Below are 72,089 nucleotides of genomic sequence, written 5' to 3'. Positions count from 1 at the left end.
CGGCGGCACAGTGGTTGAGAACCACTGATATAAAGGGCTAAATCCGGGCCCTCGAATAATAGAAAAAGGGTCTACTGCAGGGGCTCTCAACAGGGGTCCACATGGACCCTAGGGGTCCGTGAAATATTTCTGGGGGTCCACAGGCAAAAACATAACAAAATTGGTGTCCACAACTATATTTTTGTGGTTCATGAAGAAAACCAACTCAGAACAGTTTTTATTATTAAAAATTTAATTTCGACTGTAATTTTGTATAGTTTTTTTTTTCAATCATTCAAGTTATTTTAACTATAATATTTCTATTTACCAGGTTCACCTCATTAAATTAGTTTTCATTTAAAAATAAAGCTTAATTATGCAACATTTCTTTAGTTATTAAAACCTCAAAATTTATATGAGTGAAAAATAGAAGATTGTCTTATGACCAATAGTTACGAAGGGGCCCACAAAGATAAAAAGAAGGGAAAAGGAGTCCATGAGTAAAAATAAGGTTGGGAACCACTGGTCTCGCGTCATCCTTGCAGAGTTTCTTCACTTTCCATCCAAGATTCATCTTCGGTAATTTCAGAATAGTAGTTCCACCATATTCTTATTACTTGCCTCTCTTCTATGAACAATGTCTTTAAAAGAGTTCGAAGGTTTTCCATTAAATCTAAAGAGTGGAACGATAAAATTGTCGCTCTAGAAAAGACGACATGATTTCATTTCCGTTTTATATAAAACTTTTTATTTTTTATTTTTGCAGTGTATTGCTAGTAAGCCCGTTGTATACAAATTCAAAGAGTTATACGGGCTTTCTATCACGTCTGACAATGACGCAATGTTCAACGAGCGATATCGAAGATTTTTTTTTTTTACAAGTTAGTCACCACTTATCAAGGCTCGGAAGCCACTCGAGGATAAGGGTTATTGCGTGTACAGTACGTTAGTATTGGAGATTTTATAAAGTGTCTTACTTAAGGGGGCGGTTCATCAGGAATTTGTTTATGTTGGACTTGAAGACATCCAAGTTGTAGTCAGATGGGAAACAGGCAAACGGAAGAGAGGTCCACAGGCGTGCACTTCTAAGAAAGATGCTTTGTTCATGGAATCTACGTTTGGATTTTGGCACATATAAAGAATGGGGGAATTTTTTACAGTGGTTTAAGCTAGATGCGCTTCTCTACAACTTATACTACCGATCCAAATTATGACAACAGGACCATTGCCAGCACCCTCAAAATGCAAATCCGGACGGTTCAACGCTTGGCGGCTCAGCTCAATGAATCAGAGACCTTTTAAAGTGCCACTTCACATCTTTGAACTCGACTTGAAAATAAACACCAACGTGCACCTGGATGTGCCGGAGAGTGTGGAGAATGCCTGGTGCAATCAGATGCGCGCAGGAAGACCCTAGGTGTCGCAGCAGGATTAGACGCCGGCCCACAAGTCAAAAGAGACTCAGGCTTGGCTTCAGAAGAAGTGTTATGACTTTCTACCCGTTTCTCACTACCCCCTCCTTCCCAACCTGAACCATCTGGACTACTCTGTATTGTCCTACGTCAAGAACATCACCTACATAACCTCCCACAACACCAAAGACAACTTGATCGCCGCTATCCGTCAAGCTCCCGCCGAGATGCTCTCAGTTCCGGACCCGTATCGAGGCGGTGATTGAGGTTGAAGGCGGTTACATTAAATAGATGTCAGCTCTACTACATAATCAAGTTTCTTGAATTGTTTTTTTTTTTAATTTTTCGAAAACGTTTTTTAAAAAAAGTGTAGTGTAATTTTCTTTAAGGCGAGAATTTTATCGTTCCGCCCTGTATAATTAGTTTATTCTTATAAACGAACGGATGAATATAGGATGTTATTCAGCTCATAATAGTTCATTTACTTTGTGCGTTGTCGTAATAACACGCAATACGTTCAAGGGGATCTTTAATAATCATCGAAAAACATAAAAACAAAGATAACATTTTTTTCAATATCGATTTCAAATAGTGTTTGTTTATTTGATGGAAATCGCGCGTCAATTATCGGTAGAAAAATATTTTCATTTACCGCACGTTTCATTAAATTCTTTTGTTTCGGTTAATTAGCCAAACACCCCAAACAAAGTCGTCAAACGCGCCATTAATCTCCTCACTCAACTATTTGAAAAAAAAATGTCAATCTGAAATGTCGTTAATTCGAAATCATAAAACAAAACCTCTTAAGATTCTGCAGCTTTCCAATCGCCCGATTCGTTTGAAAACGATCGCGTTTGGCCTTTGCTCCTTCCATTTCCTTGATTTAAAATTTTGTTATACATTTTAATTTGCCGTTTTCAATTCTTAAGAGATCTAGATGGCAACCTGGCATTGCCAGGTCGTACAATACGCTTAAACATGATATTTTAATTGATGCAGATTGTGTATGTATTATCATAATATCAATCATCTATTGATTATTTTATATTAGGAGAAATAATTTTTATCGATTATTTCATATTACGAGAAATAATTTCTATTGATTATTTTATATTACGAGAAATAATTTTTATCGATTATTTTATATTACGAGAAATAATTTCTATTGATCATTTTATATTACGAGAAATGATGTCTATTGATTATTTTATATTACGAGAAATAATTTCTCTTGGTTATTTTATATTACGAGAAATAATTTCTATCGATTATTTTATATAATGAGAAATAATTTCTATTGATTATTTTATATTACGAGAAATAATTTCTACTGATTATTTTATATTATGAGAAATAATTTCCATTGATTATTTTATATTACAAGAAATAATTTCTATTGATTATTTTATATTACGAGAAATAATTTCTATTGATTATTTTATATTACGAGAAAAAATTTCTATCGATTATTTTATATTACGAGAAATAATTTCTATTGATTATTTTATATTACGAGAAATAATTTCTATCGATTATTTTATATTACGAGAAATAATTTCTATTGAGTATTTTATATTACGAGAAATAATTTCTATCGATTATTTTATATTACGAGAAATAATTTCTATTGATCATTTTATATTACGAGAATTATTTCTATCGATTATTTTATCTCACGAGAAATAATTTTTATCGATTATTTTATATAACGAGAAATAATTTTTATCGATTATTTTATATTACGAGAAATAATTTCTATTGATTATTTTATATTACGAGACATAATTTCTATTGATTATTTTATATTACGAGAAATAATTTCTATTGATTATTTTATATTACGAGAAATAATTTCTATTGATTATTTTATATTACGAGAAATAATTTTTATCGATTATTTTATATTACGAGAAATAATTTCTATTGATTATTTTATATTACGAGAAATAATTTTTATCGATTATTTTATATAACGAGAAATAATTTCTATCGATTATTTTATATTACGAGAAATAATTTCTATTGATTATTTTATATTACGAGAAATAATTTCTATTGATTATTTTATATTACGAGAAATAATTTTTATCGATTATTTTATATTACGAGAAATAATTTCTATTGATTATTTTATATTACGAGAAATGATTTCCATTGATTATTTTATATTACGAGAAATAATTTCTATTGATTATTTATATTACGAGAAATAATTTCTATTGATTATTTATATTACGAGAAATAATTTTTATCGATTATTTTATATTACGAGAAATAATTTTTATCCATTATTTTATATTACGAGAAATAATTTTTATCGATTATTTTATATTACGAGAAATAATTTCTACCAAGTATTTTATATTACGAGAAATAATTTCTATTGATTATTTTATATTACGAGAAATAATTTCTATTTCGCAAAAAATAAAAATAATAATAATAAATATAATAATTTTCATAAAATTCTGTCTGTGTTTGTTTACAGTATCACGTCAGCTTGTATTTGGGCTTGACGAGGAATGCCCTGCAAAAGACACCTGATACAGGTTTACTTTTTAAATATGCAAACTAAGAAAGGATTTGCGGCGAATTTAAATGGTACCTTCTCTTTTAATCGTAAATTGGACTCGTTAATTAGAAAAAAATAAAATTAAACGGTAAGGTACACCCGGGATTGAACAGTGGATCATTCGAGCTGTAATCGAATGCTCTACTTAAGCTATGTCCCCAGATCCAAATTAATCTGGGTTTTTTTATTAAGAAATGATTTGTAGAAATTGTATTATCTCCCTTTGCCAATGTAATGTGAAATATTCCCCCCGTACAAAGTTTCTTTTATCTATAAGAGAAGAGATAATTTTAAGATCGGGGTTTTTCGATTGCCAATACTTACAGAATGAATTTCTGTACAAACTATATCTAAGAAAACTGCCAGACACATAAATTGATTTTGTGTAAAATTTGCAAAAGATAGGCTCAGTCGTTTTGGAACTTATGACGAAAGAACTTAGACGCACACGTACAAAGTGACATATAATAGCAGAGATTACGAGAAACACCCATTCGCTACTCTTTTCATCTCCTTTTGAATTATTTATGTTACAATCTTATATACCAATGTAAAATATATTCAGGGATTATGTAAATAGCTGTGTACCTACGAAACGTGACTGAATCTCGTGCGTGTGTTCGTATGTATTGCTTAAAGAAATGGCTTTTGTTTTTGTCAATCAGTCTTTAACATGTGAACGCTTTTAATCTGTTGATATGAATTTCAAACATTTGCCTGCTTTCCAGCTGACTACAATTTAGTCGTCTTCAAATCCAATGTAAATAAGTTCTTGATGAACCGCCCCCTTAAGTAATTCAATTTACCAAATTTCCACGACTAACGATTACTACGATATTATCACATTAACTACTGTACACTCATTAACCCTTATCCTCGAGTGGCCTCAGGGCCTTTATAAGTGGTGACGTATATGTTAAAAGCAAACATACAGTTATGCACTGGAAACTAATGTTTTTATATCCAGAAAGTTACTTGTCGACCGTTTCGGTTTTTTCCGTCATCCGCCGAGCACACCCGAACAATTTCTTGGAAATTGCGGATTCATAACGTGGCTACCGTAATATGATGGCCTAGCGACGACTATAATTTAGTCTGGTGATGTCATGAACATAGGTCAGTTGAAATTTGGTCATGTGTCTCATGACTAAGCCGGAAGTTGGTTTAAAGTTTTGGAGGGTTAAATAAATTTAAACATGCCGTCGAGATGTATAGTTCCAAAACGCCGAGGTAACTACGAAAATGAACCAAAAGTTTCCGTGTTTTCATCCCCCCCCCAAAAAGGAAATAATTTACAAGTGGATTAATGCAATAAAAAGAAAGGACTTTACTCCATCTAAATATAGCAGAGTAAGTGTTAAAATGTTTGAGATATTTAAAAAAAAAAAAAACGTCTTTTTTAATTTTATTTATTTATTTTTTTAGAACCTATTTTAAAATAAAAATGAAAGTATGTATATAAAAATGAATTTTATATGTAATGTAAGTTATGTGCTGAAATAATAAATTATTATTTAGAAATATTATGTACTTTCACCTAACAATTTAATAAAAGCCATATCGTAAAAACGGAATTCCTTGTTTAAATAATTATAAATAAGAAAAATCATTTATCTTTTTAGTTCAACTATTTTACTGTGCAATATTTATAGGATTCTTCAGAGTTGAAGTAGTTATATATATATATATATATATATATATATATATATATATATATGGGGGGTTCTAATGCAGAGTGATCCGGGTTATTTTTTAAATCGTAAATGTTTACGACGTGCCCCAGCGTATTATAAACACCCCAACCTCCCCATATTAAGAACGGCTTTCGGAATAAACACCCACAACCTCGAAAGCCGTTCTTAACATAGGGAGGTTCAGGGGGTGTTTATTCTGAAAGCCGTTCTTAATATGGGGAGGTTGGGGGTGTTTATACTACGCTGGGCCAGGTCGTAAAAAAATATCTTTTTGTTTCTCCTTTTTTTTTACTTTTGTTAATTTACAGAAATTTCCCAATTTTTTATGTTATTTTTTTTTTTTGCTTATTAACTTGTTAGATGAAAATAAAGTAAGCTACACTTCTCCTTAAATTAACTTTATTAGGCACTTCTGCAGTTTAACATTCGCAAGCAAATTTAAAAAGCCACTTTCGGCACATGGAGGAGGTAAGGCTTTGTTAACTTTTACGTTGTGCGGACGGAACTATCCTCAAATGAAAACAATTTTTTATAGATGTTAAACTGCACTAATACCTGTTATTAGTTACGTAAACTGCATAAATACCGATTTATTTATTTACCAAATTATATTGTTGTATTGAAGTTAAATGGAATACGTACATCAAATCTGTTGCCAAGGCCGCTGGAAAAATGGTCGGATCCTTCTATAGATCCAGTAGATATCTCACTGCTGATGCAATTCTCTATTTATATAAGAGCCAGATACGTCCAAGGATTGAATACTGTTGCCACATATGGGCAGGAGCTGCTAGAAAAGACTTGTCCTGCCTTGATAGTGTTCAAAATAGACTTCGTGGCCTGGTGGGAGATGTCCTTTTCTCTTCGCTGCAACCTCTATCTCACAGAAGAGATGTTGCGAGTTTGTCTCTGCTTTATCGTTATTTTCATGGAAAGTGTTCGACTGAGCTTCAATCTATGCCCCCCCTCGCCAAACTTTCACAAGAAACACTAGACTAGCTGAAAACATTATCAATAATTTTCCGCACTCTTTATCTGTGCCTAAACCTAAACATAGATTCCATGATCAAAGCTTCTTTCTTAGAACTGCACGCCTGTGGAATTGTCTTCCGTTTTCCTGCTTTCCAGCTGTCTATAATATGGTTGTCTTCAAGTCCAACGTGAACAAGTTTCTGATGAGCCGTTCCACTTAAGTTAACAAATTTACCGAACTTCCATTACTATCGATTACTATATTGTCCTTTTGACTACTCTACACTCTTTAACCCTTATCCTTGAGTGCCCGATCGGCCTTGATATGTGGTGACGCCTATTAAAAAAAACTGTAAGATGGTTACCATTAAATTAAAGCTTTATAACAATTTTGATTAATTCATAATTTAATGACTAAACAAGTGCGTAAACTATTAATAGTTAATGAAAGAAAAATAGGTAAACTTTTAGATTAGATCCACCTCCACAATTTTTTTTTAAATGACTACTATTATTAATTTTCTTTTAAATGACTACTATTATTATAGGTTTTCGACTATCCGGAATACGGAAATCGCATTGAAATTTTGCAGAAATAAATAGTTATCTAGATATAAAAAGTTATTTTATGCGTTGTATTCTTTGGCGGACATCTTTTTACGCGCGCGCCATAAAGATGGCCGCCAAAGAATACAATGCATAAAACAACTTTTTCTATCTCGAAAACTACTTATTTCTGCAAAATTTCAATGCGATTTACATAAACTTTATGCCCTAGAATCTCAATCACTTGTGAAATATTGCTATAAGTTGACTTCAAAAGCTCTTTCTCCGACTACTTTTGAAAGGCAAAATGTTAATTTGGTTTTGCAAATTTTCAACGAATATACTATTCAAGGTTTGCTAACCTTAGGAAAACAGGAATGCTTGCCAAATTATGCAGAAATCGCAGAATACATTCAAGTATTTTATATTTGGTGGACAATACTGAATGTGAAAACGCCATATAAAGGTTGTCGACTTCGTAATAAATATGCTAATCCACTTACATTAAATAGTGATAATTATAGTTTCCTAAATGTGTTCTGTGACTGGTTAGAAACTTGGAATAGCATTCCTGGAAGAACTGGTTAGTTAACAAAGGAAGCATATACTGCTTTGCACCATACTACTTACGCAATTTTAGAATTGACTAAATTTTGTATAAATGTACTGAAAAAGATGTATATATTACCAGGAAAATCTCAGACAGATGACCTTGAGGCAAGGTTTGGCCAGTATCGACAACTTAGTGGAGATCAGTATAATATATCGATACGTCAGGTGTATGAATGTTAAAAAAACTCAGAATGTTGTCAGTTTTAAAATTGAGCTTGCCCATTAATAATCGAACTATTGAATTGAAAAATTAAAAAGAAACTAACTGGGATGAAATGACAAGGGAGCAAGAGTTACATGTTTATAAATTTTACATAGATGTAACAGAAGATGATGTTAATCGATGCAAGGAAGTACTTCCTGTTATATTATACTTAGCAGGTTTTTGCTGTCATGTAGTTTTCAAACAACTGAAATGCAATAGCTTCAAAAATTTAATATTCTGTTGTATGAGAGGCTGTTGAAGAAATAACTGAATCAAGCAGTTACTTTCAGGGTATTTACAGGGGTTCTCTGCTATACACAAATGATATAACTAATAATTTTGTCTTATATAATTATATAGTTATAAACAAACTTACAAAATGCGATTCTTTTTTACATTCGATCCCATGAGAGAAAATTAGCCATGTACATAACTTTAAATATTTTGGCTGATCAAAATCGATTATTTCATGTTGACGCTTGTGATGAGGGTTACACTTTTCAGCAAATTGAAAAAATGCTGATATGGTGTTCATCGAATTCCCTTATAAACAATTTTTGTCGCAAAGCGAATGACAATATTAGTAAAAAAAAATATCAGAAAAAGAAAAATTCAAACTTTTAATCAAATTCTACAACAGATTTTTGAAAAGTTTTAATATTCAGTGTTTGAAATATTTCTGCCTTAGTAACTTTGTGTATATTAACATTTGTTTGAATTTAATTTTTAACTTATTGTTTGTTATTAAGTTGAACTAATTGTTCGATATTCAGTTAAACTAATTTATTGTCTGTTATTCAGTTAAACTAATTTATTGTTCGTATTTCAGTTAAACTAATGTATTGTTCGTTAATCAGTTAAACTAATCTATAGTTTGTATTTCAGTTAAACTAATTTATCGTTTGTTTTTCAGTTTGGATTTTTAAAATATTGTTTGTTTTTATTTAAAAATATTTATTGTTCATCTTTATTTATTTCTATTGAATAAACTTCAGTTTCATACAAATCGTATTTCTTTTTCTTTTTAAACTTTTTAAGAACTTTTCTTTCAATTCGTTTTTTATTAATAATATTTTTATTATTAATATTGGATGAGTTTCAGTACAAAGTATCATTTTATCTTTTTTAATCCAATTTTGAAGTTTTCTAACGCTTTCTGTAAAAAAATGTCTGCTCGTTATCGACAGTCTGTGTTCCACTTATCTTGCTTGCTAGGACCTATGGCGATGACGTCATTGTCCAGATGAAAGGCTATCTGTGACGATGGTCACGGTTCATAAGTGAAGAAATGACGATTATTCTTTCATTTCTCTTTACATCATAACCCCTTTTTTATTTTTTTTTCGTCTGTAAGTATCATATTGTTTTAGCGTTTGTAACGTATTAAAGTTTTTTTTTTCTTTTAATATATTTATTTAGACGACATAATCACGCTTACACCCCGGTTCTTGCTGGATCACCGAAAGTTTAGCAACCTTAAACCTGGTCACTACTAAATGGGTGATCATTTCAGAATTCCAGGTGTTGTATGTGTTCTCCGCTTATCACAGCCTTTTCCAAGTCGTCAAGCACTTCTTCTTGCCATTGGACTCAAGCAGTGTCGATTCAGGAAGGATGTGGCGGGAATGCGCAGCCCTTGCCCTACAATTACACGCCCAGGGGTATCCCTTGTCTTTCGAGACTGAACGGGGGCATCAGAATATATTTATTTCATATTTTTCCTAAGGATTCATTCAAAAACTTATGACTGTGTTTTTAGGACATTTTCTGGAACCAGAAATTATTATAATTAAATAAATATATAAGAATGATAAATGCGGGAGTACCTCAAGGTCTATCCTTGAACTTCTATTAGTCTTAATATTCATAAATGAGCTCCCTGACAAAATTGTCTGTTAGATAGGTATATATGCTGATGCCACCACGCTCTATAACAGACACGACAGGAAAACAAATGAACACATATCTAAAGAAATGACAGAAACACTAGAGGATGACCTCCAATCTGTAGTGGAATGGGGACAAAAATGGATGGTTACATTCAATGCTGCCAAGACTAAACTTGTTTCCTTCAATAATTACAAGAAATCTTCTCTACCATCAATAGCAATGGCCAAAGACTCTTTATCTGCAAGTACGTCTTTTAAACTCCTCGGCCTAATGTTCACAGGAAACATGAGTTGGAACAATTATATTGAGAGCATTGCCAGGACCACTGCGAAGAAGGTAGGTTCTCTCTACCATGCTAGAAAGTTACTGACTCCCGAAAGTATCCTGTGCCAATATAAGGCCACCATTCGCCCATGTATGGAGTATTGTCATCATATTTGGACTGGTGCGTCCGCTACTAGTCTCTCGCTCATAGACAAAGTTCAAACGAGAGTCGCCAACCTGATAGGTTCTGAACTATCATCTAAGCTTCAGCCGCTGTCCCATCGAAGAAATGTACCATCCCTCTGACTGTTCTACAAGTACTTTAACGGTGAATGCTATGAGAGACTGCAACCATATGTACCGCCTCGACGTAACCCCCACCCCGGCAAACCCGACAAGCAGCTAAATCCCACCCCTTCACAGTTGAGACCATTTGATGTAAGAGAGCCTTCTACTTCAGTAATTTCTCCTTAAGAACCGCTAGATTTTGGAATTCCTACCGGGTTCCTGCTTCCCCAACTGTACTGACATGCAGAAGTTCAAGTCTAACTTTAACCGACATCTTGCTGCCCAACTCCCTACATAGTACCCCTGTAGCTTATGTCCCTGATAGTAGCCCCCTACGTCAAAATGGCAATTTTCCTTGTTTGGGGTGAAAATGTAATAAAAAAAAAGAAAATATAAAAGATAAATAAACAAATAAACAAATAATTTGGAAGCTAAAAATATATAACAAAGTGCGGTACCTATCCCTACAAAGTAGAGGTGGACGATAGTCCAATATTTCTCGACTATAAACCCGTTGCCCGTTATTATTATTATTATTATTATTATTATTATTATTATTATTATTGTTATCAATATAATAATAATAATAATAATAATAATAATAATAATAATAATAATAATAATAATACCTTGCAGTTATGTTTTTTTCTTTATAATCGAGCCCTTACTGGGGTTCTTTCCCACATAGAATACATAGTATATATATATATATATATATATATATATATATATATATATATATAACCATAAAGCGGGAGACGAGTACCCGCATTAAGCTGGTCTGCAGTTTAATTTGTTGCTGGCTATCTTGCTCTTGCTTGTTGCTGGATCTCAACATTTTGAACCGATAGAGATATTTAGCTGTCGTACAAAGCTAAGACTCTGTAACATCATCTGTGTATAGATACTCCCTCAGGCATTTGTTGATAAAAATAGTCATGTGGCGATGAAAAAGTTGTGACGCGTGGAGGCTTGAAATGCTGGAAGAATGTAATAATTAATCTCAATGACCGTCTTAAGCGTGTGAATTCACCGGTAGGACTAAAAAAAAAAAGTCATTTTTTGGCTCACGGACTTTAAGTGTCTGAAGGAGTGGCACTCGTCTGACAAGACGTTGCAATCATCATATATATAGATCAGACAATAGGAGTGGAAAATTAATTCAAAATACTATTTATTGGAAAATATAGAATGAGTCACTTATTTAATAAGGATATACATAGACTTAGTTGAGGGATAACCAAAATACCAAAATGGAGTCACATTTATCCCTCAACTAAATGTATGTATATCCTTATTAAATAAATGACTCATTCTATATTTTCAAATATATAATATTTGTGAAGTGATTTTCCACTCCTATTGTCTCCTATATCAGCTCCATTGAAAATAGTTGATCTTTATATTATTCAGATAAGTCTCCTCATATTAAATTTACCCTCTTCTTCTATCTACTTTGGTTATATATATATATATATATATATATATATATATATATATATATATATATATATATATATATATATATATAGCCAGTAGAGTTTAGTTTCCTAGAAGTACATCCAATGAAACAACATGTGTCTACCAAAGAGTGCTCAATGAGTGAACAGAGCAGGTATATTAAATTTATTTATACAAAAATGGAAAGGGAAATAAAAAAGATGTTTATTATCTTCAAAGACCTCACTTGTCCTCTCACCGCTTTATGACCCCCACCCAGGTTACATTCCAACTTTACAAACGAAATAGGAAAATGTTTTTATTAAAAAATCAGTTTTCGACGGTAATTCTCGGCCTGAAAACGTAGTCCCCCAACGCGGGTGATTACAGAAACATGTATGCACATATGTAGCCATTAATGTTTGTATAAATGAATTTAATGTATATATATATATATATTCTCTAGTTAGAAAGATATACAAAAATTAAGATTACTTGAATTTCAATGAAAATCCTTGATAGTGCTCTATCAAAAAGAGTGAATTATAATTTTTATATTATTCTTTATGTAAAAAACAGTCATGAATGGCTACGATGTTCAAATTGTTTCAATCATAATTGATTTCATCAGGCAAGAAGATTTAAAAAGTCCAAAAATTGAAAAGGCGTTTCACACCATTTTCAATTTAAGAGAAAGGAAATGTATTTCGCCATGACTGGTTCATGCAAGGTTCTTCCAAGGTTCTTGCAAGGTTTTTGGAATGACTGTATTTACATAAGAATAATATATATATATATATATATATATATATATATATATATATATATATATATAAATAAAATGAACTCATTTTTCCCGTCTGATATTAACATTAATAGGATTAAAAATCAAGATATTTCATGCAAATATAATATGCACAAACGGCAGAACAATATCTGAGGTGTGTTATAGGCTTATTATTTCTCAAATTCCTCGATAACCTTATATTTCTATACTTTTTCTGCTGAGAAGTCACGGCCAAAATCGGTTAAGATCAATAGAAGTGGTAAAATATTTTCTCTCTAATAAATTCCTCCTCCCCTTGCCACCACTTAACACCGTTTGGGGATCGTTCACAAGGAACAGTTGAGAAGAGAACACCGGTTTGGCTTCGTAGTACTTTCATGTGAAGTTATTTAAAATCACTAAACTAAGCTGCAGTGCTCTGTGGCGTAGTGGTTAGCGTGCTGGACAATTCACATTATATTTTCACGTTCGCGCCGACCTACCGTAGTCGTTTTTTTTTTCCGAAACAACTGGAATAGACTTTTCTTGGTGGCCGAACTGTTAACGTTGCAGATGTTTTTTTTGTTTGTTTTCACACTTTATTTTCCTACTTTTACTCATGACTCCGGGTTTGATCCTTCCTACTTACCTACCATAACATTTTTTAAAACTCCCCCCCGTCCTGGAAACAAACACTCGAGCAACGCTGGGTACCCCGCTAGTATATATATATATATATATATATATATATATATATATATATATATATATATATATATATATATATATAGCCAGTAGAGTTTAGTTTCCTAGAAGTACATCCAATGAAACAGTATGTGTCTACGAAAGAGTGCTCAATGAGTGAACAGGGCAGGTATATTAAATTTATTTATACAAAAATGGAAAGGGAAATGAAAAAGAAGATGTTTATTATCTTCAAAGACCTCACTTGTCCTCCCACCGCTTTATGACTCCCACCCAGGTTACATTCTAACTTTACAAACGGAATAGGAAAATGTTTTTGGTTGAAATATCAGTTTTCGACGGTAATTCTTGGCCTGAAGACGTAGTCCCCCAACGCGGGTGATTACAGAAACATGTATGCACATATGTAGCCATTAATGTTTGTATAAATGAATTTAATTTATATATATATATACAGTGATGATCATATTTATTGGCACGGTAAAATAAAAGTTAAATTTTGTCTAATAAATTCTAAAAAAGGGATTAAATTAAAGAAAATAACAAAGTATATTATGTATTTTTAACTGGCCTTTCCGATGCAGCAATCGGATTTTAGAAAAAATAAATAACAAAGGAACAACAAACATAATTGCAAAAAACCCTTGTTCAAAATTATTGGCACGATTTATTTAATAATCAATTGTATAGCCTTTGGCCTTGATTACCTTCCTCAGTCGCTTTTCATAGTTTACAACCAAGTTGTTGCACTCTTCAGTAGTAATTTTAGCCCACTCTTCCTGACAATAATCCTCCAATTGAATAAGATTCTTAGGCTTCCTTTGCATTACCCTCAATTTTAATGTTCTCCATAAATTTTCAATTGGATTAAGGTCTGGGCTTTGTGATGGCCACTCCAAAACATTAATATGATTGTCCTCGAGCCATTTCTTAGTCAGTTTAGCCGAATGCTTTGGGTCATTATCTTGCATGAACCACCAACGACGACCAAGTGAGAGCTCTTTAGCAGAGTCTTTCAGGTTTTCATCCAATATTTTAACATAATCTTCCTTTTTTATGCTACCTGTGACCTTAACAAGTCGCCCTGGTCCAGAGACAGCAAAGGATCCCCAAAACATCAAACTGCCTCCACCGTGCTTCACTGTGGGTATGGTGTTCTTAGGCAGGAAAGCTTCGCCAGATTTTCTGTAAATATAAGACACTTTATTATGGCCAAATAACTCTATTTTCGTTTCGTCAGTCCATAGAACACGTTTCCAGAATGCAACATCTTTATCAATATGACGTTTTGCAAAGGCTAGCCTTGCTTTCAGGTGCATAGGCTTCAATAAGGGAGTCTTTCTCGGACGACATGCTTTTAAACCAGCTCTCTTCAAAACTCTACCAACTGTATGTCGAGATACATTCACTCCAGAGGTGCTCTGTTCATCAACAATCTCCCCAACAGAGATCCTTGGGTTTTGTTTTACTTGTCGAACAATTTTCCGTTCATCTCTTGGGGAAAGAATCCTTTTTCTCCCTCTACCCTCTAAACTCATAACGTGGCCTTGCGATTTGAACTTGTTTATTATGGCTCTAACAGTGGATTTGGGAAGGTTTAGCTTCTTTGAAATCTTATCATAGCCCTCCCCATTGGTATAGCATGCTACAACAAGCTTCCTGACGTCTTCGCTGTGTTCCTTAGTTTTAACCATGGCGATTGAAAATTATAATTTAGTCACTTATAATAGTTTAAATAAATCGCTATCTAAAAATTTTCTGAAAAAAAATAAACAAGCATAATATGGCTATAAAAAAGTTCAGAAAGCACGTAAACCGGAAATTGATTGATATTATACTGATACTAAAAGAAAAACAAAGCCGTGCCAATAATTTTGAACAAGGGTTTTTTTGCAATTATGTTTGTTGTTCCTTTGTTATTTATTTTTTCTAAAATCTGATTGCTGCATTGGAAAGGCCAGTTAAAAATACATAATATACTTTGTTATTTTCTTTAATTTAATCCCTTTTTTAGAATTTATTAGACAAAATTTAACTTGTATTTTACCGTGCCAATAAATATGATCATCACTGTATATATATATATATATATATATATATATATATATATATATATATATATATATATATATATATATATTCTCTAGTTAGAAAGATATACAAAAATTAAGATTACTTGAATTTCAATGAAAATCCTTGATAGTGCTCTATCAAAAAGAGTGAATTATAATTTTTATATTATTCTTTATGTAAATACAGTCATAAATCGCTACGATGTTCAAATTGTTTCAATCATAATTGATTTCATCAGGCAAGAAGATTTAAAAAGTCCAAAAATTGAAAAGGCGTTTCACACCATTTTCAATTTAAGAGGAAGGAAATGTATTTCGCCATGACTGGTTCATGCAAGGTTCTTCCAAGGTTCTTGCAAGGTTTTTGGAATGACTGTATTTACATAAGAATAATATATATATATATATATATATGTATATATATTATATATAAATAAAATAAACTCATTTTTCGCGTCTGATTTTGACATTAATAGGATTAAAAATCAAGATATTTCATGCAAATATAATATGCACAAACGGCAGAACAATATCTGAGGTGTGTTATAGGCTTATTATTTCTCAAATTCCTCGATAATCTTAGATTTCTATACTTTTTCTGCTGAGAAGTCACGGCCAAAATCATATATATTTATATATATACATATGTGTCTATATATATATATATATACATATATATGTGTGTGGGGGGGGTGAGGAGAAGAAATAACATTATCTAAGGAGGCATAATATTGACAAATCCATTAATTTGAAAATGCTAATCAGCTGTGATTTTAGAAAATGGGTAAAATATAAAGCTTAAGCTTACGTGATGTTAAGAAGAAATTGAGATAAAAGGAATCGTACTTAATTAGTACTTGATCATTTACACATCTTCTAAAATCACATAATTCAATATATATTGCTATAGACTAAAATTAAGATTTTTAAGAAAATCTTTAGGATTCTTATATCTTGATTTTAATTTTCGAAAGACGACACAAAGTCATGCAAAACTTTAATGTACATAGAGTTACTTATTTAATTATCAGTTATTCTTCTTGTTTGATTAATATCTATAATATAAAGCTGAATATGTGCGTGTGCGTGTGTGTGTGTGTGTGTGTGTGGTCACGAATATCCTCCTATATGGTTGACTATTTAAAAAAAAAACTGATTACATATAATGATAGAAGATGTATCGAGACACAGGAATGGATATGTTTGATCTGGCAGAACGGTGGTTCATTAAAATTGTGGGGTCTGCGTTCGCGCCTGGTCCACAAAGTATAGAAATAAGACATGTAAGAATTAAAAAAAAGTTTACAAGTGTTTTTGATATAGATGTACATAATAATACTTTGATAAGTATGTTTTAACTTAAATAGGTATGGTGTAATTATAATTGTGGGGTCTGCGTTCGCGCCTGGCCTCCATAGAATGAAAATAGGCACAAACTTTAATAAAGACTTTTCATATCTATCTGCGTAAGTATACTTTGATAATTATGTTTCAGTTTGAAGAAATATAGTATAACAAAATTATGCGGTGTTCGTTCGCACCTGACCTCCATAGAATGGAAATATGTCACAAAGTTTAATAAGTTTTTTTTTTTTTTTAATATAGATCCACAGAATATTGCAATAAGTGTTTCAGTGTGAACAGGTATGGTATAATAAATTATGGGGTTTATCTATTTTATTTTTACTTTCATCATATTTTGTTTTGGTTTTGATACCCCCAAATTCAACCTAAATTTACAACAAACACTTCCTTTTCATAACCTATAATAATTTCATAAATCAGAATCCATTTTCTGTAGGCTTTTTTGAACCCAGTCAACGACGGGTACTTTTACTAGTATATATATATATATATATATATATATATATATATATATATATATATATATGTGTGTGTGTGTAGTAGTAGTAGTAGTAATAGTAGTAGTAGTAGTAGAACCCTGGGATACGGCATTAACACTTAGTGGGACAATATCAGCAGCAGCGATTTATTGCTGGCTTGCGAAAAGATTAGCAGCAGTAGCCGAAAAAAAGCGCATATGTAAATTTGGAAATGTGAGAAAAACGAAAAGGAGAAAAATGCACCAGGTGCTATAAGAAGGAAAGTGTACGTCAAAGAAAACGGGCGTGTAAAGTCGAGGAGGAGAATGGGCCGGCTATAGCTGGCATGCGGTCGTAGGAAGGAGAAACGCATGCTAGGCTAGATAATCATGTAGCAGCTAAAGGCTTTTTAAGTGATATCCAGCCCGGAAAGTAACAGTAATAAAATCTTTTGTTTAAAAGAAAAAATTCCGACTCGAATTTTTATTTTTATTTTTTTTCCTTTTGTTTTTAACTGCAATGTTACATAGCACGAAAATGAAATGTTTAGTTCGCTGACTCGTCTGCGATCTGATGCGATCTATTAAGCCCGTTTGTAATACATTGTCATTTAGAACAATACCTTTCAGGTTTGTGGTTGGAATGATAAGATACTATCAATCACTCCCCCTAATAAGTGAACTATGATTATCAATCACGAAAGATGCGAGACGAGTTGCCAAGAATAGGTCAAGAAGTGTGACCTGCGGCCCATTACAATCTGGGAAACATGTCAGGAAAATGATTGGTGTGAAATAGAGAAACTAGGCGTCTTGTTACTAGTTGCGCCACTATTAGTCGAGAAACAAAATCGACATCGGTGATGGAGATGAGACTCCCCAAATACATGTCTTTGAGCGTTCGAGGTTAAAGAGAGTGCTACATTATAAAAACATAGCTGAGCAAACTACATTGCAGTGGCTAAGGACAACGACAGCGAAAGGATAAGTAATGCCGTGTTGTAATGTGCATTTAAAGCACATGGGCACCCAATCATACGATCCTTGTCTATCTTATGTAGTATAATAGCAGTTATTTTACAAGTAGAGACTCTGATGGCGGACATATAATCCTCAAACTCCTTACGGCAGAGTAGAGAGTATATAAGTATCGCAAAACGAATATATTGACATGTCAGAATAAGTAGTATATTGGCATGTCAAAACGAATATATTGATAAGTCAAGATAAGGAGTATATTGGCATGTCAGTATAAGGAGTATATAGGTATGTCAGTATAAGGAGTATATAGGTATGTCAGTATAAGGAGTATATAGGTATGTCAGAATAAAGAGTATATTGACATATCAAAAAGCGTATATTGGTTTGTACAAAACAAGTATATTTGCATGTCAAAACGAGTAAATTGGCATATCCGATATTGGTATGTCAAAACAAGTATATTTGTATGTCAAAACGAGTATATTGCATGTCAGAATAGCGAGTCTATTGGCATTTCAAAACGAGTATATTTGTATGTCAATTAAGGTGTGTATTGGTATGTTAACACGAGTATATAAGCATGTCAAAACGAATATATTGACATGTCAAAATAAGGAGTATATTGGTATGTCAAAACGAGTATATAGGCATGTGAAGACATTATTTTTTGCCAAAAATATGCGAAGTTTACTAGAAGGAAGAATAAAGATTATAATATTTTTAATGTTTCTTCGACCAGAAAGAGGTTTTAAGAACGTCTTTTTTTTTCGAGATATCTAACATTACTATTTTGTTCTGTTGAAAAATAAGTAATCATTGGGTAAGTCCGTTCCGTTATTCGGTTTTCCTAAGTGTGTGACATCGAACACATAGCTAAGATGTTTTCTACTATTGTAATAGATAGAACGGCATACCCTAGAGAATAATTCATGTCAAGATTTAAAATGGGTCGTAATTTCTGAGATGAATAAAAGACCACAGAGACACAGAAATCGTCAGGGAATAAATAGAGATTCCTAATAGAAAAGAGGCTTGCCTTTTTTCTGTTGTTCTTGGCCTTCGGACTTGAATGAAAGTGTAGTACCTGTTCCGGCAGATACTGCAAGCAAAAACCATATGTGAGGGTAATCCCACATATAAGACCTTGATCAATGTAGGGGAAACCCTTCATACCAATTGTCACTATCCAGCTCCCCTACTTCCCGGGGAGTTGGTCCCCGTTTCCCCTTCACTCCTCACTTAAAACTCGGCCTTGTGCCTAATTTGCTCGATGGGGGAGCAAATAAATACCTTACCTTTTTTTTCTGTTGTTCTTGGCCTTCGGGTCGGGATCAAAGTGTAGTACCTGTTCTGCAGATGCTGCACTTAATATAATTTATACCAGTCAATTGATGGGAAACCCTCTATACTAGGTCAATTAGTATTTTTGGTAACCAGAGTGCCCCCTTCTTGCCTACTTTTAGGGGAGCTGGTTTTTACCCCACATTAAAAACGGCCTTGTGCCTAATTTGCTTTGGTGGGGAAGCAAATAAATGCAATAAATAGAGATTCCTCTTCTCTGATGAATTCATCTTTCACTTTCGCTTCGGCCGTTATCATCCTGAAAACTCTTAAAAGGAAAGTTCAATGTTCACAATGGCTAATAAATATTTGAAATATAAAAACAAAAAATTGGTGTCGCTTATAAGATAAAACCTAACCACATTTTGATTGGATGATGAAAACGTTGCAAATGAATGCAATAGCAACAACTATAATGCACCTGCATTAGAATACTTCAGAATGGACAACTATTCAAACATTTCATATTTTGTTCCGCGGTATGTCATCTCTTGTTGTTTATATTTCTGGTATGGCAGGCTGACATTTCTGTGCAGTTCTAAATATTATCAGACACTAGCCTGGGCGCCGACGTTGCACAGGTGTTTGGAAGTGTGTGTTCAGCAAAAAAAAAAAAAGTGGTAGTTGGCAGGCAGGCTTGAACCCGTACCGTGAAAGAGTAAATAAACGTGAAAGACGAAACGTGGCGTTTCTGCTGTTGAGTCCATCGCCAAAGCGGAAGTGATGTAGGTTTAAATTAAACACTCGAAAAGAGGGGATGACTTTCGAAAATTTCGGTGACAAAAGCGGCCCCTCCCTGCAAAAAAGTTCCTTGTTAAGGGTGAAGTAATTAATGTTTTAGGCCAATTTTTCGATATTTGTCGTCCAGAGGGTTGATCTTTGAAATGATATCAATGTAGTGAAAATTCGTTGCCTCTGTCGAAAGTTTTAGGCATAAATACATAATGAGTGCAACATCTTGTCAGACAAGCGCGACCTCCTCAGACACTGAAAGTCCATGAGCTCGAAAATTACTTTTTTAGTCCTGCCGGCGAATTAACACGCTCGAGCAGACATGACACTGAAGACGGTCATTGATATACATACATATATATATATGTATACATACACGCATGCATACATATAGATATACATACACATATATACATATAGATATACATACACATACACACATACAGATATACATATCTATAAATATATATACCTTTATGCATATATACATACATACACAATACATAATACACATACATACATCTGCATGAAAAAATATATTTAAGCGTATTTACGGCCGAACAACGCCGGGCGTCCTCTGATCGTGTAATCTATATAAATAAAATGAACTCATTTTTTCCCGTCTGATTTTGACATTAATAGGATTAAAAATCAAGATATTTCATGCAAATATAATATGCACAAACGGCAGAACAATATCTGAGGTGTGTTATCGGCTTATTATTTCTCAAATTCCTCGATAATCTTAGATTTCTATACTTTTTCTGCTGAGAAGTCACGGCCAAAATCGGTTAAGATCAATGGAAGTGATAAAATATTTTCTCTCTAATAAACTCCTCCTCCCCCCCCAGCCACCACTTAACACCGTTTGGGGAACGTTCACAAGGAACAGTTGAGAAGAGAACACCGGTTTGGCTTCGTAGTTCTTTCATGTGAAGTTATTTAAAATCACTAAACTAAGCTGCAGTGCTCTGTGGCGTAGTGGTTAGCGTGCTGGACAATTCACATTATATTTTCACGTTCGCGCCGACCTACCGTAGTTGTTTTTTTTTTGTTTTTTTTTTCCTAAACAACTGGAATGGACTTTTCTTGGTGGCCGAACTGTTAACGTTGCAGATGTTTTTGTTTTTTTTTCACACTTTATTTTCCTACTTTTACTCATGACTCCGGGTTTGATCCTTCCTACTTACCTACCATAACATTTTTTAAAACTCCCCCCCGTCCCGGAAACAAACACTCGGGCAACGCCGGGTACCCCCGCTAGTAAATAAATATGAATTCATATTTTCAAGCGAATATAAAATGTAGTATAATCTTTATCAGTTTATTTCACTAACGTAAAATTCCGGCATTTAAAACGGATGCGACTATTTTACATGATGGCCAACAAGTTAATGCGCTCATTTTATGCTCTTAATGTACATTTAAACAATTCAATTTAATTCTTACAAAGAGATTTTTATATCAAATCTTGCAGGTTTGATTTGAATGTTTCTGAAAAAGACATTAGTTTTTAATATGCAATTTCACTAGAAATCACGGTGAACATCTCGACCAGCCAAATTATAATAAAAATGAGATCTGATATCAAACATTCTAACATTTCTTTGAAGCATCGGGCACTATTCTGTTGTTTGGGGAAGAGAGGTGTATATTTTCTTGTGTATGTTCTTTATATGATGCGTCCTGCATATTCTTGTGATGTGTCTATTTAATTAAGTCATTGCCGTGATGGTCTGTCTTTGTGTGTGGATATATTTTTATACTGTCACAGGTGTGTGTGTATGTGTGTGTACGTGTGTGTGTGTACGTGTGTGTGTACGTTTGGGGTATGCGACATATAAGACCTTAAGACACGTACTTTTTTATCCTTTTCTTGGCCGGTGCCCCATCGCGACGATTTATGCATGCCCCCCCCCCAAAAAAAAACACGCTTTTTATATTATGATTTGGTGAGCGTCTTTATTTCAGATTTTCCCTCGTTGACATGGCCTCTGCATCGCTCAACCCTTCCCTGAAAAAACTCTAATAATCTCATGGATAAATTTTAGTGCAAATTGGAAACATTTTGATTTTCAAATGGGAGAAAGTTTCCATACTGTGCCAGTAAATTTTCTTCAAAGAAACTGAAAATGGTGTCGAATTTATTAATCAATGCTCAAGATCTATTGTGTCTCGAATGTAATGCCCCAAGGTTATGAACGACCAAGAACACCGGAAACACCCGAATGTTAACGAAACATGTTTAGTATGTATTTTTACTCATATTCATTCAAAAAAAGACTATCGTAAATTAGGGACCATATCTATAGTAACTCTAGAAAAATAGTTGTTCATATTACATTTAAACTTCTGCATATTAGCACAGTCGAGGAAACAGGAAACAGAGAGGGAATTCCAAATTCTATCAGTTTGAGAGAATAAACTAATAAAGTATAAGCATAATCTCTTGTTTACCGGTTCGCACTTAAAATCCACTGCAATGCCTCGTGATCCTTGCTAGCACGCAGATGCAACAGGTCGTCAATAGAAGTCAATGAGTTTGAAGCCTGTCAGTATCAAACTTTCAATCTCTCTGCACTTACCACAAACACAAACAGGCTGGTTTTGCTAGTATCGGGTTAACTGCGTTATTTACACACAAAACCATGTTAGAAATGTAGCAAAATTTTCACAGAATTTCTTTGCCAACAAATAAGAGTTCCAAAATAGTTATTATAATTTACACCATTTGAATTATTACAACCACTCTTATCAACTTGGATTCTGTGTTCCAATTCTATATAACCTGATGAAATGCGAGCAAGCTACCATCACAGATTAAACAAAGGCTTCCTTTCCAAATTCTATACAAATTCCCGAGTTCGAGAACACGCACCTAAATAAGACCAGTGGGTTACATTGTGTTGGATAAATTAAACTTCGAGATCGTGCATACACACACAAATTTCAGGTTAGCAGAAAACAAAGAAAATACCATGTCGGACTTTAACATTCATATTGATCTCTGATGAAACAAAGAAATACCATGTCGGGTTTGTTCACATTTATTGACCTCTGATGGGCACAAAAAAAAAAGAATTTGTCAATAAACACAAAATGTTCGACAAACAAAACCACAGAGTAAGAAAGAGAGAGGCACACGATTGCCACGTCAATAGCTCGTCAAACTCAACTTCGACTTTCACCCTTGCTTATACGTCCGACGACCACTACAGGTATAATAATAATTAAATAATAAATAGTTTTGTTATGAAACCGTCTTTGTCTTTTATTGTCTAACTGCTGGAACAAGCAAGAGTGTTTATGTGTATTTAGCAGCACACCTTTCGTAAAAGTGCAACAAACATTATTACGTGAGGGATGAACAGATAAATCGTTAAAGAGGGACAAACAATACAACAATCGCTTGATATGTTCTGAAAAAAATAATAATACAACTATTAAAAAACTAATAAAGAGTACTTTAAAATGGTGGATTCTTCATGAAAGCAAGGTATATCGAGATCGGTACTGTATGCGTGTGAGTCCCATGTGAAACATTTTAAATATTCAATCGTCTTTGCTTTTGTTGTTGCAATTTACATGAGCTCCTTAACTTGGTCAGACTGCAGATTTTTATATATATATTTTAGGATATATAAAATATAGTACTAGAATAATTAATTGCATAAACTACAATGTTATCCATTATAGCTGATAACGAACTGCCTAAGGATTTTTTACATAAACCTTTATTATTTAAATGCAGTATAAAAACTGTAAAATGTTTATCTTAAATTTGAATCGGCACAATGTATATGTCCAATCGATGCAATACATATTCAACACTAATTGGTTCATTTAAATATTTATTTTATATATAAGATGTAAAATTGATTTTGTCTTATCTTGATGACTTTAGGGGCTTTTGATCAACACCTTTATAGTCTAAGTTGTTCCTCCAGCCAAGGAGGTTAATTAATTCGTCGGTTCAGTAAATATATCTGAATTTTAATTTTCTTTTATTTTTAGTTAAACAGCATCTCCGAACATCGTCAATAGCAGTAAAGATAGGAAGTTGGTTGGTTGGTTGTTTTTGTTTTACGGCATATCAACCCTTTTCGGGTTATTTAATGCCGAATCGAAAGACTTTGAAGAAAAATGTTTTTAATAGAATATATTGTTTTCAAGTCGGTTTCTATTTAACCCATGGTTGGAACCCTAATAGGTACTACCACTACAGAGTGGACCTGGGAGCAATGGTAATTAAAGGGTGGTTCCACACTCCCCAAAGCCCACAAGCTGAGGCCTCACCACTGGATATAGTTTAAGGTCATATCCAAAACCCCTATTGAGGAACTTTTACCCTCTGCAGGGGGGGGGGGGGGCAGTCGGTGTATTCTAATGCCCCACCGACAGAGCCAGAGAGATAGGAAGTATTTTGATTGCCACGCAAATATCTTTAAAAAGACGTGATATCACCGGGAACTGGTCATACTGCGTACACTTTTTATACTTACACCTTCATTAAAAATGCAAAATAAATACAATACATATTTCAGTTATGTTAATTGCAAATACATACGTTATTTAATAATAATAATAATAATAATAATAATAATAATAGAATATTAATATCTGTTACTAATTAGTTTGTAAAGAATTTCAAGCTGTTGACATGTTTTATGCGGCATACATCAATTAAAACATAAGCCCATTTTATGGGAGATATAAGGTATAACTGAAGCACACTTAAAGAAACACTAAAATAAATATGATCAGATGTAAAATATATGTAAACTTACCCAATAAAGTGCTGATGCATTGTTTACACAAGGGATGATTTTTGTTGAAAAACTGATAAATAAAAAGTGCGGGAAGGTACATGAAATAACGATAATTTCTGTCACGCACAATTTCGTGCATTGAAATGTGGTATCATTTTTTTTTTTTTACACAGTGATCACCACTTATCAAGGCCCGGAAGCCACTCAGAGATAAGGGTTATTGCAAGTACATTACATTAGTGTGGAGATTTGATGAAGTGTTTACTTAAGGGGGCGGTTCATTAGGAATTTGTTAACATTGGACTTGAACACATCCAAGTTTTAGTCCGGTGGGAAGCAGGCAGACGGAACAGAGTTCCACAGGCATGCAGTTCTAAGAAAGAAGCTTTGTTCATGGAATCCGCGTTTTGATTTAGGCACAGATGTAGAGTGCGGGAAATTTTTCACAGTGGATTCAGCTAGACGGGTGTTTTTCGTGAAAGATTGGCGAGGGGAACCAGAGATTGGAGTTCAGACGAGCATATTCCATGGAAATAACGATAAAACAAGGATAGGCTCGCAACGTCTCTTCTGTGGGAGAGAGGTTGCAGGGTAGAGAAAAGGGCAGCCCCCACTAAGCCACGAAGTCTATTTTGTACTCTGTCAAGGCAGGATAGGCTGTTTTAGCAGCTCCTGCCCAGATATGGCAACAGTATTCCATCCTTGGACGTAATTGGCTTTTATACAGATAGAGAATTTCATCAGTAGTGAGATATCTTCTGGAGCGGTAGAAGGATCCCACCATCTTTCCAGCGATCTTGGCAACAGACTTGGTGTACGTGTTCCATTTCAGATCAAGAGTAAAGGTCAAACCCAGAAGCTTGTCAAAACACGGGGCCTCACCCAGACGAGAGCCATCCATCATATCTTAATTCGTAATTGATTTTATGTTTGATGAGAAACATCATATTTGGTAAATTGGCAATGACGTATAATTTTCAATCGTTTGGAATTAACACAGTTAATAGTAAATGTATATCTATTTCTCTCCCCTGTCAGGAAGATGAGACACGCCGGTCGAAAAAAGGGCTTCAAAGGCCCTTTCTAAGAGACGAAATCACACATGAAAGCGCGCAGCTTCTAGAACTGCAAAGGGCTGGCAACATATATAAATAAACAGGGAAAGGGAGATTTCAGAAATGACCAAGACTCTAATGATTTTTGTGCGGAGGTACAACACTCAGCGGTGCCTAGGCGCTTGGTAATTTTGAATTAGGCACATAACTGTTGATATTTTTAGAGCATGTATAAGCTACAAACAACATCTAAATGAATTGTTCTGAGGATTATTAAGGCTTTCTAAAGATGAACCACTGGAAGATTCATCTGCACTACTTAATTGCTAAGTTTATTTATGGTGTCTTTTAATTTAAAAAAATACACCCAGTATTTTGCCGATCAGGAGACTTTGTTTAAAAAAAAACTATACGCTAAAATCATTGCCTTGATTCAATGTCGCTCACAATAAAAAAAACATCGTTTCCGAAACGATCGTACAATTTATTGTCTTTGTTGTGCTCCTTATGAAACGGATTTTTAATTTTTAATTTTAATTTTGTATTATAAATTATCAATCACCTTACCAAATATAAAAGTAGCTCTAGTATATTTGCCTATTGAGCTTTGATACATCGTCTTTACAACGAGCATCTTTCTTTTCCTGTATTTTAATTAAATTAGTATTTTTACTATAACATTAAAATACACTTTGCTCTATAGAAAATTGCTCTTACCCCTTTATATATAAATATATATATATATATATGATTACTTCACTTAATCACATAAATTAATATACGAAAGTTTAATTTTATGCGCAAATTTTCGGTATTTACTTCAACTGTGCTATATACGTAGGTAGAGCGAGGCAGTAAGGTATGAAAATATATATGGCAATTAATCTACACAGAATATTCCGCGTGTCATTCTCGCGAGAATAAATTACTATATATATATATATATATATATATATATATATATATATATATATATATATATATATATATATATATATATACCCGAAACAGTGTTTCATGGTAAACAACTGATGATCCCTTGAAAAATAAAAAAATGGTATTATAGTAAATTCGAGAGAGTTGATGCAGTGATTGCAGGTGATTAAATGACTTACTGACTAGATGTTTTTTTTAACGAATGATAAAAAGTAATTTTTTGTATAGTTTTAAAGGTTAAAAACTTCAAAGACTATATATATATATATATATATATATATATATATATATATATATATATATATATATATATATTTTAATAAGGGAGTAGTCACCAACAATGTGTATTTTGTAACATTATTTTATTATTCCGTGTCTTGGTTTTTCATTGAAAATTATGTTTGGATCATTGTAATAATGTTTTTAAGTCATTGATATCGTTTTTACGTGCGTTTGAGACGTTCTGTGAAGCGTTCTCGTCAGAAAATTTTTTCAAATGTGTTGGAGATGTAAAAATGGCAATTTTCGTAGTTCATTTGAAGTGTTTGCAAGGGGTGGAGGCTTGTAAGTGTTTATTATTCATTGGATGTTCAATTTTTATTACTCTTTTATTGGGCTTGTCGAGGCCGCTGACCTGGCTGTAGTCACTCTCTCTTTCTGCTAGTGTTTTTTTTCTTTTCCTTTAGGGTGGTGTAGGGTGTGTGTGTGTGTGTGTGTTTGTGTGTGTGTGTGTGTGCGTGTGTGTGTGTTTGCTTTTATTGGTTTGACAATGTGTATACTGTTTTATATTATTATGAGGTTATTTGCTTCCTTAGGAAGGTGACTGTGATCCGAGGTCGTTACTAATGTGTATGTGTGAGGAGGGGGGGCACCAGCTCTTCTGAAATAAGAGTAGGGGTGCTTTCATTCTATTTTGATATTTATTTTTTGGATTCTTGGATTTTAGTATTGTGATTTTTCGTTTTAGTCTTTTCGCGTATTCCTTATATTATGTTTGTTTTAGTCTTTTCGCGTATTCCTTAGATTATGTTTGTATTTAAAAAGAGGGGTGTATTTAAAATATGTATAGGGGATTTTTAATGTTTCTATTTATTTGTCTCCCCATGTGGGTATGGCCAGACCCAGGATCGGTTCCTAGTGTGGAGAAGATTTAGTTCCCCAGAGGAGGGGATTGGAAGGGATATAGGTATGGGAGGGGGATGATAGAAGGGATGATAGTTGTTTCAGTCATATATATATGTAATTATAAAAATATATATGGCAGTTAAGCTACCCAGAATATTCCTCGTTTTCTTTCTAGAATCACTTACTATGTATGTATAAGCTTCTCTTACAATTTTCGGATTTTAATCATGTCAAATCAAACTTTATTTCCTTTTGACGGATTGATTGTCGCTATTTCTTCCGATGCATTTAGGGCATAATAGATTCACTGATTTATATAATAATTAAGCGATTGATTTTGCGCTACGAAACAGATACTGTCAAGAATTTAAATGGCAATTGAATTAAAGGAATAAATAATAACATGGTCAACATCATGAATTTTGGAATATAGTTTTTTTGTCATTTATTCACTAATTACACACACACACACACACACACACACACACACACATATATATATATATATATATATATATATATATTGCTCCCAACTTTGAATAACGTTGGATGAAGCTTGTTTAACCACGAACTAAATTCACACTTGTAAATACGAATAGAAAAAGAGGAAAGTGTGGCACAATGACGTAACCCCTTTTGTGGGAGCTGCATTAATAAACCTTGTGCCTAACTTGATCTGCACTTGTGTGGCGGCAAACACACATCGCATAGAGGACACATTTTTATACTGTCGGCACACGAAGACTGACAGGTGTTTATATGAATCCAGTGCACAATGAAACTATGTTGACATTATAATTTGGAAAACAAAATATGGACGAGGAAACATATCTCTCTTTCTCCCTTTCAGTCCCCTTCTCTCTCTTTCAATGAAGAAAAAGAGAATTAAACCATTCTATTGTTTTAAATAGTTGACATAGCATGCGTTTGATTTCAAGTGTTTTCTATAAAAATATGCCCCTCCTTGTTAAATCTTAAATAAATTATATATATCTATATATATATATATATATATATATATATATATATATATATATATATATATATATATATAAATGTAATTCTTGGTTCATTCAAAGTCCATAAAACCATATTTCTACATTACCAATTTAATTTAAATTTTCAGAAAATTTATCTGTAAAGTCAAGGAATGTTTGCATGTTATTAAAATAAATTAAGATCGTTAAGATCGCAAATTATAAAAATATATTAAATAAAATAAAAATATTTTTCGTAACTGCGAGACTGTCCGCAATTTCATTTCCGGTAGAAATGAGCCTTTCTCGTGCACCACACGTTGACGACTTTCGAATTACAACATTTAACTATCTAATTAATAGATGGGTAAAAAAATCCCTATTTTTTTAAATTATATATATATATTTTTTGTACTTTAACCTTACAATTGAATAAAAAAAAACATATCATAAAACTTTAATTAAACTTGGAAATACGATTTAAAGAATAGTGCAGATCGGTAAGTGCACTAGTACCATTTGTTAATCTTATTTTTTTTATTTTTGTTAATCTTATTTTTTTTATTTTTAAAAGCGTTCCGGGCGCAGCCTACCAAAAATTAATTTGTCTAATACTTATTTATGTTATTGGAAAAAAAAGGTAAATACGAAGAATTACTCCATCCTCGAAAATTCCTTTAAAATTACCACTCTTATAGGTTTTCGGGGTGGCTGAAAACGAAAATACCGTTTATAATTTAGGCAAACGAGTACTTTCCAAGATATGAAGAAATGTTAGTTTTAAAAAGTGGATGATCACTTTTCCATAATAATTTAACGTAAAATGATCACCCATTTTAAAATTACCTGTTTAAATTGCAAAATGCAAACGAAATCAAACAAAAATTTTTAGCCAAAAAAACCACAGAAATTTTTTTAAAAATAGCATACATTTTTTTCTATCGAATTCATTTGCTGTTTTTATTGAAAACCATTTTCTCCCGGATTTTTGATAAAATTTTCCATAAAGGGCCGTGCGTCTCACGTTCGTATATAACAAAAAATGTTTTTGTATATTTCGATGTGCTAAAAACAAATCTGCAAACCGTTTCCGTCGCAAAAAAATAGATTTCATGATATGAAGAAATTACTTTTTCGAAAAGTATACGATCACTTTTCCATGAAAATTAAACTTAAAATAAGCACCCACTTTCTAGACACCTGAGAAAGGGGGGATTTTTTCCCCATATTTATTGGCTAAACAGCTTTCGTTTATGCTCGCGCGTAGCATAAACGAAGGCTACGGCTGTGAAATGGAAAATAGTCCCAGAGTTCAGGGGTTATTACCATGCAAAGGAAATCAAACAAAAAAACTTTTTAGCCAAGAAACACAGAAAAATGCCCCTCTCTCAGGTGGTCAGAAAGTGGGTGCTCATTATAAGTTAAATTTACATTGAAAAGTGATCACCCACTTTTCGAAAAAGTAATTTCTTCATATCAAGAAAATATCTTTTTTCCGACGGAAACGGTTTACAGATTCGTTTTTAGTACACTGAAATCTACAATAAAATATTTCGTTATATACAAACATGAGACGGGCCTTAAAGTAAAATAATACCGGATTTTTGGGGCAGATTTGCCGTTTAGTTGTACAAATATCCTCAAATCAGGTAATCACTAAAAGGGACTCTTAAAAGTCGTCACCTGTATCGAACAAAAGTTTAAAACCACTGATTATATGTCAGCCTACGTCACAGTAACATATATTGAGTGAGTTCCTAACAGTATTTTGTATAGTTTTTTAGTTTAAACTCATTTACCCAAAATTACCCCAAACTTAACGTGTTCCATACAGTCTGCCGCCATTTATATTTTTCAAATATACCGATAAACACTGCATGTTTTTGAACCGATTAAACATTATACATTACTTAAAAACACTACAATCTTATCCAGTTAGGTAGAACATTTACTTTTCCTGCCTTTGATAACATTTATTTGTTATATATTTATTTTTTGACAACTTCTTTGTATCTGTGTTTAGTAATACAAACCCTTTTCATTTAATGTAACGTTTAGTCGGCTCGAAAAACAGTGTTTATCGGTGTATTTGAAAGATAGAAATGGTGGCGGACACTGTTGATTATGTTAGGTTTGAGAAATTAGTTAAAACTAAATAATTATACAAAATATTGTCACAAACTCACCGATTATGTCAGCCTATGTAATGGTAACATATATTCGGTGACTTTTTGACACTGTATTGTATAGTTTTTAGTTTTGAACTTACTTTCCCAAACTAAACGTATTCAACAGAGTCTGAAACCATTTCTGTTTTTCGAGTCGATTAAACATTTTACATTACATAAAAAACACTAAACAATTATCCAGTTAGGTAGAAACATAACTTACCTTACGTTTGCTTTCATTTATTTGTTTTTGGACAACTTTTTCGAATCTGTGTATAGTAACCCCTCCCCATCACTCAAATATCAATTACTAACTCACATTTTTGTATACAGAAAACAAACAAACAAAAACATTTAGCGTTTCAATATTTTTGCTACGTTCAGCTTTATCCACTGATTGTTGGTCGAGCCCAAGTATGATTGACCGTAATCCTGAGGATCAGGATCCAATTCTGCAAGAGTACCATTTTATTTTCATTTTCGCCTGTTTTTTTTTTTACTTTTTGGACAGGATTGTTGTACTAAGAATATAAGAAACATGCATTTTCTCTTTTTATTAGAATTTTCCATTACACCAAATTGAGCTACAGCAACGCGTGGCAGGGTGCAGCTAATATTTATATAAAAATGCATTTGTTCGCTATTTTTGTACAAGCGTTCGATTTCAGCATGCCATTAATGCCGACGATGGGACGATGCCTGTAACGACGAAATGAAGAAGCGACCCATGCCAGTCAGTTATAGCTGAAGGCATATCAACCCGTGTTTGTTGATGTTTCTAACATGTGCCTATCGTTGGATATCGTAGAATATCGTTTATTCCCCGGGGAGCTATTTGCGTTCCCAGGATGTCCCTCAACCAAGTAACCCTCCCGGGGATCAAACATATTGTTACATGATAAGGGCTGTCTTCTTTTCATGTAAGTATAAAAATAGAGAGATTTACTTAAAATAAAAATGAAATAGCATAGGTGAAATTCGAACCTCGTAATTTAGTTTTAGAAATAGATTACGTGTGAGAATTTAAAAATGTAAAACAAACTTGTTTAGAATATAGATAAAATATTCAAGAAAAGAATGTGAGCTGTCAAGTTTGTTATGAAATTTTAAATTGAAAGAATGCAGCTTATAAGATAATGTTTTTAACATATTGGATAAATAGGTTACTGAGAAATAGGAAAAGTTTTGGACACGTATGTCCAGAACACGTGAAAGAAGGCACATGTTTTAACATGTGTATGACGTCACGGAAAATAGAAAGTTCTAGGAATAGAGAAAAACTTTAGTTAGAAATCAGTCAGTGAGAAAACTCGGAGGGAGTCAGACGTCTAGGAAGCGAGACGTCACTTCAAGAAAAAAATGTGAAACTTTGAATTCTTGATGATGGAAACAACAACGGCCGGTCGTGGGACGAAATAAACCATCATGTGTTTTGTAAAGCTCGTCTTGTCTTATGATTCTTACAAAAAGGTAAAGTGAAATTGTATTATATATTTGTGTTATAAAATCTATTTACATACACGTCTCAACATCATCATGTCTACACAATGTCCGAACAGTGAACACTATCCCCTTCACTCAAAGAGCTTTCTTCTTCTTCCATTCAACACAATTAAGGAATGAACATTTAATATATTAGAATCTCTCCTAACATGAAAAATCTCTCTAAGTCTCTTACAACAAAAATCTCTCTCTCTCTCTCTCTCTCTCTCTCTCTATCTCTCTCTCTCTCTGAGTACAAAAACATCCCTCTCTAAGATACAACATCTCTTTATCTCTAAGACTCTCTTATAATAAAACTCACTCAATGAAACCCCTATATAACAATATGGAATCAAGCATAATATATGCTGATCAAATGAGGCTCATAAGGCGTTTATTAAAGGCAGAATGATGAGATATTCTTACGATTATAATGAATCGTCAGAAGACCAAATAATATATAATTATGTGAGTCAGAAGTGATTTGAAAATTCGAATAAGGATCAAATAATTTAGTTACAGCTTTGAGTGAGATAAAGCCAGATATTCCAGAGATAGTAAATGTATAATTCCTCCATTCACACGCCGGGAAATTAGGTACAATGTCTTAAAGTAATATTGAAAAGCCAGCAACCTTTGAGAGGAGATTCACAGGGGGGAGATTTCTACTTGAACCCATCACTTAACAAGGCTCGTAGGCAACTAGAGGATAAGGCTTAATGAATGTAAGGTGGTAGGGTAGTATCACGACCACCGAGGCCTGCTAACTGAAAAAGGCTCGTTAACAGAAAAATGCCTGCTGGCAATGTAGATAAGATTTGTCAAACTATCACTGTTGGATACTATATGAGAGCATTTTTAAAAAAGTTTTAAAACATGTTAAAAAAGAAAATAAAAGGAACCCAATTCAATTCATAAGGAAACTGAACTTTATTCAATACTAGCGGGGGTACCCGGCGTTGCCCGAGTGTTTGTTTCCGGGACGGGGGGGAGTTTTAAAAAATGTTATGGTAGGTAAGTAGGAAGGATCAAACCCGGAGTCATGAGTAAAAGTAGGAAAATAAAGTGTGAAAAAAAAAACAAAAAAAAAACATTTGCAACGTTAACAGTTCGGCCACCAAGAAAAGTCCATTCCAGTTGTTTAGGAAAAAAAAAACAAAAAAAAACGACTACGGTAGGTCGGCGCGAACGTGAAAATATAATGTGAATTGTCCAGCACGCTAACCACTACGCCACAGAGCACTGCAGCTTAGTTTAGTGATTTTAAATAACTTCACATGAAAGAACTACGAAGCCAAACCGGTGTTCTCTTCTCAACTGTTCCTTGTGGACGATCCCCAAACGGTGTTAAGTGGTGGCAGGGGGAGGAGGAATTTATTAGAGAGAAAATATTTTATCACTTCCATTGATCTTAACCGATTTTGGCCGTGACTTCTCAGCAGAAAAAAGTATAGAAATCTAAGATTATCGAGGAATTTGAGAAATAATAAGCCTATAACACACCTCAGATATTGTTCTGCCGTTTGTGCATATTATATTTGCATGAAATATCTTGAGTTTTTAATCGTATTAATGTCAAAATCAGCGGGAAAAATGAGTTCATTTTATTTATATAGATAGAAGAGATAACCACTACGCCACAGAGCACTGCAGCTTAGTTTAGTGATTTTAAATAACTTCACATGAAAGAACTACGAAGCCAAACCGGTGTTCTCTTCTCAACTGTTCCTTGTGAACGTTCCCCAAACGGTGTTAAGTGGTGGCAGGGGGAGGAGGAATTTATTAGAGAGAAAATATTTTATCACTTCCATTGATCTTAACCGATTTTGGCCGTGACTTCTCAGCAGAAAAAGTATAGAAATCTAAGATTATCGAGGAATTTGAGAAATAATAAGCCTATAACACACCTCAGATATTGTTCTGCCGTTTGTGCATATTATATTTGCATGAAATATCTTGATTTTTAATCCTATTAATGTCAAAATCAGACGGGAAAAATGAGTTCATTTTATTTATATAGAGAAGATAAAATATAAATATTATCTATGTAAAATTATGTAATTTTAAAGCAATATACAGTCTAATAATGATAAAACTGAATTAATTATTTAGGGAACAAACAATAAAAGAAATATATTAAACACAAACATTTCTTGGCCTTCGGAACACGATCACAGTGTAGTATCTGTTTTGATGCTACACTTCACCTTTTCTGTCCTCGGTCGGTGGAGGAGAAATATTTCATGATTGAGATTATTTTTGTGCCTATCTAGGTCGCTCCTTATTGGGAGCTGGATTTTCCCCACAAGATTATATATTGAAATATTTAAAAAACTATTTTCTGTCCTTCTGTGTTCATTTTTCCCCATGTTTTCTACCAAAATGTGTAGCGTATTTTCATCAGTTACATCATTAGGAACTCTAGAAGTGTAAGCCATTTTGAGTTTCAAAACAGTTTCAGATGGTTCGCTGTTACACACAAGTCCTGGGAGGTGACTTGTTTGTAGTAGGCAGTTCCACAGAAAAAAATATTCTTACCATGTCGAAACCCGGGAAAAGAACATGTGAAATTGCTCCAGAAAAGGTTTAATATTTATGAAGCAATTCTGGTTTCTGATTGGTTGGTATAAGAACGTGAATTAATTTGATTCGTCGGTTCTTAGCAGCATCCTTTATAAATAGAATCGTCCGACCGTGTGGGATCATACCCAATTAAAACACTCTTTTGATGGGATGTCTCCTAGCGGCCTCGGCTGCATGGAGACAGGGTAGTACATGTCAAGGATTCGTCACTTGACACTCAGCCCAACAGGTGAGGGGCCGGGAACCGGCCCACCACCTGTTGGACTGAGGTACACCGCCTGGGTAATACCTAGGAGGTCCACCCTCCCAGGCCTTGCCACCGGGCTTTCCAGTGGGGCAAGTTTATTGCTTGCTGCCTGAGGCGCCCCGACCGGGGAATGCCGACGGGGTTACTCAGGCAATTTTTAAAATTGCAGGAGTGCCCCTCCTTTAGGGGAGCCTGCGGGGTTCCCACTTTCCGGCCTTGTGCCACATTTTGCTGAGGTGGGCAGCAAATAAATATCTACCCCATTAAAACACTCTTTTGATGGGATGTGTCTCCTAGCGGCTTCGGCTGCAGGGAGACAGGGTAGTACACGTCAAGGATTCGTCACTTGACACTCAGCCCAACAGGTGAGGGGCCGGGAACCGGCCCACCACCTGTTGGACTGAGGTACACCGCCTGGGTAATACCTAGGAGGTCCACCCTCCCAGGCCTTGCACCCGGGCTTTCCAGTGGGGCAAGTTTATTGCTTGCTGCCTGAGGCGCCCCGACCGGAGAATGCCGACGGGGTTACTCAGGCAATTTTTAAAATTGCAGGAGTGCCCCTCCTTTAGGGGAGCCTGCGGGGTTCCCACTTTCCGGCCTTGTGCCAAATATTGCCGATGTGGGCGGCAATTAAATATATACCCCATTAAAAACCAAAATATTGCAACAGGAATCATATACTCCGCTATATTCTTCATTTTCATATTAGTGCAGAATACATGAATACGGAAATAAAGTTCACATAACTACTAAAAGACAATCATACTATAATGTGAATATTGGTTAAAAACTAAGAAAATATAGTAAACATCCACATCTACATCAGGGTCGTATTATTATTATTATTATTATTATTATTATTATTATTATTATTATTATTATCAATATTATTTCACTCATTAGGAGTTGTCTCACAGGCCATCATCAGTGATCGCTCACTTGCAGTAACCTGTTGTATTCCCTGGAGACCAAGTGACAACAAGTCTCCCCAGATTTTCAGTGTTCTCCACTTTTTTACCGCGTATGCAGATGATTGTATGATATCGAAACAGCCGTTGTCACTGATTTCTCGTTGGCATCGGCCATTGGTGTTTCCTGGGGTTTGGGTGACAAAGTGCCTCCCCAAGGTACTAGATTTGAACTGCACACTTCCAGTGGAGATTTGGTTATTACTTTCCCACCTCGTTTTTTCCATCCACTCTGATCCTTCACAACTCGCTTGCGTGGCGCCAGTCGATATCATCTACACCAGTTTTTTTTTTTTTTGTATATAATGATAATAATAAGAGTGCTTGCGCAGTGAACACACGTGTCTTTTAAATAGTATTTCCAAGTTAAATTAAATTTCGGGTTTGCATTATTGTACACATAGATTCGAAAAAGTTGTCAGAAAACAAATATATAGCAAATAAATTTTATCAATGGCAAGATAAGTTACTACCTAACTGGATATGTTTTAGTGTTGTTTATTATTTTGTATAGTTTTTAGAATCTGTGCATAGTAAAACAACCCCCTACCCACCCCAAAAAGATACCATAGAAATTTAAGGGTTTGTATTACAAAATAATATTAGAAACACACTCAATATATGTAAGCCTATATCACGGTAACATATATTGAGTGAGTTTCTAACAGTATTTTGTATAGTTTTTTAGTTTGAACTTATTTTCCCAAACTTAACGTATTCAACAGCAAGCTCGCTGCCATTTGTCTTTTTCAAATATATCGATAAACACTATGATTTTCGAACCGAATAAACATTTTACATTAAATAAAAACACTAAACCCTTATCCAGTTAGATAGAAACGTAATTTATCTTTCCTTTGATAGCATTTATTTGTTATATATTTGTTTTTTTTTTGCAACTCTTTCGAATCTATGTGTATAGTAAGACATCCCACCCCCTTTTTTCATTAAATTCTTAGGTGAAAGTGCAGAATAGTTAGAAAGACCCCCCACCCGTTAAAATAGCTTTCTAAATAATATTAAGCACGGTGCAAACAACATCTATTCATAAGATAAAACAAGAAAATATTTATTTTTATTTAATGTATTCTATATTTTTTGTTCACATCAAAACTAATTAAAACTGATTAGTTAATGAATTCTTAATTACTTTTTGTTGTTCGTATATCTCGGCGAGAATAAAAACATTCCTATTTCATTTCCCGTTTCAGTCATGTAAATTATTTACAGTTAAAATATTATTTTAAAAAAAAACTTGAAGTTTTAAATATATTTCAAAAAAATAAATTACGCCCGGTTCTAAAATAGTGAACATTCATCGATCGTAAAAAAACAACCGTCGTGAAAAATGCTTACTTTAAAATATTTTGCAATGGTCCGTGAAAAGTGTTATTTATTATTAAAAGAACGGACTGAAAAATATATAAAAATTGTTTGTTTTGCAGTAAAAAAAAAATAAATAAAATGAAATATTCTACTTTCTCCGATAGAAATTCAAAAACGAGTACACTTACAATATTTTATTAAATTAAAATTATCCCAATGTGCAATTACAATAATTATCTGTACAATGGAGAATTGTTCTTTCTCTTTAGAAGAACATACATGGACGTTCGGTAACACAGCCATTATTTTTATGCCTGTTAGCGTGATCACGTGGTTGAACACCGGAAACATTCTATACCAACAAGTTGATCAGGAAAGTACGTCACGCTGTCATGTTCACTGGCCTACTCTCTCGGTAGCCGTGGTAGTATTCGTAAATGGTGTAAATTGAGTTAAATTGGATTATTTATTGAGACGGCTTAACAATTTTTTTTTAAATTGGATTTGAAAGCAACCATATTGTATTCAACCGGCAAGCAGGCCAGCGGAACAGTATTCCACGGGCGGGTAGTTCTAAGAAAGAAGCTTTGTCCTTGGAATATCCGTTTAGATTAAGGCGCAGATAGAGAGTGGGTTTTAAAATGTCTTGGATTTATAAAGGTATAACCCCAATGATATTGACAATCTTATTTATAACTACGCGTTAGGATAATCAACCAATGAGAAGCCTCCAACCTCATTCTAAAATATCGAACTTCGAATGCAAGTCAGTTCGCTGTCAGTCTCCGTCTTTAAGCGGCTGAACCTGACTACATTTATTCTTCGCCGCCATCTTTGTTCTTAAGAATCACTCAACACTCTAGATCGTGACTGTATTGATTCTTCGCCGATTTAATTTACTACCGCCATCTTTGTTCAACATAATGGCTAGTAACTCAACAGTGGGGGAAATGGTATATGCCATTTTTAGCTAGCCGAGTGTTTTTTGTGAAAGTTTGGCGAGTGGTAACGATAGATTGGAGTTCAATCGAACACTTGTCATGAAAATAACGGTAGCACAGAGAGAGGCTGTTACATGATAAGGGCTGCCCCCTTTTCATGTAAGTATAAAAATAGAGAGATTACTGAAAATGAAAATAAAATGAGAGAAAGCAGAAATCGAACCTTGGATATAAGTTTTAAAGAACAATAGGTTTAAATGAAATGTCCAGTAAATTGTTAATTCTGATGAAATAAATAATAAATAAACTATTCAATTGTTAGCAAAAATGTGGATAATAAAATATGGGTTAAATAAAGTATGTAGGTTGAATTCCTTTGTAAAAACATCAAAGAAAAAATAGGTTATTGGGAAATCATATGTGGAAACGTGCAAAGTCGCGCATGTTGAAACACGTGAATTTTGCTCACGTGGCCAGACATGCATGGATGTCTCAATATAGGAAGTGAGAGCTAGTTAGATGGACAGTCAGTGAGAAACTCAGAGAGGGTCTGGGAATTCGAACGTCTAGGAAGCGAGACGATCACTTTGAAACTAAAATGTGAAGCTTTGAATTCTTGATGATGAAAACCACGGCCGGTCGTGAAGAAATAAACCCATCATGTGTTTTGATAAAACGTCGTCTTGTGTTTGTGATTCTTACAAAAACGTAAAGTGAATTGTTATTATATGTCTGTGTTATAAAATGTCGTGACATACACATCTCATATCCACAATGTGAATCTACATCTCATATCTACACTAAGACTGTCTGAACACTATCTCCTCACTCTAAGAGCTTTCTTCTTCTACACGTCTAAGGAATGAACATTTAATATATATGAATCGCTTCATAACAGAAACAACGACATTCTTTATAAAGGAACAAGCTCTCTGAATCTCTCTACAACAATATCTCTTTCAACATCCCTCTCTCTCACTCTCTCTAAGTCTCTCATCATCTGTCCCTTACAACATCACTTAAAATAAGACTCACTCAATGAAACAGCTATATAACAAGGCTCGCGACGTCTCTTCTGTGGGAAAGAGGTAGCAGTGAACATAAAAGGACATCACCTACTAGGTTTTGAAGTTAGGGAAAGGAAATTTATGTCGAAAATAGAATTTCAAAAGAAGCACATTATCTATTAGCTACACAAGAGTATTACATTTCAGGGAAATGTAGTGATAGTGGCTATATATCATTCTAAAAAATAGAGTTGAACGAAGCTGTGTGAGCAACTATCAAGTCTAAAATTACATTTCCATAGCAATAACGTAACTGTAAAAAAAAACACTCAATGTTGGTCGCAAAAGTATTATTCCGGGTATTAAGCAAAAATATGCGCGCTTGCACGTACAAAAATGGCCACCGCTTACACCATAAAGAATCACATTGCTTAATACCTGGAAAATACTTATTTGAGGAAAATTTAGATGCGATATCCATTTTAAGCACACCAGAAAACCTACTGCAGACACTAATGCAGACGAACCAGTTTTATATCAGCTATTTTCTTGTCATAAACGAGAAAATCATAAAACGAATATAGGTTGTGACGTCATAAACGAGAAAATCATAAAACGAATATAGGTTGTGACGTCATAAACGAGAAAATCATAAAACGAATATAGGTTGTGACGTTTGCATTATTTATTGCTTTCAGTTTGGCTAAGTTTAATATGGAAGATATAATAAGCAAGAAGTAAAAACGTTAAGACGGTAATAAATCCGGAAGAGTAAATGAAATAATAGATAAATTTATGATCATAGATAGATGTAACTATCATAGAAGCCTTGAATGTCCGACTTTTACAACAATAAATCAGATCATAAAATAAAATATGAGCCCCAGGAAAACGTTGTTGGTCGCAAAAATAACGATGCGGATCACTCAAAATATCTTCACTGTCGACGGAATCATAACAGATAACGTTACTTTTTAAAAAGTCCATCAAAAAGAATAGAAGAGAAACTAAAATACATGTAATCTATCTCTGGTTATGCCGGAATGTTGAAAATTTACCGTTTGCTGTTAAGTTTTAAAGAACAATAGGTTTAAATGAAATGTCCAGAAGAAGTCAATGGTTAAGTTGCTGACGTGTGTCAAATTCGACGATAGCACCTGGAATAGTTCATTCGGGTGTGTGTGAAAGAGAACGTGTAAAGAAAGAAAGATAAAGAGAGAAACCATTTAAAAAAAGAGAGAAAGATATTTTTTCTTTTTTTCTTTTTTATGGTTTCCGATTTTGGACGGAGTAGACGCGTCGAGATTGGTGCAAATGTTCGTCGGAGAAAAAAAAAAGCAAAAAGAGTTTAAAACAGCGATAAGAAAGTCTGAGCAATAATAAACCAAGTTAAAAAAAGAAGCATCCGACTTGTTATTTTGTGCAATTGGTTCCTTGTGTTGCTACGAACGACAAAGCCAAAAGACAGAAACGATATGTCAACATGCACACACGTAATATTTAGATGATAAGACATTATGAACACGGAGATATACAGACACTAGACGTATCACGATTACGTACATAGATACAAAGAGACACACGTAATAAGATATTCACACCACAGACAAAATCCCTACTGAACTCTTTCATTAAGAAGAAATATATTTAGTTAATACAAAGAATGAGAAGTGCATTTTTGTAGTCTGATATGAAACAAAGAATGTCTAGACTTCTTTGCATTTCCTCCTCAATTTGTAATGACTCATATTAACTCGAACAACACCATTAACTAGCGATGTTTCTATTCACTCTCAGCTGTCAAAAATTAGACTATGTCAAAGTCGGTCTTTTTATAATCTTATTTTTCTCACACATGCAAATTAACGCCACATGTACAGTGTGGAACGATAAAGACGTTTTAAAGAAAACAACATAGCTTTATTTTCAAAATTTATCAAGAAAATCAAATCAGATAACTTGATTATGTAGTAGAGCTGATATTTATTCAATATAATCGCCTTCAACTTCAATTACTGATTCGATACGGGTCCAGAACTAGGGGCATATTTTTCCCACGAGCGTCCTTTGGTGTTGTCGGAGGTCATATGTTGCCTGTTTGTGGATATTTTAAACTAGTTTAGGAGCTATAATTAAAGCTGGTTTTAAGCGAATTTGTTGCTGCGGACTTTCTTTTTACCTCCTACATTTGAAGTTATTTTTTTAATTGACGTGAACACTAGGATGTTTCAATTAAAAGTCAAATATGAACAGGTAAAATTAATGAGGAATAATAGGCGAATCAAATAAGGTATAGTTTTTTTAAACAGTTACATTAATTTTAGCTTAAATTTGCAGGGTTTTTTTTAAATTACAAGTGCGGATTTTCTTTTTGCCGGTACTGTATATATACGTCATATAAATTGGGTCGTGACGTCTGGAATACGAAAATCGGGAAACCATAACATTAGTGTCACTAGTGTTGGAAATTATTTCATTCATTGCCAGCGATCCAGCCGAAATCGATTCGAATCAATTGATATATTGATGACTGTCCTCGGTTCAATGAAAGAAAAATTGGAATCTCGAGAGAGCAAGCCAATAATGTATTAAAAGGCCTAATCGATCGATCTGTCTGCTATGAATCTGACGGTCTCTACGCCTACTTATGATTTTATTGCCAAAAGATCTCGACACCCGTTACCCCATGAGGGATGCTAAGTACAAGCGATGGCATTTATGTAACTATTAGGATAAATTATTTGTTGAAGAGTCAGTCTTTTTTAAACAATTGATTAAAGTTCAATGGGTTTAAAAACTAATAGATCGTTGATCAGTCATCTGTAATTTTCATATTGCACTGCGGGATAAATAAACGATTACTGTTACAAAAGTTGTATAGTTTAAAGTTTGTACTTTTAAAGATGTCAGCAACAACATCACTGTAACACTGTGTGTATGAACGTCTGGCTATCAAGAGCCTGTACTACCGACGCAATTATGAAACCCCGTGCGAGTTTTATAGTTATGTTTTACGAAATTTGCTCTGACGAATCAGACATGCAACAAAAGTTCATCCTTTTTTTATCCTAGGATGCTGGAAAACCTTTTACTCTAATATATTTTTTCATAACCGCCTTCCTTTTGAACTACATCCCCGCCCCATGTTTACCCCATCGTAGCAACACGCAAAAATGTAAATGTACCGTGAACAAACATCACACTTCACAACAGTCTACGTTGATATGTATATGAATGACACTATCGGCCATCTGAGGCTGTGTTCGTAGGTCAGTTGACCAATTCCATTTCTCCATCTCCACCGAGAAATGATCCACGTTCGATTGTGTAAAACTCTCAATAATATCGTCATGTATAACTGTCGTTAACCGTCGTAAACCCAAGACTGTCGCAAATTGTCTGAAACTGTCTTGAACTGTCACAAAGCTCTGGGATACTCTTCAAAAACTGTGCATAAACGTCCCCTATATTTTCGTTTATTGTCCGTTTCTTTGTATTCCAATCACTGCCTTAACTTAATTAACAATTCTATTTATCTTCATTTTGCGTTCCCTTGTAAACATACATTTCATCTACGGACGAATCTATTTCCCTTATACACAACCACCCATACATTTCATCTACGGACGAATCTATTTCCTCGCCTTTGTTATATGCAGGGTAGAAACGATAAAATTGTCGCATGATTCCATTTCCGTTTCATGAAGCTACCTTTTCTTCTTTTGTTGCGCACTATTTACTAGATGTGTACGAATCCCTAGAGCGAGAAGGCCATTCCATCATGTCTGAAAATATTCCACACGTGAGCTCGGAGATGCCATGCTGTACAACTCAGGCTCTCTACCGATCCAAGTTATTACAACAGGATCAATTCCACCTCCATAAAAATGCATCGCTGCATTGCCATGAATAACAGGGACGTCCCCAGGGTGATGAAAACAGTCTCTGGCCAGGGTTATGGTCTTTGGTGTGATTTCAAGTGAGGGCCATACCACCTTACATCTTCGAAGTCGGCTTGAAAGTCCACACTAAAGTGTACTTTAATGTGCTGAAGAATTTGGTGATCCCCTGTTGGAATCTAGCTGGTCGTTGGCAGACCCTGGGTGTAGCAGCAGGACTCAGCGCCAGAACACAAGTCCAAAGAGACACAGGTTTGACTTCATAAGGAGTGCTAGGACTGTACAATTCTCGCACTGGACGCCTCCTCAACCCGTTGGATTATTTTGTTTGGTCATACGTCGATAACATTACCAATATAAACTCCCACAACACCATAGCCAGCCTGATCGCCGCCATCCCCTCTACTACATAATCAAATTAATGGAATAGATTTATTTTTTTAATAATTTTTTTAGAATACAGCTGTAGCGTTTTTTATTTGATTTAGGACAACAACTTTATCATTCCATCTTGGATATGATTGAACAAACAATTTCTCGAATAAATTCGAGAGACTGTTGTCCAAACTTCTAACTCCAAAACCTGACAATCTGTTGTCAAAATGTCCAACTCCAAAACTCCACACTATTCCAAGTTGAGTGCAAACGACTACACACGGAGCACGGCATTCTACCAACTCGTTCATTGTTCTTTTCACGTCATTTTTTATTCACCTGTTTCATTGGCATAGAAATGGAAACAATCTACGTCGATCACGTGACCGTCAACCATAAAATCAACTGTTGCCATTTTGGCCATTCTTTCTTTCTTTCTTTTTTCTTTTTGTTTACTCGACGGATCCTTTGAAGCACGCATACGTGCAAGCCAATTAAGTTATGATTTTTCTACAACCCTCATGATCTCCTTATTACAAACAGGACCGGAGGGGCAGCATCCATATTTGTCGTGTGCTGCTTCAGAGAATCGGAGGTGTCACTTTCTCGTTTCCATCTCCCTCATCACTACCGTCATCGCCACTAGTATGTTCCATCATTCCCTCTCCTGGTTCTGTAGGTCATGTTTCTACGCTCATCCGAATGGACAGTAGGGAATATGGATCATTCCGCAAATTGTACGTGATCTTCACAAGAGGCATAACAGGGGCGGACATTTTTCAGATGACGTGGGATAGTATCAATCACATAGTCTGAGTTGTCGCTATTTTGGCCTTTCTTTCCTTTGTTTTGTTTACTCTTTGAAAGTTTTGTTTACTCTTTGCGAGACAAGTAAGTTATGATTTTTCCGTACAATTTACTTCTTTTTTTTGTTGTTCTTAACACGTGTGAGAAACGTTTATAATATCACAATCATTCGTTTGTTAAAATAGTGTTAACATTTTCAACACGAAATTGTATTAAGCAAAGAAATGAGAAATTCTCGTAGAAGTCAGTAATAAAAATTAAACCTACGTTTCAGTATTAGGTGTCTAATTATGGAAGTTCAAAATCAAATTTGCGAGAAAGATGGAAAATATTTTTTCGGAAGATAAGCTTATTGTTTCATGACGCATTTTTGATCCATATTCCCTTGGATAGTCGGTAATACGAAGCTTAAAAAAATGGATTATTTGGATTCTGATCTTGAGTGTGATTTTCAAAATGTATCGGTCGATATAACCTTAGACCTTCTGCGGGTGTATCTTGTCGAACTCGGGAATAGTTCTGTCGAACTCGGGAATTTAGACGGAATTTCGAACAGAACACAGGAGTAGCGTGTTCTTGTTCAGTCAGCCATGACTGGATAGTGGTCTTAAGTAATTCGCAACTGTAGATTTCGGTCGCCTGCACTAAGGATTGAACCTTCAACCTTCAGTAGAATATAACTTTTTACAATTGATTTTTCCAAGTACTCTAACCACTGCGCCACGGGTCCTTGCGGAAAATCACACTCAAGATGAGAACAGTAGACCAATTAATCCAAATAACCAAATCTTATCTAAAAGATTTAGAAACGTCGTAATTTTAGGACGTTTGAAAAGATCAAGATATTAAATAATAATGGCAAGCAATCTACGAAAGATTAATGCAATCAACAGTACACGTAGTCACTAGTTTTGTCTTCTCTGCGCTAGCCTCTCGAACCAAAGGTTCTCAAGTCCTTCATAACCCTTACTCAAGGTACGCCTTCATGCTGGTCTATCTTCGGCTAGCTCCTCCCACACATACACATCGATGCCAAGAGCGATCAGATCCCGTTTGGCCACGTCTTTAAAGCGCAGCACCGAGTGACCGCGGGTTCTTGATCCATTTGCCAGTTCGCTAAAATGAATATCCTTAGGGAGACGCCCATCGGGCATTCTGCGTAGGTGTCCAAGCCAGCGCGATCGTCGTATCTTGAGTGTCTGCAACAAGGAGCGGCTGTCGGCACGTCTTAGCACCTCTTTGTTGCTAATTCTATCCCACCAATTCATGCCCATGATATGTCGCAAGCATCGGAGATAGTAGACGTTCAGTCTTTTCTCGTGACGAGCATACATGGTCCAAGTCTCTGCTCCATACAGTAGGGTACTCAGAATACAGCATTCGTAGATGCGGCATTTTGTGCGAGAAGTGAGGTATGCTCTTTCACGTAGTCGGTTGAAAGTAGACGCTGCTCAACCTATGCACGTTTGTAGCTCCTGTCCAATGGATACTCCCTTCTTGGTGTCGAATCTAAGATACGCAAAGTTCTCGACAGTCTTTAGTTCTTGGCCATTGATGGTGAGTGGTGATGCGTCACCCTGGTGCATCACAACTGTCTTCTCCACACTAATTACCAAGCAGCGGTCAATTTGTCAAGCAGCCGCTGGAGTTCACTTGCGGAGTACGAGACCAATGCAGCATTCTCTGCAAACAGCAGCTCAAGTAGTAGGACTTTTCGAATCTTGGTTTTTGCGCGTAGGCGAGCCAAGTTAAAAAGTTCTCCATCAGAGCGAGTATGAAGGAGCGCACTGTCTTCATCCTCGTGATTTCCAAAAGCGTGGTGCAGAAGAACTGAGAAGAAGATGCCAAACAGTGTGGGAGCCAACACACAACCTTGTCACCCTCGAAGAAGACTGCGGCTGTCATGTTATCATGGAGCGATTTTATCAAACTAAGAAGAGTTGGTGGACAGCCCAACTTTTGTAGGATGGCAAACAGACCATCTCTACTGACCATGTCAAAAGCTTTCGTTAGGTCCACAAATGCGATATGGAGAGGTTTACGTTGTTCTCTGCATTTTTCCTGGATTTGACGCACTGAAAATATCATGTCCGTGGTTGAGCGCCCGCTGCGGAAGATATTAAATAAAAGTATTTTGTTGGCTTCATTTCTATTTGTTACGGGCGCAAATATAATACAAATCTGAACAACACCCTTGCAAGTACCGTCTCTATCTTGGTGATTGCTGTTTTTTTAAACGCCAATACCATGCCCCATTTGGTGGATGCGAAAGGATTCATAATTCGTACTAGACTACCCGTGGCCCGTTGGGTATGTTATAGCTTGCTATGAAATAATGAGTAAACAGAATGCATGTATAAAATACAAGTGGGTATACAGAATTAATGAATAAACAAGCAAGAATTGAATACTATTCCTCCACTGGTGGGTGAGACACGTTACAAACGACTTCCTTTTTGTCAAGAAACTGTACAATAGCACTACATTAGTAAAAACGACCAACCAATGCGTTTACTCGTATTATCACATCCAACATTTATCATGCTTTTCCTGTTAGCAATGTTTATCACTTCGTTCATCTTCGCGTTGGCATCTTTTCAACGACAACACCCCTGCGTTCTCATTGAACGCAAACAAAACGTTTCTTTAAGCATCGAATTATAAATCATACTAGACTACCCGTGATCCGTTGGATCAGTATATGCTACAGCTTACTATTGAATATTAAGTACACACAACTAATGTATAACGTGCAAGTGAGTATACAGAATTAATGTATAAACAAGCAAAAATTGAATGTACGCATGCGCAAAAACAAACGTGGCGACTATTGCAAACAATACGCAACCTTGCCCACGCGTAAACATTGAATGCACGCGTGCACGAAAATAAACATGACGACCAGTAAAAACGATGCGGAATACATCGAATATTAAAGATCTTAACATCATTGCCCTTAGATTAAATAAAAAAATTCTTTATATAAGAGGGATGTAATCGGTTGAAAACATTGAAAAATAAACAAAACGAAAACAGAAATACAAGGAAAGAGTATGCATTGTACAGGTCCATGCTATTTTTTGTGCGTGAACCCTTAAAATACCAGGAACTAATAGTTGAGTACTATGTAATTTATTTAAGTAAATGTCTCGTCGCTACGTCGTCAAGAAGTGGGGTCTCATTTTGCGTTAAATTTATATAAGAACGTGATCCCCCCATAGTCAAATGATAAATTGTAATCATTTATTTTTTATATCATCTTTAAACGCCGTTGAAACGTATTGAAAATAGATTGTGATTTATTTTTAGGAGATAAAATACCCAAATGTTTTTTATATGTACATTTATCAAGTATATGTTTGCATTTGAAAAAACATATTTGCTTTTTTTTTTCGTTTGTTTGGAAACAAGTCCAACTTGCAATGATAAATACAAATAAAATAATCGTAAATAAATAATTTTGGACACGAAAAACGTAGTTTTTGTTAAATCAAGTTCTAGTTTTAATCACACACAACTTTAGTAAAACATATTTTTTACATATGTAGGTGCACTTGAACAATCGGCACCCCATTAAAAATGTTTCCTTTCGTCTTTTTTCAGACCTTCCTGTGAATTATTGGGCACTAAGCTACCAGATTCTAAAAAAATTGAAAAAAAAATAGCACTAAAACATTTGGAAAGGGGGTATACTTTGACTGACAACAATCTAGAAAATCGATCCCCCATTTTCAGAATCGACTACAGCCCTGATGTGTATATTGACTCCTCTATAATTTTTATTTTGTTTCCTTTTTTTGCGGCTTTTCGCTTTGGAAAAATTCAACCTGCGCTATCATTATTTCTCATTCAATTATTTACGACTTTTCAAAAACTGTTTTTACATTTAATTACCGCGCTATTTTTTTTACATAGTATTACTCTACCAATTGTTCCTTAAAAGGTATGATGAAAATGTTTTAAAAGATTGATTTTGAGATTATATTCTCTTTTATTGTCTTAAAAAACATTTTGAAGTGATTAATAAAAAAAAATATTTTCAAGAAGCCTCCAGAGCATTACTGAAAACACTGATAAAACTTAAAGATGCCCTACTAAAAGCACTACTAAAACGAAGTTTCTGTCTTCCCCCTCCTTGAAGAAAAAATATTTTTAAGTAAGCCCTGAAAAAAATCGTCAAAATCCACAGGAGCACTTCTAAAAGCGGTAAATATGATTGTAAATATGATTATAGTTATGTGTTGTATATTTATATTTAAATTCGTTTTAGTCTTTAACTCAACGGAGGTAAATTACATTTATTTGCAAAGAAAACGCGTTAAAATACGTTAAAACAAAAAGTATTGTCAACCTTGTGTATGCTTTGAATAGCAGTAATGGCTTTGTATATCGGACTTGAGACAGCGTTCAATAGGTAAGCAGATGAATTTTCTGAAACCGGAAGTCAGAAAGCAGACGGACGGTTTAAACGCCTAAGCAAGCTGATCTGAGTTTTGTACTTATACTAGCAGTTCAGTTCGGCTTTGCTCGGGCCCTATGTGCCGTTCAGAACTTGGCCTTTGTATAAAATTTCAATTTTTGAGACCAAAAATTGTCTGAGTAATTTGGTAGAAACCGCAGAGGTAAGTTTCTTTTTTAACTTTGACCCCCATTTTTACCCCTTAACATTTATTGTTTTTGGTCCCAAATAAAAAACAAAACGTTTGCCCCATGTCCAAGTTACCCATATCTAAAGTTTCCAGTGTTTAGACCACAAGAAGACGAGTTTGGTAGAATCTGCAAATGTAAATTCGTTCAACTTTGACATGTTGGCAGCGAAATGTTTGAGTAAATGCTTGCCCTATGTGTGAATAAACATTATGTACAATTTCAAATGTTTAGACCTAAAATTGGCTGAGCAGTTTGCTAGAGACGGCAAAGATCAAATATTTGGAACTCTGACCCCTTAGCAGCTCAAATTTTCGATCCAAACCAATCAAAAACTTGCCCGATCTCTGAATACATCTTATGTAAAATTTAAAATGTTCAGACCAGAAATTTGCTGAGTAATTTAGTAGAGATCGCAGAGGTCACATTTTTTTAAAACTTTAACCCCAATTTTGATCTCATACATTTATTGTTTTGGGCTCAAATAAAATTATGAAGCTCGACCCATGTCCAAGAAACCTACATGTAAAATTTCAAGTGTTTAGACCCAAAGTTGGCGGAGGATATTGGTAACGTTTTCAAAGATCAAATCGCTGAAATTTAACCGTTTGCCAGCCAAATTTCAGACCGAAAACCCTTTAAGAAATGTCAATACCCCTTATGTCAAATGTCGAGTCTGTAGACTGAAAATTGACTTAGTAGTTTGGTGGAGAAATGTACACACAGAGAAATACACACGCATACAGACAATTTAACTTTTATAGATATATAGATAGAAAATATCGCTCATATTAATATTTTGTTTAAGAAGCGCATAGCCTTCAAATCCAAGATAAAGTCATTCGCAAGGTACGCATAAGAATAGAAGATATGTCTCCCCTAACTAACTCGAAAGAGCATATCTTTGAAATTTTATGTGCTCTCTATATATTTATAGACAGATAAATTGTATATAAATTCATATTCTGCTTATATTCTCTAATTGTTCGACTGGCTAAGTATTAGGAAACGCTTCTTGCACTCAGAAATAGAGATTACTAGTAGGCCGCACGGCGTTTTCCCGCGATGCCCTGCGTTGCCCCGCGTTGCCTTACGTTGTCCCGCGTTGCCCCGCGTTGCCCTGCGTTGCCCCGCGTTGCCTTACGTTGTCCTGCGTTGCCCCGCGTTGCCCTGCGTTGCCCCGCGTTGCCTTACGTTGCCCCGCGTTGCCCCGCGTTGCCCCGCGTTGCCCTGCGTTGCCCCGCGTTGCCTGACGTTGTCCCGCGTTGCTTCGCGTTGTCCGGTCATAAACTACGCATATCTTATATTAACGTTAAATTCTTAAAAAAAAAATAATTAAAAAATAACGGAGAGAAACAGAGACATATGCATGCAAGTATTATGCTTCTTTTTTAATTGTTTACTTTTTGTGGGTAAAAAAATACTCGAGCTGAGATCGAAACCAAAACACAAAGTACAATAATCATTAGAGCAGCGTGTCACGTTCTTAAAAAGTATTTTCCAACCTTCTTATTCTAAAAATAATTTAGCAGTCATGTTCCACGACTACGCATGCGCAGTCATAAAAAAATTGACAAACAAATAAAAATCCGATTACCTCCAAATGCCAATTTATCAATTTTGACTCTTTAACGGCTCTTTCTAATGGATTAAAACAGATTAATAAGTTTCTACGTCTGTAGATACCAAATTTCAAATCTGTAGATAAAAAATCGTTAAGTATATAAGTTGAGAAGTGTCCTCACGCGCACGCGCACACTCTCAGTTTTATAGATATACAGATAAATATAATTTTCACACATGAATACTGTTACAGATATTTATTGCGAGAGAAATTGTTGTCAGGAAAAATTAAAATAAAATTCAGCGTACAGTAAATAAACGAAGAAAAATACGACACTATTGCCGCCAGGTGACAGAACAGCCAGACTATGTACATATATATAGAAGTGTTAAAAATCGTGGCGGTCATTAACTTTGTCTAAAACACCTTGCAAGTCGGGGTTTACACCTGACTTCACTTAAAATCAAAACATCTACGGGTGCTATCTAAAACACTTTTAATACCATACGTCTTTTCGAAGTAAAAGTCGGAGAGTATTTTAATGATTACTTTGCTGAGTCTTATTTGTTAGTTGGGTTTCCGTCTTTTAAAAACGATCGATTTGCTTGACATTCGTTAGAAATAGACCATTTCCGTTTGTCACATAGCATTTTTATTAATCTATAACTTTTAAATGTCAGCAAAAATCTTCTTTAAACTTGTATGTTTTACTTTGAAAAATAGTTTTCCTAGTGTTGGTTAAACAATTAATCAATTAAAAACCTTTGAAAGTTAATTATAAATTAAATTAAAAAAAAGTACCTTTTTGTTCCACATGACATTCATACTGGATGTCATATCGAAGCTCGACAAAAATATAAATTAATTAACACGTAACATGTTTTATTTTAAATACAGACATGGGAGGAGAACTCTCTGTCTTTATTTACATGTTGACAATAAAGAGAAAGTAAACACGTAGTTACTCGTTTTATCGACAGGCAAAGAGAAGGTAACTCTATTACTCAAAAAGCTTAAATAACATGTCAGCACAAACCCAAACAAGGTGAGGCACCTTTTCACATGGTTCAAGAGAAATAATTGCTACAATTTTCACACTATTAAAACCTGATTAACATTGATAATTATTGCAAAGTGATTGATCTGTCAAGTATTAATTTGAGTCCGTGTCCTTTCGTATTTCAAGCTTTGATTTGAAAAAGACTATTCTTTTGTTTGCCTTGCTATAGTTTTAAAAAAATCGTTTTTCGTCTGTCATGATTTACTATAAATAATATTGCTTTAATTTCTTACATTTCTGTAAAGTATCGGCAAGTCGACATATATTTGAGAACCTTCGTTGCCATGAATGTCTTAAGTAGCCTGCTTTCGCCTCTTATATAAGCGAACGAGTCTACTTCTATGGGGTGTGACGCTAAGACCACTTCGGTCTTGTAATTGGGCGTCTTGGGTTTGATTCCACCTCTACACGCTTCCACATCTCCGGGGGCCACAAGATACTCGCGTTGTGATCCAAAGTTTTAAGGCTCTGGAGTAGTCGTGCGACGTGCCCCATGTCTGTTGGAATAGGTTCCTGAGTGGTCGCGTCACCCTTCTGCTACGACGCACCAGTTGGTCTTCCTTAACCTCCATCATCCCAGGGGATGCTGTGTTATCCATCCCCATCTTTGCTGGCAGACTGTCGCATGTTTTGGGCTTGTGTTTATCCGTACCAGTGGTAGACAATTCTCCCGCTATATCGGGCCCTGTTAGGTTGCCTATGGTATTCAACATTCCTGGGAGCCCCTCGGGTATCGAGTGACAAGAGTTCATTGTTCGGAGAGTTTCTACGATTGCGACGGGTTATCCGGTTGGTAGCAGATTTCCTATATCGTCGACGTCGTATAAAATATTGGCAAGACGACGTATATTTGAGAACTCTCGTTGCCGTGAATGTCTTTTTTAAGTAGCCCGCTCTCGCCTCTCATCTAAGTGGGCGAGTCTACTTCTATGGGGGTTGTGACGCCAAGACCACCTCGGTCTTGTAACTGGGCGTCTTAGGTTCGATTCAACCTCTACCGTTTCATTCTGATAAAATCTTCTTTTTTTTTCTAGGTTACACTTGAAAAAAATGCGCAAATTAACGGTTTTCACGAAGAAAATCAATGTTACTTAGGAATAATAATTCAAGTAAAACTTTAACGTTATGACAATTTCTGACTTATTTTACTTTATACTCCTTTTCTTTAAAAAATATTATTTTTTTATAATAACATAATATTGTTCAATAATCATAATATAACTATAGAACTACACAGGTCTATTAGCACTAATAGTTAACAAAGTCCTTAAATCTAAACAGGTTTATTACAGGTTTACTTATTATTAGATTATTAATACATAATGAGTATACGGCATAATCACGTTGACACATCGGTCCCCGCTGGATCACTGAAGTTAAGCAACGCTGAACCTAGTCAGTACTAAATGGGTGACCATTTGGGACTTTCATGTGCTGTATGTGCTCTCCGCTTATCTCGGCATTGTTTCCAATCGTCCTGGTCTTCTCTTTGCCCCTGGACTCAAATAGTGCCGATTGAGGAGAGGTGTGATTATGGATGGCGTAACCCTTGCCTTGCGCCTACAGGCGGTATCCTTTGTCTTTTGAGATTGAACGGAGGCATCGCATTCCTACATTGATATTCTGTGTTTATCAGATTATTTGATTTCAGTTAATTATCTCTAGCATAAAATTGTGAAATCTATTGCTGTAGTCTATTTTACACTTACGTAAAAGTAATTCTTATTTATAATATATAGTTAGTTTTTTTTAACTAATACCAAATTGAAAACTGTCAGAAGTTCCGTCCAGATTCCCTAGTTCGAAGGAAAGATTGCCGAGTTCGACCAAATATACCTGAAGAAGGCCGGAGGTTACATCCACCGAAACATAGTGAGATTAACACTCAAGATGACCACTACTCTTCATATCTACCGGTTTTTTCCTCCGTGCATCACTTTCAGCTATGTTTTCGCTATATTTCTAGAACGACACGAAAGGGATTTTCTTATTCACACTTCTCCCTTTTGGTCTAAATTATAGCATCGAGGAATATAGTTTATGCGCGGATTGTAATGCTAAAAACACTGAGATTGTGTAGTTTTAACAGAAACAATCACGTGATAAAATCACATGTAGATTTTTTTGTTCAATTTTTTAATTAAATTTTCACCCCAAACAAAGAACAGTGACACTTTGAAGTAGGGGGCTACTATCAGGGGCATGTTGTAGGGGTATTGTGAATATAGATGAGTTGCAAGATGCCTGTTTACATTACACTTGAACTTCTGCATGTCAGTACAGCTAAGAAAGCAGAATCCAGGAGTGGAGTTCCAAAGCCTAGCTGTTCTGGAGAATAAACTATTGTAGTAGAATGCTTTCTTACACATAGGGATCTCTACTGTGAAATGGTGGGATTTAGCTGTTCATCGGGTTTGTCAGGAGTATTCACGCCGAGGGGGTACCAGTAAGTGCTTCATTAATTCAAATTTTTTAACGCTAAATGTATACATTGTATCGGGTCGCGTATTTAATTGTTCCTCGTAAAGTAAAATATAAGAATATACAAAAAATTGATTTATTTTAATTCTCAAAGTTGAAGGAACACATCTTCAAACAGAAATCTACCATAGGATCAGACGTGAAACAATATTTTTGATTATTGCGATCACTGAAACTTCACTGTTATATATAAGTTTTGTACATTCGAATCGTTCATAAACGTTTACTAAAATGCACCTTCAACCCATTTCTAAATCTCCTGTTTACACTTCGTTATTCTAAGAGCTATCACGCTTTATAGCCACGTGTCAATATCTTTCCAATCGGTTGTTAACCTCACAAAACGATTAAATTCTTGCAATTAGGTTGTGGAGAAATTCTTATGGAATTTTTTATTCTAAATCATATATTTTCAAATAAGTTTTCGTGAAAATACACGTACTTTATATATCATATAAAAACGTTTTCAGTTCTATCTAATCGTTTAAATTACAATCGTTCCAACACAACTGTTTCTTTTGCAAAACGTTGGGTACAAGATGGCAAAAAGCAAATTAGCACAGCTGTAGATCAATTCAGGGTAGTCCGAAAAACCGCCGACACAGATCGCGATATTATCGAAGCGTTTGGCACAGGAACAACTACAGAACGCACAGTACAATAGTGGTTTAAAATGTTTGTGGCAGTTTACGCAACAAGAACGACTCGTTTCCCGACTAGGATGTGACTTGCGATGAAAATGGGTTTCAGCTCAGGGGTTAGACGCCGACGAAGCTCCATGACATTTCCTGGAGCCAAAAGAAGGACATGGTTTTTGATAAGACGTCTCACCCATTACAGCTTTCTGAATGCAGGCGAAACCATTACTGCAGAAAAATACTGTCAAAAAATCGATTAAATGTATCAGAATCTTCGACAAAATAATCCAGCAATATTCAAGAGAAAAGGCCCAATTCTCCTACAGGACAATGCCCGACCCTGCAAAAGTTGAACAAATTAGGCTACGAAACTCTCCAGCCCTCTAACCTATCGACAACCACTTTTACAAGCATCTCGAAAACTTTCCGTGTGGGAAAGGCTTCAAAAACCTAAACATAAATGCCTTCATCGCCACCAGAACACAAGATTTTTAAGTTACTGGCATAAATACACTTATTTTGCATTGGCAAAAGTGTATTGATTTTGATGGTGCGTATTTCGATAAATTTATTTTTGTTTGAGCTGAGATATGTTCATCTGAATTTAAAAGTTAAAAACCGCAAGACCTTTTTTGTCAACCTGATAAATATATTAATAATGTTTTTATTTCACGTCTCATTCAATAATTGTTTTAGCACATCATTTATAACGTCTTAAGCCTGACCAATAAAATCTTTCAGACAAAATTCGATTTCTATTATCATTGGTTCTCCATTAGTTCGGTGCTTTTTTTTTTGTAAGATGATTTGTTTTTTGCCTCGGAGTACGCTCTTGTTTCTGATATTAACCCTTCAGTGGCTCAATTTATTTTCATTTAGTCATTCTTTTGATCACAACTATTAGACTTCAAGCAATACTTGAAAAATAGAGCTGTAGGGGGAAGTTCAACTCGGAAAATCGGTTCGATCGTTATGATCAACTCACACAACGTGCATTGTCTTGGTGGAAGAACACATACTTCTATTTTGATGGCTGTTTTCGCAATTTTCTGAACACATTTCGAACACAGTTTTCTCATATAGAATCCTTTCATATAACAATCTGAGTGCACAGTCTACTGTCTATAACATTTATCTGATCTGTCCCTTCAGCACTATTTGTGTGTGCATAGCCGCGTTTTATATCAACATATCATCTATTAAACTTTTTGACTATGAATGAGTCGGCAAACAGCACTTCCAAAGCCATTGCTTTCAAAGAAGCCTTCTCAACCACAAATAGCTATGGCCAAAGATACATTACTCTTCGGCTCCTATCTTTCACATAGAACATGAGTTGGAATAGATACACTGAGAGCATTGCCGCAGTTGCTGCGAGGGAGGTAGACAATATTTATTTGCTCCCCCACCGAGCAAATTAGGCACAAGGCCGATTTTTAATGTGAGGAGTGAAGGGGAGGGGGAAGGGAAAAGGGGAACAGCTCCCGAGAGGTGGGAAATGGGAGCTGGATAGTGATTTGCCAGCTGGCCCCTGTAGGGTTGCCCCTACATGGACCAGAAGATTACCACAAGGGCAACTGTCTTTGCTTGCAGCATCTGCCGGAACAGATACTACACTTTGATCGACTTTGTTTGCAGCATCTGCCGGAACAGACACCACACCCCGATCTTGGCCCAAAGGACACAAAGGTGCTCCCGCGTCTACCGTGCTAAAAAGTTACTTACGCCTGAAAGTATCCTGTACCTCTACAAGGCCACCATTCGTCCATGTATGGTGTTTTGTTGTCACATTTGGGCTGGTGCGTCTGCTACTAGTTTCTCACTCCGGGACAGGGTTCAAATAGGAATCGCCAACCTAATAAGGCCTTCACTGTCGGCTAGGCTTCAACTTCTGTCCCCTTGACAAAATGTCGCACTCCTTTGCCTGTTTTACAAGTATTTTAATGGCAAACGTTCCGACGAAATACAAGCTCTACTACCCCTTCGACATAAATGCCCCGACAAACCCGACAAGCAGCAAAATCCCACCCCTACACGATAGAGATCCATAGATGTAAGAAAGTTTTTTTTATAGAATGGATCAAGAGAGAGAGAGAGAGGAGTGTGAGTTATAGTGTAGACACGTTGACCGAAAGTCAAGACAAATTGATTGGATTGCGTGTGAGTCATGTGATCAGGTTAGCTGAATTGGAGATATTTGATTGGGACTTGAAAGAGAGCAGACGGCTTCGTCGTTGTCTCATCCCCTTCGCTGGGGGGGGGGGGGGTGAGACGAACGCTGACGTGGTAGAAATACGACCTAGAAGAAGAAACCACAAAGGCCAAATTCACTTTCCATACTTCAGCGATCGATCTGGAAGGTGAATAAAAAACTATAGAACCAAGTTCTTGTCTTGGAGTTAAATAAATCTTCGCTCCAAAAACAGGTACCAGTCTCCCTCCCAGACGAGATGCTCCAGATGGACCAACAAAATGGCAGAAGGTATGTTGAAAATGCATGTCACACACACAACGACATTAACTCTGATAAGATAATCAAACACTCGATCCTTTATGGTACGACAACATAAAAAACACTCAATTTGGTGCTCATGTAGTAGAATGTACCCTGTCTCTAGATGAAACACTAAGACTCTTCCTAAGACGAACAACAACAATAATACAGAATATACCTCATCTTCATACCACCTGTATATAACAAATAGTCATCTAGTATATAACATTTTACTCTAATAGTTTCTTCCGTAGAACTGCTAGACTTTACTCGTATAATTCACTTTCGTGTTTCTGCTTCCCCAACTGTACTGCCATGCAGAAGTTCAAGTGTAATGTACACAAACATCTTGCTACTCAACTCCCTACATAGTATCCCTGCAAATTTCATCTCAGATAGTTACTCCTGACATCTTAGTAGGACTGTACTTTGTTTAAGGTGAAAACGTAACAAAAATATTCTCATCAGAATACAATGGTTTATTATCAATTAGAAATTTAGAGTTTCCATTATGTTCAAAATTTCCGCTACATAGTATTACTTAAAATAAATATTTGTAAACTTATAATACGATCGGTCTCAAATTTTAATACGGGTATTTAAAAGTGTATACTTAAAAATCATATTCGGTTTCATTTGTATTGCTATATTTCATGTGTAAAATTTCAATGTAGCTATGGATGAATATGATATTCAATGCTTGGTTAATATTGTCGTTCCGAACGAAAGACACAACTCGGTATTTAGTGAAAACAAAATATATTAAACAGAGAATTAAATACAAAAATAAAAAAGGTGGTTATACGTCAGTACGACTGCCACATGTTTAACGTGTGTACTAATGCTTAGAGGTGTATGTTCCACGTCTTTATAGTAGGATGAGTTTACAGGGTTGAATAATAAATCAACACTACAACTTTATTTGAAAACTTTTTATCAAAAAAGAAAATAATACAGGAAACTTAATTATGTAGTAGAGCTTACACTTATTCAATGTAGACGCGTTAAGTCTCAATTTATAACGTCTTAAGCCTGACCAATAAAATATTTTAGAGAAAATTTGATTTCATTATCATTGGTTCTCCACAGTTCGGTGCTTTTTTTTTTTTGCTTTTTTGTAAGAGGATTTGTTTTTGGCCTCGGAGTACGCTCTTCTTTCTGATATTAACCCTTCAGTGGCTCGATTTATTTTCATTTAGTCATTCTTTTGATCACAACGTTCAAGCAATACTTGAAAAATAGAGTTGTTGGGGGTGCAGAACTGGGAGCATGCCCTTTCCACAAGCGCCGACGGAAGCTCGGAGAATACTCGGCGATCAGGCTGGCTCTTGTGTTGAAGTAGCTCATGTTGGTGATGTTATCGATGTATGACCAAATGAAGGGCGCTAATTTGTAACACTCCTTCTGAAGCCAAAACCTGGATATCTTTGGATTGTTGGCCGGCTCAGGGTCTTGTTGCCACATCCAGGGTCTATTAGCGGCCAGCTGATTTCACCAGGGAGTCACCATACTCTTAAGAACATACAGGAACACTTTGGTGTTGACTATCGACTTCGACGATTAGTGGTGGCATGTTGTGGCCCTCATTTGAAACCAATCGATGCATTTTGAAGGTGCTGGCAATGGTCCTGTTGTCATAACATGGATCAGTAGAGAGCATGACTTGTAGAGTGGCGCATCTCCAATCTCGTTCGTTGCATATTGTATCACTTTCATACATGATAGAAGGTTCCTATCGCTTTTGGGATTTGTACACAACTGGCTAACTAGTAGATGGACTGCAACAAAAAAGTAAATGAAATCATGTCTTTTTTTCAAGTGCGACAATTTTATCCCCCTCTGTATTATTATGCGTAAGTGTGAACACACCACAACAGTTAACTTTTTGTTAATCATTCTTTGTTAGTTAAGATTTTTACATACACTTTTTTCGTTTTTTTCATCATCAATAATTCCTATACATAATGGCATCAAATATTGTTCCTATTTACAATGCCTCCCCACGGGACAAAGTTAGACACCAGGGTCGTTTTTTAATGTGGAGAAAAGGAACAAAAATAAGAATTGTCTCTTCGTGAAGGATTTCTCCTCCACTGACAGAGAACAAGAAATTGAAGTGTAGATCTGAAGAACAGATACTACACTTTGAGGTATTTATTTGCTCCCCCATTGAGCAAATTAGGCACAAGGCAGATTTTTTAAAGTAAGGAGTGAAGGGGAAATAGGGACCAACTCCCCAGGGAGTAGGGGAGCTGGATAGTGACAATTAGTATAAAGGGTTGCCCTTACATTGACCAAGGTCTTATATGTGGGGTTGATATTTATTTGCTGCCCACATCAGCAAAATGTGGCACAAGGCCGGAAAGTGGGAACCCCGCAGGCTCCCCTAAAGGAGGGGCACTCCTGCAATTTTAAAAATTGCCTGAGTAACCCCGTCGGCATTCCCCGGTCGGGGCGCCTCAAGCAGCAAGCAATAAACTTGCCCCACCGGAAAGCCCGGTGGCAAGGCCTGGGAGGGTGGACCTCCTAGGTATTACCCAGGCGGTGTACCTCAGTCCAACAGGTGCTGGGCCGATTCCCGGCCCTTCACCTGTTGGGCTGAGTGTCAAGTGACGAATCCTTGACTTGACTGGTCAGATATGTGGGGTTTCCCCCACATATGGTCTTTGCTTGCAGTATCTGTCGGAACAGTACTAGACTTTGATCTTGTCCCGAAGGCCAATGACTAATATTGTTATGTACATATTTTCGTCAATATTTGTGTATATGGAAAGTGAGAACCAAATCCGTTTCCACTGAAATGTGGGAACGACTTACTCATGAAAAAATCCAAGCATAATTCTATGATTACTTTGATACATGTTATACTGTTATGTAGTCGGTCGAACACAAGAAAGTATTTGTAATTATTTATCTGTCCGTCGGTCTATCTATCTATATGTATTATCGATATATCTCTCGATCTAGTTTTCTATCTATTTCTGTATCTATCCATATTTATCTATCTACATGGACAGATAACCAAAAGATGAATATGAAGAATGTTTTCATAAAAACTGTCAAAATATGATAAAACCATATCATAGACAAGTTTACCGGAAGCATCTGATCAGCTGACGGAAATACGTGTAGATCACATGGTTCTAGTTATCTGAGAAGAATTATTGGAGTTGGAATTGTGACATTCAGCAGGGCGGACGGTTTAACAATTCGTCCTCCCTTCACAGGGGGGGGGGCTGATGTGTCTCAGAATTTAGACCTAGAATAAACCACGCAAGCGAAGATATTCACTTTCCACTCTTCTGCGATCGACACCTGGAAAGCGAATGAAAAAGTGAACTCCAGGTAGACCAGGATCAACGACGCATGAAATAAAATATGTTGAAAATACACACACACACACACACACACACACACACACACACACACACACATGAACATTTAGACGATCATAGCTTTAGAACATAAATAGATACCATCAACATACTATTTAGAGTTGATGTATTGTATATTTGATAATATAAAGATTACGTAAATATGATGTATTCAATATTGGATTATATAAACAATATTGATGCCAGATGGGGATCAGAGCATTGATGATGTAATAATAGGAGTTTGGTTTTAGATGCATTAAAGGTAACCAGCCACGTCTTCCCCCACTGAACCACGTGCTCGAGATCAGAGGAGAGAGAATCAGAGAGAATTTTGTCATTTGCAGCCTTTGATGTGTTGCGTAGATGGTCGTGTCATCAGCGTAGATGTCAACGAATGATTTAAGTATGTGTTTAGGGAGGTCATTGATGTAGATCAGGAAGAGAGTTGGGCCCAGGATTGACCCCTGAGGGACTCCAGCATTTATATTGCAGGCCTCCGATTTTTGTCCATCTACCACTACTCTTATAAGCCTATCGGAGACCAGAGGAGAGATAATTAGGGAGAACTTGGTCATTTACAGCTTTTAATGTGTTGCCGTAGGTGGCTTCAAATAGTGAAGAATCAACAATAGACATTTAGTGACACATATACACATAAGGATATGCCCTTCGTCCTAAGTACATATCACTGTATGATGTCTGTACCCATTCACACACATATATCCTGTATGATGATATTGTACCCCATTACACAACAGTACCTTGCACTTGTCATTGTTGACATTTACAGAAAAATTATTCGCTTACTCACCCATTACAAGTTTAAAGCAATATGAACGGAAACAAATATGTTAAAGGCAATTTCTGGTCTAAACATTTGAAATTGTACATAAAGGGTATTCGGAGATAGAGTAAGCTTTTTAATCGGTTTGGTTAGAAAATTTGAGCTGCCAAAGGAGTCAAAGTTCAAAGGATTTTACCTCTGTGATGTTTAGCAAACTACTCAGCCAATTTTGGGTCCAAACATTTGAAATTTATACATAACCGAATATTCAGACATGTGAAAACACACGTCTAGCTAAAACCACTATCGATAGTTTTCAACACTCTTTATCTGTGCCTAAACCTAAATGTAGATTCCATGAACAAAGCTTCTTTCTTAGAACTGCACGCATGTGGAACTCTTTTCCGATTGCCTGCTTTCCAACTGACTACAATCTGATTGTCTTCAAGTCCAATGTAAACAAGTTCTTGCTGAACCGCCCCCCTAAGTTATCCAATTTACAATAATCCCACTACTTATGTTTACTACGCTATAATCACATTTACTAATGTGTACCCATTAACCCTTATCCTCGAGTGGCCTCCGGGACTGTATAAGTGGTGATACGTGTGCAAAATAAAAACTTGAGAGTATCTTGTACTACTACAAAGCTACCATTTCCCCATGCATGGAGCAGTTTTGCTACATTGTAGTAGTAATTTTTCTAATGCACTCACCTCTAAAAGACAGAAAGGTTGTTCTGTTTGCTGTCAACAAACAGAGGCTCGGAGAGGAAGAAGAGAAAGAAGAAGCGGTAGACGTGATAGGTTTTATGTGAAAGAGGGTGAGACTAACCGCGAGAATACCCGGGATTTGAGAGGAATAACAGATCGAACTCGGACGGATAGCCGACTGTGCTTTTGCTCAAGTAGAGAAAACGGTGAGATGCACTCACCTCTAAAAGACAGAAAGGTTGTTCTGTTTGCTGTCAACAACAGAGGCTCGGAGAGGAAGAAGAGAAAGAAGAAGCGGTAGACGTGATAGGTTTTATGTGAAAGAGGGTGAGACTAACCGCGAGAATACCCGGGATTTGAGAGGAATAACAGATCGAACTCGGACGGATAGCCGACTGTGCTTTTGCTCAAGTAGAGAAAACGGTGAGAGAATAGAAAAGTCTCCCCTAAAGAAAGTTCCGGCTCAAGGTGAGGCTGAAGGACCCAGCAGTTTTAAGCTTGTACATCTATCACTAATCGCTCCCTTTGAATAGCGTCCAGAAACCAGTTTCCAATCTAATAGGCCCCACGTTGTCAACAAAGCTCGAAACCCTTTCCCATCACCGCAATGTTGTATCGCTGTGCCTGTTTTACAAGCATTTTAATGGAATATGCTCTGATGAACTCCTTGCACGTGTGCCCCCTTGACGTACATATCCCCGTAAAACGGCTTTACAACAAAATGACACACCTTCACTATTAAGGTCTCTAATTGCTAAAAAGCTTGCTAATCTTAGAGTTTCTTCCCACGGACAGCTAGATTTTCTACCTGCTTTCCTTACAGAAGCTTAAATGTAACGTAAATAAATATCTTCTTAATCTTTCCTAGGCCTTGACCCAAATAGAAGCCCCTTACGTCCAATTGACAATATGCATTTCTAGGGATGAACCTGAGTTAAAAAAGAGAATCTGGCTAAATTTATAACGGAAAAACTTTCTTCTGCTATTCTTACTTAGTGCATCTAGTTTTCTTTCTCTTCATTTGACATCAGTTTCTTTTAAATAGCTGATTACTTGGTCGTTTTTTTTTTTTGCATTTATCAAATGTATTTTAAGTTCCTTAAAATTAAACAGTTTATACGACTCAACATTGTTAATTTCATGCATTTGTAATATGTTTTGAAATAAATGAATATAAAAATATGCTCATATTCGTGAATTGCAGATAATAAGTTCTTTAAATAATAACAATTTGCAGCTGAAACACTATATGTAATTGTATTTATTATCCGAAATATGGACAACATCACATTTAAATGATGTTAATATTATCAAATATAAAATACACTATGTAGCGTTTTTATGGATCTTTGGTCTACATGCTACTTTTCTTCAATATTGATAAATATTTTGAAAAAAAAAAACCCAAAAAACTTAAATACTATAATGAAATAAACGTATTTTCATTTTTCAAGGTAAGTTTTTTTTTGTTATTTTTTATTATTTGCATTTGTATTTTTCCGGGTTTTTTTGTTTGCCTTTTTTTTAATTAGGTTGCGTCTGTTACGACGCTTGGCTGAAACCGATAATTGCCAGTCTCGCCCGATCCATGCTTGACGAGAACTCACGAGAAATCGGGTCAAGTTATGCTAGAGTACCTATAATTATTATTATTATTATTATTATTATTATTATTATTATTATTATTATTATTATTTGTTTAGAGGAATTAGTAGCAGAGCAATAGAAGTATTTTAACTCATAAGATATAACCGAATTTTTGTTGTTTTTATTAAAAATATCCTCCTGTCACTAACGACCATTGCACGCAAATAAAAAAAGCACTCACTGCAAACAGGAATGGTATGATTTGGCTGCTTTGATTTTAGATGATGGCTTTATAGCTTTGTCCAAAAATTAGGTTGATATAAGTTTTGTGGGAAAGTTAACTGCTTTATTGACATATTGAACAACAAATGATTCCAGTATTTATTTTCATTTTCTATATGATTTACAATAAACGCTGATTCTATTTTGTCTTCCTCAGTTTTCGAACATAAAATGCGGTGACTATAAACTCCCACTGTTTATTTTCCCCGAACAAACATATTAGAAAAAAAAACTAACTCTTGTCGAAATAAATGCTACTTTTCTTCAACAACATGAATTGAACAAATAGCTTTTCACCATGTTTGTTTGAAAAAGTCGAAACACTTTCCACTTGTTTACAAAAAAATTACGATCAACTTTGATCGAAAAACGAATATTTCTATCGATTATCATAATTATTGCTCGACAATGAAACCGACAAAACATTTACAGCTGGTAGATTGATTATTTCTTGGCTTTGTTGTTTTTCACTATAAAACCAGTCATTTCAACAGAGGGTGTGAATAAATACAATTATAAATTCAAAGAAGATGTAATTTGATATTGAGTGTTTGTATATATTCAAATTTGGATTCAATAGTTTCGCTGTAGTTTTTATGTAACAACTCCAAACATAGTTAATATTGTTCGACTATTTACGTAATTATGTGAATGAGTTTTCCAGTTACGTCGTGGAGTTGTTGCTTTTTTCTAAAAGTAATGTTTGGAATTCTTCCGTGCTGAACATATAACATTAATATAAATGTGAACAGATTTATCAGTAAAATGACTCTGTAACGTTTTTATGGATGTTTGGTCTATATGCTAGTCAAGCAGCCAATAGAACAGACCAATTTTCAGAATAGGCATGTATAAAGTTAACAATGTTTTGACTATATTTTGTAAACCTGATTCTGCCCCTTCTTTAAGGAGAGTGTGCGTATTATAGTGTAATCGACCTAAGTTAAAGACTGTTGAAAAAAAAGTCATATAACTGAGAGTAGCTAACCTGAAGTGAGGTTGCGAAAAAAATGCAATCTTCTTCGCGACCTTCTTCTCAGGTCTTGTAACCACAGTAACATAAAAATAAAGGAATGAATTGATTCTTCACAAAGGAGGAAGGTTTTTATAACAATTACCTTACTCTATTAGTGTAAATAACCACAAGGCTATTATTCTTCTTGACTGTTGGAAGAGTATCCTCACCTCTGGCAGCTACACTCAAGTAAGCTATGTATTATTCACTACAAGACTAAAGACATTTCAACTAAAACTAGTGAAGCATGGATGGCCCCCTGTTAGTGCAAAGCATTTGCACACACACCCATTTAGCCCCATAAGTCCCCAGAGGACGACAAATTCTGATTAAAATAAACAAACGGTGCAATTTTAGGCCTTAACATATATAAATTTGAGTTCTGCAGCATGCAAAAAAAAAAAAAAACGAAAATGACTAAGTCCATCATCTGCACCCCTATTTAGCCCCAAAAGTCCCGAAGACCTTAACATATTTAAATTTGAGTCGAGCACCATGCAAACTGCTAAATAGACATACACAGAAAATTTTGGTCAAATATAGTAAAAAAGTCCCCAAAATGGAGTGTTTTATTAGCCCTAAAAGAATCCCTGGAGAGCACAAAATAGTTATTGCGAAGTAGAGAGAAACAAAATTATATAGAAATCAGTTAATTACAACTTTTCAGAAAGTTATATAAAACACCAAGTCAGCAATTAATTTTATAAGCACAAAATGTCGATTTTAGCTATTTTAACCCCAAAAGCACTCCTAGAGAGAAGGAACCGAACTTTTCCCGGAAAATCCGTTCTGTAACTTTTTAACCGATATTATGCTTAATTTTTAGTGCAAAAGTTTAAAAATTCCAAGGCGTTGTTATTGAGAAAAGTGCAGACAGACGAACAGACCAACGGGGGATCAATAATCGTTACTATTATTCTGTAAATACACACATGATCATCAGTTTTTACTTCATATAGAGAAACAATACCTGGTAGAATTTTTAATGAAAACAGAAAAGACGTAATTTTAAAGATAATGAAGACTGTTGAAAAAAAATCATATAACTGAGAGTAGCTAACCTGAAGTGAGGTTGCGAAAAAATACAATCTTCTTCGCGACCTTCTTCTCAGGTCTTGTAACCACAGTAACATAAAAATAAATGAATGAAGTAACTCTTCACAAAGGAGGAAGGTTTTTATAACAATTACCTTACTCTATTAGTGTAAATAACCACAAGGCTATTGTTCTTATTGATTGTTGGAAGAGCATCCTCACCTCCGGCAGCTACATCCAGGTAAGCTATGTATTATTCACTACAGATAACAATAATTTAAGACATCATATTTTCCAAAGTTTTTCCATATTACCAAATATAAAAACCGTCATATTGAAATTCTATTGATATAATCAAATATAAAATACATCATATTCAAGTAGTAATTATGTTATCAAATATTGAATATATAATATTTAAATAGTATTTACTAGCAGGGGTGCCCGGCGTTGCTCGGGTGTTTGGAGGTGTATGCTGTGCAAAAAAGCAAAAAAACAAAAAAATGGTTAATTTTTTAAAACTTTGACCCCTATTATGACCCCTTAAAATTTATAGTTTCGGGCTCAAATCACTTTATTAAGTTAGATCCAGGTTCAAGGAACCTATATCTAAAATTTCAAGTGTCTAGACCCAAAATTGTCGGAGGAGTTTGGTAGAGTTCTTAAAGGTCAAATCGTTGAAATTTGACCCTTTAACAGCCAAATTTCTGGCTGACACCTGTCACATCGATTTTCCCAAATCTCAGTACCCGGTATTTCAAATTTCGAGTCTATAGACTAAAAATTGACAGAGTTATTGCGTAGGGAAATGTACACAGACAGACAGACACACAGACACACAGACAGACAGAAAGACACACACGTTCACTTTTATAGATATATAGATAGTATCAAATATTAAATACAGCATAATTAAAAAGTATTTATCCAATCCCATATTGAATACATCGTCTTTAAATAGTGTTTATCTAATCCAATATTGAATATATCATACTTACGTAGTCTTTATATTATCAAATATAAAATACATCAACTCTAAATAGTATGCTGATGACACGACCATCTACGGCAACACATCAAAGGCTGTAAATAACCAAGTTCTCCCTAATTCTCTCTTGCATGCTTCATCCTGTCTCTCTGTGTAGTACGCGCCCCCCCCCAACAAAAACAATCTTGCAACCCGATATCAGATGACTCACATTTTCCAATTCTGAATAGCAGAACCTGCATTTATTTTCATTACTAATACCTGCCGTCTTGAGCAGCCATTATAACCCTTTCCTGATCCTGGTGGAGGGCTTCCCTCTTGACCCAGTCCAAGGAACCTTCTTTGTCTATGTATACCTGAGAGAGTTCCCCAAAAATACTTTGCACGCTGGTGTTGGTCCCATTCTTTAAGGTTCATCCTCTGGAAGGTCTCTGTATATTTCTGGCCGCTTTTTCTTGCTATATCTGTGACAGGATTGTTTAGTGCTTCATCTTCATCTCTGAGACAGCCCTGACCAAAATGCTTGACCAGCTGGGTGAACAAGCATTTTGGTCATATAGTAGTACTTTGATAATATGCGCATGTGTGTAAGTGTGTAAATCACTTCAGTAGACGTTTTTTTTTTGTTGTGTGTGTGCTTTTCTTTAAGTTGATTGAATTTATATCCGCGATTCTGATAGAAAGGAAAGCTGAGTTTAAAATCCAGCGTTGAATTACACTTTTTTTTCTCTCCGTGTTTACTGACTGGCGGTAAACGTTTTTAGATTTTATCGACTTTTAAAATGTTCACGTTCTTTCTGAGAGGGAAATGTTATTTCGATCGCACTGGCTGATCGCACATCTCTTGGGTGCAATGTTTCATTTCTGGTAAATATTCTGTTGAGGGCCTATTTATAATGTAGTTTAACGAAGAAAAAAACAGAAAATGGTGCATCACATAATTCCATTATCGTGCTCACATTGGCTGTTACCAATATTGGGTAATAAACAGCAGTGTTAGCGTAAGGGTTAGGGTTAGTGTTATATTAAGAATTGGAAAGTGTTAGTCATCTGATATCGGGCTGCAAGGTTCTTCTCGGGGACGCGTACTATACAGCGAGACATGATGGAGTATGTAAGTACCTCCACTGGACCATCTGTAAAAAAATAACAATAAACATCCAGTGTAGCAGGAGAAGTTAGAAATAATTAATAATAACTGATTTAAGTTAAAGCGCAGATTTTCAGCAACCTGCTAAAATAAATATTAATACTTCGGTGGATTTAAAGGAGGATATTTCAAGTATAATATCTGTACATAAATGAGTGAGTACCGTGAATCAATGTATTTATACTCGAAGTCGTTGAAAGTAATGATCTCAATACCTAGATGATTTGAGCGAAATGGCGGCTGAGGCCATGGGAATTACAGTATCCCGTTTCGAATTAGACAGGACCATCAAATCAACAATATGAAAGTCATCGTAGCTACCTGTCTCCATGAGGACAGTTAGTCGTTTAGCCTTTAACTTTACAGTTTCAGTAATTGGAGGGGGCTCATCATTATCTTTAATACGAAGTACTATAACAACATAGGTAGAAAGTTTAGTAGAACGGCAAACTTTGAAAAAAAAAATGGCCGTGTTTACCACAGTGTCGACATATCTTACCACGCGTATGACAATAACGACGATCATATTTAGGCTGACGTTTTCTTCCACAATTACAGCACCTGTCATGAGTGGAATAGCACACTCCATACACGAATCAGCGGACTCAGTGAACACGTTTTAATTATTAGTAACAGCAATGACACCAACGGTAAATATAGTCGTAATAACAGCAGCGGAAGGTCATATCTGACAAATATATGACTTAGCACTAAGGTTAGAATCTTCTAAAGTCTTAGCACATTGTGTAGTCTCCTGGAGATTTGACGCATCATTTTCATTTTAACGAATCAGGTAAAACCGGAGACCACGTGTATATATATATATATATATATATATATATATATATATATATATATATATATATATATATATATATATATTAATAAAAGAAATACAAAACTATATTAGCAATGTATAAAATGTATTTAGAATTACATATAATAAATTTATATATATATATATATATATATATATATAAATGTATATATGTAAAAATATTTTTAACCTTTATATATATAATTTTAAATAAATAAGAATGTAAATATACTAAATACTAATCATAGTGGGGGTGATAAGTAGTTAAATGGATTAATCCTAACCTTATAAATACAAGAGTGATAAATTAAAAAATATATCCATTTTAAATGTGGAAATTGATGAATTACACAGGTAAGAAATTCATTTTTATAGCATGGAAAGGTTAGTAATTGAATTAAGAATAGAAAATTGGCTCAAATGTTTGTAACATGTCTTCTTCCTAAGATTAAGAGAGGTGGTGTTTGATCAACACTGCTGGGGAGCCATGATGTAATATACTTTTTTGATTTTAAATCACCGAAACAGTGTTTCATGGTAAATAACTCATGATCCCTTAAAAATAAATTATTAGCATTATAGTAAATTCAGAGTTGATGCAGTGATAGCAGGTGATTAAATGACTTATTGACTGGATGGTTTTCTAACGAATGATAAAATAAATTTTTTGTATAGTTTTAAAGGTTAAAAACTTCAAAGATATATATATATATATATATATATATATATATATATATATATATATATATATATATAGTAATGTGATTGATAATTTAAAATTCAAATTAGAATAAAAATTATAAATCTGTTTCATAAGAAGGAACAACAACAAAGTCAATTATTTGTACGACCGTTTCGGAAACGGACAGTAATTTTGACATATAGTTTTTTTTAAACAAAGTCTCCTCATCAGCAAAAGTATTGGGTGGGGTTTTTTATATGTAAAAGACACCATAAATAAACCTAGCAATTTTTTAAGGCGGATATATCTTTTAATTGTTCGCCTTCTGAAAACCGTAATTATCGTCAAAGCATTCATTTGGGTGTTGATTGTAGCTTATAAATGTACGAATAATATATAATATAAAGCTGAACGTCTGTGTGTGTGTGTGTGTGTGTGTGTGTGGTCTCGAATAGGCTCCTATATGGTTGACTATTATAGAAAACTGATCCCATATAATGATAGAAGATGTATCGAGACACAGGAATGAGCATGTTTGATCTGGCATAATGATGATTCATTAAAATTGTCGGGACTGCATACGCACCTGGTCCACAAAGTACGGAAATAAAAAATTTCAAAATTAAAAAAAAAACGTTTACAAGTGTTTTTGATATAGATGTAAAAGAATACTTTGATAAGTATGTTTTAACTTAAATAGGAATGGTATAATACAATTGTGGGGTCTGTGTTCGCGCATGGCCTCCATAGAATGGAAATAGGCACAAACTTAAATAAAGACTTTTCATATCTATCTGCGTAAGTATACTTTGATAATTATGTTTCAGTTTGAAGAAATATGGTATAATAAAATCATGGGGTGTTCGTTCGCGCCTGACCTCCATAGAATGGAAATATATCACAAAGTTTAACAAGTTTTTTTAATATGGATCCACAGAATATTGTGCTTAGTGTTTCAGTGTGAACAGGTATGGTATAATAAATTATGGGGTTTATCTATTTTATTTTTACTTTCATCATATTTTGCTTTGGTTTGGGTAGCTCCAAATTAGAAGCTATCTCTTTACAACGTAAAGCTAGAATTATAACAAAGTCTTTTTAATTAAAGTATAACTGGACGAACTATTTATTTTTAATATAATTTTCCGTTTGTTCATGGAATCTACGTTTAGGTTTAGGCGTTGATAAAGAGTGGGGGAAATTATTGATAGTGTTTTCAGATAGACGAGAGTTTCTCATGAACGTTTGGCGAGGGGGGATCATAGATTGGAGCTCAAACAAGCACTTGCCATGAAAATAACTATAAAGCAGAGGCAGGCTCGCAACGTCTCTTCTGTGAGAAAGAGGCTGAAGGGAAGAGAACAGGGCAACCCGCACTAGGCTACGAAGTCTATTTTGTACTTTGTCAAAGCAGGATGATATCTCTCTAGCAGCTCCTGTCCAGATGTTTTGTTTTTTTACACAGTGATCACCACTTATCAAGGCCCGGAAACCACTCAGGGATAAGGGTTATTGCAAGTATATTACGTTAGTGTGGAGATTTGATGAAGTGTTTACTTAAGGGGGCGTTTCATTAGGAATTTGTTAACATTGGACTTGAAGACATCCAAGTTGTAGTCCGGTGGGAAGCAGGCAGACGGAACAGAGTTCCACAGGCGTGCAGTTCTAAGAAAGAAGCTTTGTTCATGGAATCCGCGTTTTGATTTAGGCACAGATATAGAGTGGGGGGAAATTTTTCACCGTGGATTCAGCTAGACGGGTGTTTTTCGTGAAAGATTGGCGAGGGGGGACCAGAGATTGGAGTTCAGACGAGCACC

This window comes from Euprymna scolopes, chromosome 8, assembly GCF_053919585.1.
Source record: "Euprymna scolopes isolate OS-2025 chromosome 8, ASM5391958v1, whole genome shotgun sequence".
NCBI classification, from domain to species: Eukaryota; Metazoa; Mollusca; class Cephalopoda; order Sepiida; family Sepiolidae; genus Euprymna; species Euprymna scolopes.
This window is presented reverse-complemented; position numbering follows the sequence as displayed.